Source organism: Camellia sinensis, chromosome 3 (genome assembly GCF_055761805.1).
Source record: "Camellia sinensis isolate YWXY chromosome 3, ASM5576180v1, whole genome shotgun sequence".
In the NCBI taxonomy this organism is placed as follows: Eukaryota; Viridiplantae; Streptophyta; class Magnoliopsida; order Ericales; family Theaceae; genus Camellia; species Camellia sinensis.
In genome coordinates, this window is record NC_138963.1 from 31029470 (window position 1) to 31101558 (window position 72089).

Below are 72089 nucleotides of genomic sequence, written 5' to 3' on the forward strand. Positions count from 1 at the left end.
GTTCGGTTGCGGCCAAAGAAATTTCAAATCCGCCATCCGTCCGCCAGATTGGCGGATTGGAGAAAATGGATCCGCAACCGTCCGTTCGTCATCACACATCCGTCCAAAATGCGGCGGATCGGTTTGGTTCGGTCGGTTTTGGCGGATCGATATATCCGCTGCTCACCCTTAATATGTATATATATATAAGAATGAATCTTTTATGTCTCATGTAAGTTTGCACAGCTCAATGAACGATGTATGTTTGTATTTTGCTTCCATTAGCTCCTAATATTATATATTTGTTTTAGAGGCCTTCGGTAATTTTAGGATTACTTGCCGGCCATGATACTAAACATATAGGGGCGGGTTTGGGTCGTGACAGAGTAGTATCAAAGGACAAATTATCTCACACATGTGTCCATTGAGCATTAGAATGCCTATAACAAAATTAAGATGTATGCATCTAGTAAGTAAGTGATAAATTGTGCATTTAGGAAATGTACATGTGTTTGTTTAATAGGCTAAGCATTAAGATTAAGGATTAAAGGTTATTATGAAATTTTGACGATTAAAGGAGATTGGAATGTGTTTGTTTCATAAGTTCAGTATTGAAGTTAAGAGCTATTGTGAAATTTTTGTATATATATGATGACACATGAATGATGTGACAATATATGTATATATATACATATATGTATATATAAAGGTTTAAATCTTTTTTGTCTCATGTAAGTCTACACAGCTCAATAGATGATGTATGTTTATATTTTGTTTTCGCTAACCCCTAATATTATGTATCCGTTTAAGAGGCTTTCAGTAATCTTAGGATTACTAGCCGGTCATGATACTAAACATATAGGAGCGGGTTTAGGTTGTGACACTAGACTTCCTAAATTAGGGTCGCATCAAGTTTTATTAAGTTTCTAATAATATATAATTTATTATGTACTTCAATCTAGGACTAGGTTCCCTTCAGTCTATGATATGGGTTACAACTTGACAAAATAAAAGATTTAAATTATCGAAATGAGACTCATAATGAGTCTCAAAGACCCAAACAGTACCTTCTAATTCAAATAATGGACTAGAAGGCAATTCAAGTCATTTAATCTAACCGTTCTAATTAAGAGTGTTGCTATTAACACTTACATTTATTCTTTGGACCCCCCCTCCAAAAAATTTCTTTAAACCCTCACCCACTTAAATGAGTCCTTTTAATTTTCTCTTTGAACCCCTACCTTAATTCCAACCATACCCTTCATCTTTTGAGCCAACTTTTCTTCTTCAATCTTCATACTATCGCTGGCAGTCTCACCTCTCCGATGACTTCCCTGCAACAACCTCTTCCCTATCCTACATTTCCTTTTTGTCAACCTCCCAGCACCTTTCCCACTAGCGATCACCCTTCCACAACCTTTGAGCACTGCGTTCCCTTCCTCTTTCTTTTTCTTCTCTTTTTTTTTCTCTTTCTTTTAGATTTGATTTCTCATCTCTGTCTCTCTCTCTCTCTTCTTCTTCTTCTTCTTTTTCGTAAACTAGCACCGTCGCATGCAGCGAAGATCGAACATTATTTGATTTATGATTGAAGATCGAACTATTAGAGATTTCAATTTTTGGATTTTGGATGTGAATTACCACGAATGGTATTGAGAATGAGATCGGAAGAAGATGAACTTAGGTTCAAACACTTGCAGGTCTAAGAGTAAAGGAACGTAGGATTCCTCCATTTTCGCCACTAGAGAGAGACACGCCACCGATAGCAATTGCAACGGCCACCCATTTGCCTCATGCTATCAAACAACCATTAAGCCAGTGGAGGTGAAATCGCTAGAGATGGAAGGAAAGTTTGCCGACGACAGTGGTTGTGGTGTCACTAGTGGAGATGGTGGTGAAAAGTTGTTGGGTTAGAAATTTGGGTTAGGGTTTCGAAAATAAGGGTAAGAGGGTTGGGGATGGAGGTAGAAATGAAATTTTTTATTTGGACAAAATTAGAATTAAAAAATAAATAAATAAGAGGAAGTCCTAAGAAAAAATGTAGGAATAAATAGTAGTGCTCTTAATTAAACATTTGACTAACAAGTGCACCACAAGGATTTAGTGTCACAAAAGAGCTGGCTTGTTTCAAGTTAATTTTGTGTGGACTAGAGTCATCCGCCCGTGAGTCATCCAGGTATATCCTACCATAATTTGTTTTGTTTATTTTATAATTTTTATATGTAAACTATTTATTTAAAAAACATATTAATTCGATAAATATAATTACTTGATTTTATTATATTTATTTAAAAAAATGATTGTTTTTATTTTTAAAAGTAAATATAATGAAATCAATGTATACAATTATCTTATCAATCTGATTTTTTATTTTTTTATTTTTTAATGATATTCTATTGAATCACAAAGATAGGACTTGTGGTGGATTTACAGACTCAAACTGAACAGTCCAATCTTTTTACAAGATTAAAGCGAAGCCAAACCCTTCTTAATATATAATTTTTTTGCCCTTACAAAATAACAATTATTATGTTCCTAGTTAAATTATAACACATGTTAACGTCTTTTCATAAATTTAAACTTGAACTCTGACTCAAAATATAAAACGCAATACAGCAACATTCCAAAGCCTGTTACAGAACGTCTTGGCCTTTACAATAATTTTGTAAAGCCCAGTGGCCCAATAGTAAACAATGGGCTGCCCTATCTCCCACAAGGTATAAGCCCTAATGCTCATTCCTCAATAAACACAATAATTCGTGTCTTTTACAACTAATGCTCAAATTTTATTTATTTTTTTATTAAAAAAAAAAAACAAAACAAAACAAAACAATTAACATTGCTCGAGAGCTTACTTCAATGGAAATTATCAATATGGATATGTTTGGTGCAACCTATTATAATTTAAAATTTGATAATTAAAAAGTAGAATCCAAAAATATTTCTTCCAAATTATAGATAATCAAAATTTTAAATTTATTTAAATTATTTCTGCCTAATAAGTTGTAAATCAAATTACACAAAATAATGTAACACAAACTTTCTTTATAAAAAAGTAATAAGTTGCACCAAATAAATAGCCCAATTTAGCTTGAGTAATAATACACTACTAAAAAATTTATTTAGAATTTTATCTAAAAATATTAATTCATGACTCATATATTCATTTTGTATATTAGACTCATTCAATTCCTACCACACAAATAAATTGTGAATAAAAATCTCACGCTAAATTTAGGGTTGGTAGGATTTCCAATTTAGGTTGGACCAAAAAATTAAATAAATAAATAAATGTGAGAGAGAGAGAGAGAGACGGGATAAGGGTAGAGTCTCAATGAATATGAGTAGTTGGAAAATGATATGCATTATTAAAGTTGCTGCCATGTGATGTGGAGTACCCAAAAAACATAAATAAAGCTGGAATGGAACTTATTAATCCAATCCTAACTCACCAACAATCTGACAACCATGGTCCCCAGGCAGAAACATTATCAATTCTGTTTTGTAGAGTTTTAATCACCATATCCATAACAAGAGCACATGCGTGCTCTATTTGGATCCTATATTTATGTGAGATATTTAATAAAAATTTTGATAAAATTTTTAATATTTTTGTAAAATGCTACACAAAAAAACATAATATTTAAGAATATTTAAAGGAAAGTGCTGATGGTTGTGAATCAATATTTGACCACCCTCCTAGGTTTATATATAGTATATGGTCTATTGAGTGTTTAATATCAATATATTTATACATACATACTTTAAAAATATATGTTAAATAAACTTAAAATAATTGTATGTTTTTATTACATTCATTTTTATACATTATATACAATATAAATTAACAAAAACAACCTTTATTTTTTGTTTAATGTATTATACTGTCTAAATTATTCAAATCATATCAACTACACAAGAAAAAAGCAATAAGAATAAAAAAAAAAGAGGCTGAAATAAAGAATAATGCTCTACAAATAGAAATAACATATATACAAAACATTTTATATACTAACTGGGTACCAAAATTTTAAGAAAAGAACTTGTGATACCATCTTAGCAGTCTTGTTTTTCTTTTTCTTTTTTTATTGGACGAATTACACTAACAGTCCATATAATTTAAGAATTATATTACTTTGGGCCCGTTTGTTTAGAGAGTTAGAGAGGGTATTGGGATTGGTAGTGAGGTGGGACCCACTAATATTGTGTTTGTTTTGAGAGATGGGGAGGGGATTGATAGTGAGCTCCGAATTAGGATAGGACTTCCCAAGGGGATTCGGATGGGCCTCCATTAGTATTAGAAAAATAGTCCGGCGGACTAAATTTTTTTTTTATTTATTTTTTATTTTATTTTTTACATGTCGGGCATTTTTTTTAACATTAATGTTTAATTTTTTGTATTTTTTGTTAAGTAAAAATCATTATTTTATTTGTTTTATTTTTTCTGAAATTTTTTTTATTTTTATTTTTTTAAAATTTTGTACATGTTGGATATTTTTTTTAAAACATTAATGTTTAATTTTTTTTGTATTTTTTTATATTTATTTTATATAAAAATAATTTGACAATCCCTACAATAACAACTATGATAAAAAAAAATAAAATTTTACTTAATCTCTTCATTATCAATCCGCTCACTATTAATCCGCTCACTATCAATCCTCTCCATTCTATCTCTGAAAACAAACGGGCCTTGATTCCTAACTTTTCAATTGTGACACATTTAATTCTGAATTTTGAATCTTATTTCAATAAGGACAATCGAAGATACCATTACTTAATTTTAAGGGCAAAATTATCAATTTGACAAAATATTAACTAATTTGATAAAAATAAATGTCAAAAAAATATTTTTGAATTTTTAAAAATTATTTCAATCCACCAAAGATGAAATTATGTAAAATTGATAAATCTTTTAGATATTTATTTATTTAATTTATTTTTATTACGTGTTTGAATAATGATCATATAATGAATGGTTGTTAGAATTTTAATATATAATTGGTATATTTAATATAGGGCGAATTACACTAACAGTCTCTATAGTTTGCAGTTCGTCTCACTTTGATTCTTGATTTTTTAATTGTGGCACATTTGACCCTGAATTTTGAATTTTGTTTCAAATAAGGACAATTAAAGATATCATTGCTCAATTTTAGGGGTAAAGTCGTCAATTTGATAAAATAAAAACTAATTTGACAAAAATAAATGTCAAAAAAATATTTTTGAATTTTTAAAAATTATTTCTACTCACTAAAGATAAAATTATGTAAAATTGATAAATCTTTTACACATTTTTTTAAACCAAATTAATTTTTATTTTGTTTAGATGATGATCATGTAATGGGTGGTTGTTTTTATTTTCATTAAATTAATTTATATTTTTCAAAAATTCAAATATGGCGATAACTTTGATATTATTATTAAACCAATTCATTAAATCAAAAAATTCAAAACTAAAAATATTTCATATATTAAATATATCGATTACACATTAAAAACTTAACAGCCACCTATTACATGGTCATCATCTAGGCACATAATAAAAATTAATTTGGTAAAAAAAATAAATAAATATGTAAAAGATTTATCAATTTTACATAATTTTATCTTTGGTGGGTAAAAATAATTTTAAAAAAATTAAAAAAAAAATTCGACATTTATTTTTTTCAAATTAGTTTATATTTTATCAAATTGATAATTTTACCCTTGACATTAAGCAATGGTGTCTTCAATTGTCATTATTTGGAACAATATTCAAAATTTAGGATCAAATGTGTCACAATTGAAAAGTCAATGACTAAAGTGACACAGTTCTCAAACTATAGGGACCGTTAATGTAATTCATCCTTTAATATATGAAATATTTTTTGTTTTGGATTGTTTGATATAATGGATTTGTTTAATGATGATATCAAAATTGTCACCATATTTGACTTTTGAAAAAATAAAACTAATTTAATAAAAATAAAAACAACCACCCATTACATGATCATCATCTAAACACATAATAAAAATTAATTTAGTAAAAATATAAATAAATATATGTCTAAAAAATTTATTAATTTTACATAATTTTATCTTTAATGGATAGAAATAATTTTTAAAAATTCAAAATATTTTTTTAACATTTATTTTCAAATTAGTTTATATTTTATCAAATTGATGATTTTGCCCTTGAAATTAAGGCCTTGTTTGGCATGATCTAAAAAAGTCAAAAAGTCAAAAAGTCACTATCCTATTTAAGTTACATGATTTTATTTCAGTCACATTACTTCTCTAACACATCACTTCAAACCCAACCCATATCCAATCCATATTTCATAAAAAGTCAAAAAATACACTTATTTAGATCATCCCAAACCACCCCTAAATAATAGTATATTCAATTGTCCTTATTCCGAACAAAATACAAAATTTAGGATCAAATGTATCACAATTGAAAAGTCAGGGACCAAAGTGACACAACCCCCAAACTATAGGGATCGTTAGTGTAATTCACCCTTTTTTCTTATGAAAAAATTAATCTAAGGTCCCTCTCCCATTAATCTAAGGTCTCTCTCCATAATATTATTTTATAATGTCTAAGGTCCCTTAACCTTACGCCCACATACCACAGAGAAATTTGACTCTCTCAAATCAATCTCATTTCTCTCTCTCTGTCTTCCCTATTTCGTCTCTCTCTCTCTCTCTCTCTCTCTCTCTCTCTCTCTCTCTCTAAATCCAATTTTCACTTGATCGAATCCTCAAATCTCTCTTTCGAAAATGAATCGGAATCCAAACCCAAATTCGAATCCAAATCCAAATTCATAGTCGAAATTGCATTCAAGTTCATCAACATCACGTAATCTTCTCTCTAAATCTACAAATTCATCAACCCAAATCCAATGGTGCAATTTGATTGTAGTGCCCTAGATTGTTTAGCTCCAGTTGGTTTCGCCGAAGAAGAAGCAACTTTTCCGGCAAGTAATCGACGAATTCAACCCCACTACCACTACTACCCTGTTTTTGCTTCAGCTTTAGCCTTTGATTCCTTCTCGTGCACTTCAACACAACGAGGAAGAAATTTCTTGTGATGAGATTTCAATGCCAGATGGGCAAAGACCTTGCATATTGTACTGCAATTTTTGGTGATGAGATTTGAGTAATAAGTTATGAGCCCGTAGACCATCCCCGAGTTGTTTAAGGGCTTGAATAACTGAACAAAGCTCAACACTATAAGCAAAAGGCTAGCAAGCAACCTCTGCAAGTTGATCAGCTAATTTTTGTCTTTGTTCTGTGATAATAGTCTTCAATGATAAGAGTGTAAATGGAGTCCATATTTTAGTGGTGAATTCTGGGGATAACATTAATGTTTCAAACCCAGTTGCAATTAGAATCAAGGATGTAGGTATCTAGTTTGTTAAAATTTCTCTAGTTGTTCAAATTTTTCTGATAAGTGTTTGGTTTATTCAAATTCCTTTGGTTGTTCTATTTTCTTTAGTAGGTCTCTTGTTGTTCAAATTTCTCAAGTATTGAATTTTCTTTGCATTAACGATTTTTTTCAACAAAATCGAAATTTCTCTAGAGAAAAACAGAGAATTTCTCTTAGATTGATTTATACTTTTCAACTCCAAATTGATTGTTCTTTGCATTTATGATTCTGACTTTGAATTTTTTCTACATTAGTGATTTTTTCAACAAAATCAAAATTTCTCTCTCTAGAGCCAATATGTGAACCATGGAACACATTTTGCCTGAGGTTTATGATTTTCAACCAGAAAAGATTGTGAGGGGGAATTTCTCTGGGTTGGAGAGGGGGATTTTCGCTGGTTTGAGTGATTTTATCTGGGTTGGAAGGAGATTTTCTTTTGGATTTAAGTGAATTTCTTTGGGTTAGAGAGGGATTTTTCTCTAGGTTTGAGTGAATTTCTTTGGGGTGGAGAGGAGATTTTCTCTGGTTTTGAAGAATTTCTCTAGATTGAAGTCTGGAGAAATTCTGATGAGATTTTCTCTGTGAAGTCGAATTTTCACTAGATCAATTTGAGAGACCTTAGACATTATTAAAATATTGAATGTCCTTTATATTATAAAATCTTAATAAAATGGACATTAAAAAAAAAATCTCCTATTTCTTACTATCATATCAGTCTAATGGGTGTGTTTGGAAAGAGACTTTAATGGGTGTGTTTGGGAAGAGACTTTTTTAAATAGTCTGAAATAGTTAATAAACAAAATATTACATTAAATTTATAATCATTTTATTTTTTCCTCTCAAATATCACATCCAATTACAAAAAAAATGTAATCATCTTCTCAAATACAACTATTTTAATTGGGCTAAAATAGCTAACTACTAACATAGTTTGCTAAAATATCCAAATTTCAAAATGGGAGATTAAAAAAATTGTATAAAATTTAAGGAATAATAACATTTTCAAGAAATAAATTAAGTTCGAGAATTTTGATATAGGGTAAAAATAAAGTTTTAGATTGACATATCAAAAAAACAAAATTAAAACATTAGGTAAAAATGTTATATAATCTTAAATTTAATTGGACAAATCAAAATATTTCTAAAAGAGTGGTGATTTAGAGAATTAAATTTGAAACTCTAAAAACACTACTAATGAGGTGGCAATGTAAAGAAAAAAAAAATAAAACAAAACAAAGGCCAAACTATCACATCAGTGGTGGGATTCACATAATGTCACATCATTAGTGATACATTAATGATGCCAAATTAATGATATGAAGCATTTTTCATTTCTAAAATCACAAGCTAAAATAATATTTCTTAAAATTCGGTGGAGCGATTTGAGGAGTGAAAAAAACAACCTAAAAGTGTTCTTTTTTTTGTACATATAAAATTGGTGGGGGCAAGTGCCATTCGAGTGTTTAGAAACAGAGTATGATAATACAAAAATAAAAATAATAATATAAAAAAATTTATACAAAATATACGTATTTATTTATTTTAAATTGACAGATCATATTTAAAAAATTTTAAATGTTACCATCACATTATTCTTATAAAATTTTGGATAAATTATAAATACACCCTTTAAAATTTGATTAAAGTACAAATTGTCCCTTTGATTTTAAAAATTACATTTCACCCTTTGAGGTTTTTAATTTCATAACAAGTCGTCATTTTTATTAATAAATTATCAAGTCAATTAATAATTTAAGTAATTTTATTATTGTACAGGAGAGTAATTATGAATTTTATTTTTTTAGTTAATTCTGTTAAATAAAAAATTCTAAAAAAGAGTATTTATAATTTTTCAAATCAGAAGAGACAATCTGTATTTTAAACAAATCTCAAGGGGTGTATTTATAATACACTCTAAAATTTTTTGTATGAACATTTTTATTAGCAAATCATTTTCTAATAGCTTATCATATTATATAAATATATATATTTTACTTTCTAATATCATAATATTTTTATAATAATTTTAAATTCAGGAAAAAAAAAAGTATAATCCTAACAAAAAGATGGGTCGGATCTTCAATCGTCTCCCTTATCCTGTCTTACCGGTGACCAGTCACCACCACTCCACGTGATCCACGTTACATTTTCTTTGCCATTTTCATTCCATACAACTTACAAAATTTAGGTGGCTTAAGAAGTTGCTAAAAAATTAATTTTTTAATTTTTAAATTTTTTTTTTTAACTGTTACCAAGTTTCCAAATTGCTCAAATATATATGTAGTATTTGTACGTTATTTGTAGTCTAGTGTGTAATTTTTAATTTTATTTTTAGATAAATTATAAATATAATAATGTTATATGTACTAATTGATATATTAATTAATGTACTAATAGATAATACGATATAATTTTAGAGATTTTAGATATTTGTTATTCCTAAAATGGGTGAGGGAAGTAATAATGTTATAGCATATGTTGGTAGATTAGTTGGCACACTAATTGATGTATGTAACACTATTGTTAAAAATATACTTTTAAAGATTTGCTTAGAATCGAATTGCCTCATATGATTTGAAAAAATATAAATATATTTTTGTCATAATTTTTTATTTAATAGAATTAATTGAAAAATAAAATTCTTAACCGCCATTTTATACAATAATAAAATTATTTAAATTATTAATTAAAATAAATTTATGATATTATTAAAAATTATTAATTGCCTTGATAATTAATAACAAAAGGATTTAGAAATTTCAAGAGGTAAGATGTAATTTTTAAAATTACAAGAGATATTTTGTATTTTAAACAAATCTTATGAGGTGTATTTATAATGAGAAATGATTTAGAGCTTTAAACTAAGAGTTCTAATGTGTGTGTAGATTTCACATGATGTGATGTTTTGGTCTTGTATTTTTTCTTTTTTTGATTTTCCAGCTCACTAAAGCTGGTTTAGAGCTCAATATTTAGGATGATATATTATTGTTGATTTATAATCTACTTTCATTTTTTCATATTTAAGTGTGTAGTCAGCTGGTATGTATTTCGATTAATTTTAATATTTTAAAATTAATAATTACAAATTTTTAGTCACTGAATGATGTAATTCAAATATATAATTTTTTATTTTATAACTAATTTTTTTGACCGTCTATAACTAAAACCTTAAAATTTTGTTTAATGTGTAACTATAGTATGGGACAAGGGCATCATTTATTGTGGTACCACCATGTATTGAGGGTAAGTATGATTGGACGAACTGAACAAGGAGGGATTAAAATTTATCGCACTTCAATTCTGGGACTGTGAATTCCCCGGATTATTTGGTTGAATTAGATGTGTATCTGTTTGTTTTTTCATGGGATTAGATGTCTGGAAAGGACTATTTTTAGTAAATTCAATATTTGGTTTCCAATGTTTGGTTGGACAGATTGGATAATGATAAATGTTCAAAAAAATTATTTTACCCTTGTAATTTATAATTTATAATTTTTTATTTAATATATAATTTTAAATTTATAATGTTAAATTTATAATTTAACAACACTAAAAAATTTTAATTTATAAGGCCATAATTTTTATTTTATTGTTTTTAATTAAATTAAATTTATAATTTATATTTTTTATTTAATATATAATTTTAAATTAACAACACTAAAAAAAATAATTTTGTTTAATATATAAATTTAATTTTTTAAAAACACTAAAAAAAATTAATATATAAGGCCATAATTTTTAATCTCACCCTCTCCCCCAAGGATTGTTCATATAAGAGATATGGAGTTCGGCCGGACTCCATATCCGACAGACTAAAATTGTACCAAACGATAGACATCCCCCTCCATTAGATAAGCAACCCGAACAGTGAATAATTCCCGCCCTAATCCCTTGAATCAAACACACTCTAAGGCGAGATTAGAATCCATCGGATTTGAATCCTAGGACTGTAAATCTCCCGGACTATTTGATTGGATTGGATGTGTATCCCATGTTTGTTTTTTTGTGGGATTAGATGTCCAGAAATGACTATTTTTAGTAAATCCAATGTTTGGTTTGACGGACTGGATATGATGAATGAGTAAAAGACTATTTTACCATTTTTCAATTGTTTATTAAGTAATAACAATATTAAACATATCTTTAATATTTTAATTATTTTTAGCTAGATTAAATAAAAATTTATTTTATTTTATTTTATTTTTTACACAATTAAGTAAATTTATTTATTTTAATTAAATAAATAAAATATCAATAAAAATATATGTTATTTTTTTAATTAAAATTCTAAATAAATTCATTTTTTTAAAAAATAATGATTAAGTAATGAAATTAAATAAAACATCTATTAAAATTTAAATAATGAAATTAAATAAAATATAAACAAAATTTTAAAATAAAAATCAATAAAATATCTATAAAAAATTATTTAAAAAAAATTAAATATATAAAATATCAATAAAAAGTTAAATAAAATTATTTTATTTTTAAGTTGAGACATTTAAATTTTATTGAATTTTACTAAATATAATACATAATTAAATAGTAAATAGTCAAAATGACCATTTCACCACCTAATCCCAACAGTAAATAGTCCCATGAAGATTGTCACACACACCCCCCCAGATAGTATAGTCCCCCATATGGGGGATAAGGAGTCTGGCCGAACTCCATGTCCGACGAACTTAAAAAAAACAAACGCCGGATTGGATGCTTCTCCTGAATTATAATCCGCATATTAAATAATCCCCACCTTATCCCCCAATCAAACACATCCTAAGATTCTAGCAACTGTTGCTCGAACCCAAAAAATTATTTTTTAGAGTAATGTTTTTAATATTTAATTAATTTAATTTTTTAATTTGTTTATCAGGTCCTATTTCACTTTGCAAATGTTGTGCTGAAAAAATGTTTTAGAATTTATGATGACTAAATTTAAATACTATTATATATGTCACTAATATATTAGTATAAGATATAATTGATGAGGCCCTTTAAATTAATATATTAGTAATATATAAGATGATACCTAAAATTTGATATTTAAATTTGGTTATTATAATATTATTATTTTTATAAAATTGATAAATTCACAACAAAAGAAAAAATGATTTCTTTACATTTCTTTTTAGTTTTTTTAATAATGTTGATTGATAATTTAATAAAGTAATACTAAGAAGATAAAAATCAAACAAAAACTAAACACAAAAAATATATGAATAGATAAAATTTTACAAAATATAGTAATAATGGGGGAGCTTATTTTTTTAAAATTCTATCCATCAATATATTTTCTACAATTAATTCAGTATTTGATTTATATGTCCCAATATTTATTGAACAACCAGAGCACCCATCACAATAAAGAGGTAGTTGAACCACCTCCAATCAATAACGTTGCTGATTCAAATAAAATTATAATTATTTATATATAAAAAATATTCATATTTATACAACGAAAAATATTCAACAAAGTTTTAAAAAGATGTACAATCTAAAATTACAACAATTAAAACCACACTGTAAAGGGGTGTGCCGTGCATTCCCCATGAAACACATTTTCTTTTTTTTTAAAAAAAAAAAATAGAAAAATGATGACAAAAAAAGGAAAACAATAAATAATTACAACTTTTTTGTTTTGAAAATGGTGGGACATAAAAAATTAACAAAAACGAAAAAAAGAAGACAGCAGTGAAAATTATTGACACAATGCTCACATGCTCTCTGCTCCTTTACATTCATCATTCACAGGAATACCCAGATGCCAGTTGTTATCAATTTACAGAAATATTTTTATTATTATTAGGTAAAATACTAACAAAAAGAACAAAAAGGAAAAAAAAAAAAAAAAAAAATCACGATGTGTAAATAACTTATATTTCAATTAAGACATTACGTGACAATGCCTAGAAATTATTTTTACCCATAAAAGGGAAAGTCATATGAAAATAATGATTTTATATATTTTTTTACAAAACTAATTTTTGAAATTTTTTCAAAAACATATTGTGAAAACTCAACTAAATAATGATTTTTTTATTATTTAAAAAAATTAAAAGAATATTTTCACATTTTCAAAAAAGTAAATTAAATTTTTTTTTTTGGGTGAAAAATGTTTTTCTATGTTAAGTGGTGATGATGGTGGGATAAAGGTGGAGGTGGTTGTGTGGTGGAGGGGTGGTGACAATGCTGATGGCGACGGTGGTGATGTTGGTGGAGGTAAGAAATAGGGGGGATTGTGTGGTGACATTGGTAAGATTTTAGTCTAAAAAATATTTTCCACCTTCCAAAAAATAAAAAATATTTTCTACTCAAATAAATTTATTTTTCATTGACTTTGATTATACCAAACACCATAAAATATAGACAAAAAATGTTTTCTGTCTGAAAAACGTAGCTTTAAAAAAAAATAGAGATGGAATAATGTGAAATTGGTTCAAAATTATATTTGTTGTTATAAAAATATTAAAGTTATCAAAAAAAAAAAAAAAAATTTACACACTATTTTACTCTCCTATGAGATCTCCTCACACGGATTTGTTTTTATCAAAGGTCTAAAAGTTTCAACCACCTAAATACCATATTCAAACCTTTAGCCCATTTTAATATTGGTAATTATCGGATCTAAATGTCACCTTTAACATTGTAGGATGTATGAACAATCACATGGCTCATTCTTTATTTAGTAATATAAGGCAAATAATTGTTGGTCCACTTTTGGGTGATATCTATGCACCCACAATAGGTTATTTTTGTGACTTCTCCCCAATGAATTTAACTTTCACAAATTAAAATTTAAAAAAAAAAAAATTATTTTCATTTCATAAAAAAAAAAATTAAAAAAGTAAAAAAAGTATTCAAATTTGATAGAGTTAAACTCTGACCCAAGTTTTGACAAATCTGTCTACATTTTGGGCCAAGCTTGAGTAGAGACTCAACTCAACTCACCCAAGTTACTGTCCTATTGTTACGTAAAATAATAATAAAAAAATAAGGAATTTCATTGTACAAACAACTTATATTTAAAGCAACCAAATAATTTTTATTTGTTTGTGAAAAAATATCGTATTACACCTTGTAATATTGTGAAGCCTTCTGTTAACATAACCAAAGAAATATGATAGAATTTCTCAAAATATGGAAGGTAAAATAATTTTTTAATAATTTTATTGTCATTTCTGTAAATATATATATATATATATATATATATATTCTTCATAGAGAAGTTGCTTTTATGATTAAACAGGCTTTTTACTTATTAATTTTTTAAATTAAAACTTTTTATTTAGAGATTGACAAACATAACTTTATTATAAAGAGACAAATTGAGAACTGTGGTAATATTAGTTGCTGGTCTTGTGGATTAGATTTATTTATCATTTATTAAAAAGTGCTATTGTAACTTTTAGTGATAAAAATATTTTTTAAACAATTAACCTATTTACATTTCTCACAAACAAAAATAAAAAATGTCTCAATGATTTTATTTTGACAAATTTATTAGTATCATTGCTAGTGACATTGTCAATCTATAAACATAAAATATATGTAAATTTTTTTAAAAAAATTTCATTACCAAAACGAGAGACAAATACGTAAAACAAATTCACTTCAAACTTGCGAAAAATTAAACTTAATTAATAAAACCTACTAATAATTATCCCTAAACTTTTATTATTTGGTTCAAAGACACCACCACTATATGACACATCTACAAATTACAATATCACATTGGTTAGCCCTATTATTGGGGATTGGACTCATCACTAAAGTACTATTTGTTGCCAAGTGAAAAAAAAAAAAAAAAAATATTAATGTGAGTATCACGTGGCTTTTGTCCTGGACCGCTAACAACTTCTAGTAAAACTAAATATAATATGTAGGATTTTTTTTTTTTTAATTTTAAATATCAGCATTATATGTAGGACTCATACATTAAATTCACAACAATCTAAAGGAAAAATGAAATGCAAATAGGATGCAAGATTTAATCATACAACCGACCCCAATCACGCTACAATACTTTGGATCCCATTCCATGAACACACAACAATGATTCAGGGGGTATCCAACGGTGATGTGATGGCTATCTCAACACAAACCAAGAAAGATCAACGGATGCAAATAATTAACAAGAAGCAAGAAAAAAAAAACCTCCAAAACAGGAGAAAAGCCATGGAAGCATTTGATGATGATTAGTAATCAGCGGTGGGCAATTGCTCGTGGGTATGGTTCATGAAGAACAACTCATAGATAATCGCAGCCAATGCACTACCAATAAGAGGCCCAGCCCAATAGATCCAGTGGTTATCCCAAGACCAACTCACGACGGCCGGGCCGAACGAAACAGCCGGGTTCATGGATGCTCCGTCAAAGGCCCCACCCACCAAAATGTTGGCCCCCACTATGAGACCGATCGCGAGTGGTGCTATAATTCCCAACTCGCCCTTCTTACTATCCAGTGCGGTAGCGTATACGGTATAGACCAGCCCAAAGGTCAATACGATCTCCATTACGAAACCGTTCCATACATTTACTCCTGATGATAAACCGAAAGCGGTTGTAGTCTACCACGGAGAAAAAAAAAAAAGCATGATTAAAATTACATAATAATAAAATTTAAACTGTTCAGATCATTTAAATAGTTTATAAAATAGAATTTGAAAATACATAATATTGTGGAGACAAAAAAAATTCAAAATTTTGTCAAAAAATAGTGTGTGGATTATACACTTTGTTTGGTTCTGGTTTTCAAAAATAATTTTCAAAAAATTCTATTTTTTTATTTTTCTTATTTTAATATTTTCAAAGATTTTTTTAATATCTTAAGTAATTTTTTAATTTTTAAACACAATTAAAATAAATACACTTAAAAAGTATAATATTTATAAATTTTTTTTAAAAAAAATACAAATATATATATATATATAAAGAAAGAAAATTTAGTATATTTTTTGTATTTTTGTGTATTTATTAAATTTTAAAATATTTTTTCACAGATATTTACTATTTAAATACATCTAAAGTAAGGTGCATTTAAAAAAGTAAAAAAAATTACTTAAAATTTTAAAAATATTTACAAAAAATAAAAAAATAAGAAAAATAAAAAATTCAATGTTCAAAAAATTGACACCAAACCTACTAATTTATTTTCAACGTGGCTCACATCACACTGAATTTATAACATGTAATCTCATTTTATCTTTTATTTTTTTAATTTTTTTTAGACACAAGACAATGAAATTCACGTTAAGAAGACAAAATACAATAAATAAAATTTGACATTATATGCCTTCTTTCTTAAAAAAATATATTTATCCACTATCGCCAAAGAAAGATCCAAAGGAAATAAATTGTGAGCAAAAATACGTTTTTTAATTTAATTTTTTTCCCAACTCAACAAAAATCCAAAAACGCAAGCGTACATAACTGTCACATTAACGGTAATAACTAACTTTTGTAAGTAATGATAAACTCACCATGCCATTGGTGACAAACTTGAGGAGTAAGCACGCGACGACGGAGCCAAGCAACTGGGCAATCCAGTAGAGTAGGCCACGTAGGATGGTGATGTGGCCGCCGAGGCACGCGCCGAACGTGACAGCGGGATTGACGTGGCCGCCGGAGATGTTAGCGCTGATGGCGACGGCGACAAAAAGTCCGAATGCGTGGGCAATAGCGGCGGCGATGAGGCCGGAGGGGGTAGTGAAGCTGCTATGAGTGATCTTATTGAAGGCCATCCCGGATCCCTGGCCCGCGAAGACGAAAATTAGGGTTGAGATGAACTCCGCCAGCGCCGCCTTGAGAGCGGCGGGGTGGGTCGCCTCTTCCCGGTTTCCGACCGCGATCCGGCGAGTAATCCGATCCACGTAGATCATCGGCATGGTTTGTTTGATCAAAATCAAACGGTGGAGAATGCAAGATGGATATTGAGACTCTTGAGGCTCTCTATTAGAGTACACTGGTTTCCACAGCTCCCGCAGTGCACCTACTTATATGAAGTTTGAAGACTCTGTTGACTTGCAATAGCCGGTTAACCGGTTGAAAAAAATTATTTATTATCAATCGTGCCATTTTTGTTTTTAAATTTTATTGGAGATCCAATTTGAATGCATCATGTCATATTCGTTTTAATAATTTAAACGGTTGGATATTAATTACGCACCGATTAACAGATAATTAATTTATATTTGCATAAAAAAATAAATAATTTATTTTTAAAATTATATTTACTGTTTGTTTAGATTTTTTTTTAAAAGAGAAATGCGTGGATCAAGCAGTTAATGTCGGATCAAATTAATTTTGAGTATGTATAATTTTTTCCGTGAACTCTACAAATTTACAGTTTGAAACATCAGAACTAGTTTAATGTGAACTTACAGTCTTGTAAACTGGACTCTCCAGCCCCATACTGAAGGCGAGTTTGATTAATTATTCAATATGTTATCAGCATGTCCTTTTTTTTTTTTTTTTTTGGTAATATTAAAACTTAAAAAAGATTTGACAGTTGTGAAATTTGAAATATTTTATTTTATTTTAGTATTTTCTGAGCCCATTAATCAGCTGTTCATACAGCAAAGCGTTTGACAATTGCCGCGGGCCTGTTTGCTAACGTTTATGTTTTCAGTTTATATTTACAAAAATTTTATAAATTAATTTTTGTTTATTTTTAAAAAAACATAAACTACAAACGCGTTTGGTTTAGACAAAATATTTAAAAAATTTTAAAAATATAAAAAAGAGTGAGAAATGACAAGTGGTGGCCGGTGGTGGGTGGAGACGAGTGATGGCGGCGGAAGGCGGTAGTGGAAAATGATGGCGGGCGGTGGTGGCTGAAGACGGTGGTGGAAAATGGTAGCGAGTAGGTGGTGGTAGGTGGTGGGTGACGGTGGCGGGTGGTGGGTGGTGGGTGGGTGGTGGATGGCAGGTGGTATCGGGTGGGTGGTGATGGCGGCTAGGTGACGGGTAGTGGCGGTGGCGGTGGCGAATGGCGGGTGGTGGTGGCAAGTGTGTGGCGAATGGCGGGTGGTGGTGGTGGTGGTGGGTGGATGGGTGACGATAACAGGTGGGTGGTGGTGGTGGTGGCGGCGGCGGGTGGGTGCGTGGCAGGTGACTGGTGGCTGGTGATGGCGGGTGGGGGGTGATGAGTGGTGGTGGCGGGTAGGTGGCGGGCGACGGATGGTAGTGGCGTGTGGCGGGTGGTGGGTGGTGGCGGCGAGTGGGTGGCTGGTGGTTGGTGGTGGCAGGTGGTAGTGGCGGAAGACGGTGGTAGAAAATGGTGGCGGGTGGTGGCCAGTGTTGGGCGATAAAAAAAATAAACTCAAAACTCAAACGTAAACTCATTTTTTAAATTTATATTTTTTGACCAAATTTATAAACTGAGATCCTCGATTAATAAATCAAAAATTTATCAAATAATTTTTTATTTAAATTTTTAAAATTTTTATAAATATAAACCGTAAATTGAAAATATAACTCATACCAAAGTGCACCCACGTGATTCATGTGGGTAAGGAACGCGTTGAGTGGGACTAGTCATTCAGATCGGATAGCTTTTTGTATTTTTGTATTTATTTGAAGTACTATATGAAAGTAATGACCACAAAACAAATGTACTTGTGGTTATTAAATGAGTTAAGAGGAAACAATACTATGTGCACATCTAACAATGTTGCCGTGGTCACGATGCTTAGTTATGATGTCACCTGGAGTTTCATTGGTCCCTCTGGCCAATCAACAATTTGCAACCCATATTAGGTGGTCTCTATTGATCAATTTGTTACCATAGTCATGCATCGGTGTGATGCAATTAAGATTAAAAAAGTAAAAAAAAAGAAGGAAAATGAAGGGGAAAACCGTTAATTTATTTATTAAAAAATGTTTTTTTAGTTATTATAAGAAATAAACATTGCTCTATGAGCACCTAACCCAGTTATTTCATGTTCACAGGAATTTTGTAATTTTTTTTAAAGTCACGATATTTATACTTTATTGTGAACTTCAAATAATTTTTTTTTTTTTAGCCCCTCACAAGAAAGTTGAGTAGCTAACTAGATTGTGAATATCATTTCATTATTATCTTTTTATACAATAGTACTTTTGTTGAAGATTAGGAATGTTACGTATCAAAAAGAATATCTTGAAAAATATTCAAAATTTCAATATATTGTATAAATTTAAATTTTGGTATGATGTGTGCCACACTTAGTTACCATAAATTTCAAAATCTATACACATTTTTCTGTTATTATGAATTTTGTCTGGTATTTGTTCACACTTCATAATAATAATAATAATAGGTATTACAAATTTGCATAAAATACCACTTTGGACATTTGGTCTTTGAGATCATTCTAGTATTGATAATTAAATATTTGATGTCACAATCTTCAAATGTGTGACTGAGGAGAACTTGAGTTTGTGACAAGAAAGCAAACCATTGAAATACATATTAACAAGCATGAAGTTTGATCTTATCTTTTAACACATAGTCCTCAAATTGTACATGAAACACAATAATAATAAAAACTTGTTCTTCAATCCATTGGATGTAGATGGTTTTTAATTCCATCCAAATTTAATTCAGTCACTTTCTCATTGGACCCATGTGTGGAAACAAAAACATAAATGGGTATGTTCAATTTGTGGCCCATGCCTCTAGAATTAGTTTATGATAATCAAATTTGAATCAACAATGCTACGTCAGCCCTTTGCTTTTACCATTGAATATTAATGTTTTGCAATCACTGATATAATAAATCTCACATAAACACCTTAATATTCAATGGTTGAGTTTATGCTAAATTAGATGATAAAAGGTTTTCATTTGAATATCTAATTACATTTCATTTGATGTGGTATCAATGCTTTGATTTTATTAACACCCATATTTCATAATTTAATATCCAAATTTATTCATCCTAGCAGTACTTGAGGAGAAGAAATTATGAAACCATTTGATAAGGGCAATGACAATAAGATTTCTTTGATTTGCAAAACTTAACACTATCATATAAGAAGTTAAACTAAATTAGGGTTTTTCTACTTCTACTTCTACTTCTTCTTCTTTTTTTTATTTTTATTTTTATTTTTATTTTAATTTTATCCATCTATGTGTGAACTAGTGGACTTGAACCATGCTCATTCACAATCCTAGTTACAAGCATCCCTTATCTGTCATCAATTGAACCCATGTGACTCATTATCCCTTATTTTACTCCTTTCTCTCTATATTTTTTTATTAAAATTCTAATTATATATAAAACTTATACAAAGAATATTACAAAAATAATGCTAGAGTATTATTTTTTGAATATAAGCCATCTTTATAAATATTTTATTCTAAGATAAAAAGTATATGTTAAACGTATAAAAAAATTTTATAAATTTTTTTATAAGTTTGGTTACAAAAATAGTTAAAGATCACACTTTGACAAAAAAAAAGATCTCACTTTTATTGGAAGTGTGATAAAAAAAATTAGATTGATATTTTAATCACACTTAATTTGATTGAGTGTGATAATATTTATTTTTTATGTCACTTTTCAATTAAGTGTGATTATATATATATATTTTTAATCACACCTTCTAATTAAAGTGTGATTATATATGCACTACTACTTTTTAATCACACTTTTTAAACAAGTGTGATTATATATATATTTTTTAATCACACATTCTAATTAAAGTGTGGTTATTTATATATTTTTTAATCACACCTTCTAATTAAAGTGTGATTATATATATTACTACTTTTTAATCACACTTTTTAAATAGGTGTGATTATATAGATATTTTTTAACCACACATTCTAATTAAAGTGTGATTATTTATATATTTTTTAATCACACCTTCTAATTAAAGTGTGATTATATATACACTACTACTTTTTAATCACACTTTTTAAATATGTGTGATTATATAGATATTTTTTAACCACACATTCTAATTAAAGTGTGATTATTTATATATTTTTTAATCACACCTTCTAATTAAAGTGTGATTATATATACACTACTACTTTTTAATCACACTTTTTAAATAGGTGTGATTATATAGATATTTTTTAACCACACATTTTAATTAAAGTGTGATTATTTATATATTTTTTAATCACACTTTCTAATTAAAGTGTGATTATATATACACTACTACTTTTTAATCACACTTTTTAAATAAGTGTGATTATATATATATTTTTTAATCACACATTTTAATTAAAGTGTGATTATATATACATTACTACTTTTTAATCACACTCCCTAAATAGGTGTGATTGTATAAAATATTTCAATTTGATTTTTATATAAAATATACAATTCCCAAATCCGCGCCTCTATTCTACCCATGAATGATAGAGATGACTCACTACTAGAAAATGAGGCTTTAGACACGGAACTTTTTCACCCATTTTTTCATCTTTCTATCTCTCTGTCTCTGTCTCTCTTCTCTCTCTCTCTCTCTCTCACTCTCACTCATCACTCTTCTCTGTCTGTTTGTCTGTCTGTCTCTCTTTCTTTCTCTCTGTCTATCTCTCTCATCTCTCTCTGTCTCTCTTCTCTAAATCTCTTCTCGTTATCTCTCTCGCTCATCTCTCTCTGTCTCTCTCTCGTTTTTCTCTTTTCGCTCTTTTTTTCTCTCCCTCTCTCTTTGTCTATATCTTTTCACCTATTTTTTCATCTTCCTCTCTCTCTTCTCTTTCTTTCTCTCACTCATCACTCTTTTCTTTCTGTCTATCTGTCTCTCTCTCTCTCTGTGTCTCTCACTCATCTATCTCTTCTCTCATCTCTTTTCTCTCTCTGTCTCTTTCGTTCATCTCTCTTCTCTCTATCTCTCTCATATTTCTCTGTCTCTATTGCTCATCTCTCGTCTCTCTCTCTCTCTCGTTCATCTCTCTTCTCTTTATGTCTCTCTCGCTCATCTCTCTTCTCTCTATCTCTCTCTCGTTCATCTCTCTTCTCTCTCTATCTTTTTTCTGTCTTTCACTCTCTATCTTTTTGTCCCTCTCTCTCTTCTCTTTCTCTCTCTCTTTCTCTCCCACTATGTTCGCGTTGCTCACTCTCTCCCTTCTGTCTTCTCTATTAACTGAGCTCCCTCTCGATTTATCTATCCACTATAAAAAAATGCACTTTTAGCGACCACTTTGTCTCTCTCTTGCTCATCACTCTGTCTTTGTCTCTCTCTCTCTCTCTTTCTCTCCTCTATCTGTCTCTCACTCATTTTTCTCTCTCTCACCACCCATCTCCTTTACCACCTTCACCACTACTGCAAACGCCATTCCACTACCACCATTACTACCACTGTCGCCACTTCACCTCTACGACTACCATTGCTACTACCATTGCCACCACTACCACTACTGCCACTATTACTACCAAACGCCATTCTCTCTCTGTCTCTTTCGTTCGTCTCTCTTCTCTCTATCTCTCTCATATTTCTCTGTCTCTCTTGCTCATCTCTCTTCTCTCTCTCTCTCTCGTTCATCTTTCTTCTCTTTATGTCTCTCTCGCTCATCTCTCTTCTCTCTATCTCTCTCTCGTTCATCTCTCTTCTCTCTCTATCTTTTTTCTGTCTCTCACTCTGTATCTTTTTGTCTCTCTCTCTCTCTTCTCTTTCTCTCTCTTTCTCTCCCACTATGTTCGCGTTGCTCACTCTCTCCCTTCTGTCTTCTCTATTTACTGAGCTCCCTCTCAATTTATCTATCCACTACAAGAAAATGCACTTTTAGCGACCACTTTGTCTCTCTCTTGCTCATCACTCTGTCTTTGTCTCTCTCTCTCTCTCTTTCTCTCCTCTATCTGTCTCTCACTCATTTTTCTCTCTCTCACCACCCATCTCCTTTACCACCTTCACCACTACTGCAAACGCCATTCCACTACCACCATTACTACCACTGTCGCCACTTCACCTCTACGACTACCATTGCTACTACCATTGCCACCACTACCACTATTGCCACTATTACTACCATTACCTCTCATTCACCCTTGCCACTTCATCTACTCTACCACTACCACAACTTCACCACTAATCTCCTTCGCCACCACCACCACCACCACCACCACCACCATCATCTCTTATCCACCACCTTCACCACTACTGCCACTACTACTACCATTACCTCTCATTCACCCTTGCCACTTCATCTACTCTACCACTACCACAACTTCACCATTAATCTCCTTCGCCGCTACCACCACCACCACCACCATCTCTTATCCACCACCTTCACCACTACTGCCACTTTCTATCCTCTACAAAAAAAAAAAAAAAAATCATTAATTACAAAAAAATATATATTTTAACAAAAAATATTTTTTTTTGACGACGGCAACTCCCGTTGCAAAAAAAAAAAAAAAAAGTTAAACGATATTATTTTGTTATTTAAATTTCATTTCTGACAAAAAAAATATTTTTTATTCCCGCCTGTTTTTGTTTTCCATTCCCGCTCTATTCTCTCTCTTTATCTCTTCTATCCGTCTCTCACTCATCTCTCTCTTTCTCTTTACCTCTTAGGTTGTGCCAGACATTGTTTTTAATTATTTTGGTTGTGGTTGGTGTTCAATGATTGTATGATTTACATGGGACTCTTTTGGACAGTGCTAATTTTTATTTTTGCTCATTCATAACGGTCCTTAAACTCGTCACAAAAACTTAATTGATTCAAAAAAATATAAAAAATACAAAATTTAATTTCTAAAAAATTAAATTCAACAAATTAAAATCAAACATTTTTTGAAAATATATATCCTTTATAATTAATCCTTTATATGAAAATATATATCCTTAATTAATCCTTTATATGAAAATATATATCCTTTATAATTGATTAGAATGGTCCACAGATCTTCCCAAATAAATGGCTGAGATCATTTTACACATTGGAGAGTTTCCACCCATCACACGCGCAACAGTTTCTTCTTTTTTTCTTCTCTCTTTTGTGATTCACGCTCTCTCTCTCTCTCTCTCTGAACGATAAACACCTCATTGGCACAACCTTTGTGTCTCCTCCTCTTCCCCGAATTCGGATCTTCTTCCCCAATAGACACCCACCCTGTTCACTATAGACGGTGCTCTTCATTTCCCTTACAACCTTTCGAAACTCATTGGCTTGGGAAAGACCTGCAATTTTGGTAAGGTTCTAAACCTGGAGTTTGTTTCTTTTCTTTTCTGAAACCCTTCCCTTGTTAAATTAGGACATTTGATCAAACTCCTCCACATCTCCAACATCAGCCGATCGAACTCCTTCCGTCCTTGTTTTCGTTGATCTGCACCAAAAAGGTAAGAGTTCATGCCTTTTTGTTTGTGATATATATATATATATATATGTATACACACATCGAGTTAGGGTTCCTTCCGTCCCTGTTCTTGTTAAATTTTTGCTCAATTTCTGCTCAATTCTTGTTCACTTGTTTGCTGTAGTGTTAAAATCAAAATCACTTTTGGTTCAGTTTTTTGGTTTTTTTTTTTTATATTTAATTATATACATACATATATATATATATATATATTTAAAGATTGGCCCAATCAGTATAAATGTTGACAAAAACTTTGGGTTTTTGGAGATTTGGTTTTTGGAGAAAATGGAAATTCATAATAGGTATTTGACTGATCTGTTGTAGTGCCGACCTCACATCCATGGAGAAAATATTTCCTTGACAAAAACTTTCTCTGGTGTAATGCTTTCTCTGGTTTATTTGCTTGGTTGACATAAAAACATTCAGAAAAAAAACAAAAGGAGATGCTGATTTGGAGGATATGTGGAAAATGCAGTTCAATTTCTAGAGTATTAGGATAAGATGCCTATTGAATTGAAGAAGATTTTCTAGAAGCAGATTAAACAAGAAAAGTAATGCTCGAAACAGAAACAGCCACAGAAAAGCAATAGGAGATGCTGATTTTAAGTAGAAAAATGCATTTCCTATATCAGAACCCCTTTGATAACAAGTCCATCTAAATCAGAAAACCACAACAAAAAAGAAGATCCAAAATTGAAGATAAAAGATGTGATAAGAAGATGAAATTCAATCAAACCATGAAATCCAAAATGAAAATACAAGGCAGATTCATGTATAACGCAGATTCAAGAAAGAAAAATGAGGGGGAAAAAATTTATATATGTATATTTTATATATTTATGTATACAGACAGATTCATCACCTCTCTCTCTTTACTTTATTTATTTTTTCGTGTTAATTATGTTATGTCAGAAATCAATCCTCTGTAGTTAGATTTTAGTTTTATAATCTCAATATATATATATATATATATATAACCAATTTGTTATTAGGTTTTTGGCATTTGGGGCAAAGAAGATTAGCTAAATCCAACAATTGTTCACTGAAGATTGGTATTTGATTAGAAGCATAGTTATGAGTTCTCTATTTCTTGTTCTTCCTAATCATGAAAATCCTAAATGGAGATATAGCATTTCTGTTTCCAGAGTTTTAATATTTTTATTTTCTTACTCTGCCATAGTTCTATCATCATAACCTATATTCCATATATGTGTGTTTGTGTATGTATGTATATACAGTGTTTGGACCTGGGAATTAGGTATCCATCCTCTGAGCTAGTCTTTAACATGTCATAATCAATTAGATGCAGCTTATCAAGGATTGTTATTTATATAGTGAAATGGTTTGGAAATTCATAAGTAGGGTTCCACTTATTTGGACTGTTGCTTAAAAGAAGATAACAATATTTATATCCAGAGTAAACCAGTGTGATGCATTTGGTCCCAAATCCATGTGTGTGCAATAAAACCATCAATTTTCCTTATAAATTTGTAAATTAGAAAACTAGATTTGTAATAAGATTTATAATATAAAAAACAAAAATAAAAATGAGTGATTTTTTAACGTTTTATGGATCTATATTATCACAATTAATTATAGGTTCATATGTGTGCATATATATGTTCGTATGCTTGAATTTCGAGAGCAAAATACTCTTGAAGCTTGCATGAGAATGTTTCTATGCTTGAAATTTATATTTACATATATTGTATTGTCCTCACCTTATTTTTATATGTTGGATTATTATTAGTCGTATGGATGGTCTTCATCTTTGTTAAAAGGAGTTACAAGAAAAAGGCCAAAGCAGCTTCAAGATAGTAGTCAGTAAACATTTCCACTTTGGGAAATACACCTATATTAGCCATTTTAAGATTTTGTTTCTTTTCTTAAGTAAAATGTTGGATTATATGGTAGAGAGGCAAAGGAACGAGACAAATCTTTATCAAAATCAAAACATCGAGACTGTAGAACTAAAAGTCAAGAACCAAATGCTTGAGCAATTCTTAACATTCATGAAGCAACTTGTTGTGGGTAGGGGCAGATGCTGTCAAATTGGCGTGATGTATCAATCTATCACGATTTTATGACTCCTACAGTCATGACCTTACAGATTATGATCATTCCATCTACTGGGTTAATCTTCAATGATAAGTCATCAGTATTATCATTCCCCTTGAGACCCGTGGTGGTTCATTTGGGGCATTGCCCTGTAGTCTTTGAGTTATTATTATATATCCTTTTCTTTTTTTGGAGTTAAATGCTTTATGGTGAGTATTTTTTCAAGTTTTGGAGATTTGGAGAGGGGGTTTAGTAAGAGTTAGGTTGGTTTCAGGAGCAGTGGCCCTTCATTCTGTTAGTCCATTTGGGATGAGGGACTTAGTGAACTTTTGAGGAGATGGCTATCAATAGTGACAGCATGTCATGCTCAGTCCTTTCTCTTTATGGTTTTCAGAAAATGTTTCTTTTGCTTCATAGTCTTTTGAGATTTTTGGGAAGAATGTTAAAACATTTTCAGAGAATGTAACAAACTCTTCCCTTATTATTTGATATTTTTTTATCTATTATCATTACATGACCTTTGAAATAAATAATTTCCCAAAACAAACAGAGCATAAGTACTATTTGAAATAAATGTTAAATTTAATGAAAATTATGTATGTGGTTTTACAGAATGAGGCTCCAACTGGGATTGCATACACTTCACAAAACCAGTCAGTGGCCGCCTATGTTAGAGCAGACATGGTTGCATTCTACCATTGTGCATTCTATAGTTCTCATAACACTCTCTTTGATCTCAAAGGCAGACATTACTATGATAGCTGCTATATTCAGGGTTCTATTGACTTCATCTTTGGTCTTGCCCAATCCATCTTTCATGTGAGTTCTCTTTGCTTTCACATCAAATTTCATTTTCTATTTGAGGTCTAAGAAAAGGGACAAAAAATGCAACATTGTTTGGTCACCATTCTTGTGTTGTGTTACATTTTTTTATGGTTTTGCAGAGCTGTGAGATATTTGTGATTGCCGACAGAAGGATGGAGATCCATAACTCCATAACAGCCCATAAAAGAGAGAGTGCAAAAGAGAACACTGGATTTGTGTTTATCAAAGGCCAAGTCTTTGGCATTGGAGATGTGTACTTGGGTAGAGCCAAAGGTGCCTATTCCAGGGTCATTTTTGCAAACACCTACATTTCCAAGACTGTTGTTCCTCAAGGATGGACTAATTGGAGCTATGCTGGTAGCACAGAGTAAGAAAACTTGTTGTAGTCTCATTTTCTTTCTCTTCTTTTGAGTTTTCCACAATGATTGCAATATTACACCTTGTTAAATTAGAGAGAAGAGTAAGGGCTTGGCCTGATGGAGGAAGTGCTCTCTTATTAGGCGTGATGCCTGATTTGAGTTTTATCATTGCAAGTGCAATTTCCATTTTTCTATTTCTCTTTGACTGGTAATCTAACTGGGTGTTTTTGGAGATCGGTGGGTTCACCCCAATCCCACTTCGGTGAATTGAGTAATTCATTTTGTAAGATTTATTGAGTAGATCATTTATGAAAAAAATTAAATTGATTAGACATTAGTGGTCATATAATCACATCACATTTGACTTACACAATGGATGACAAGTATGATTATAAGAGTACACCGTCCCTTTTTTTCAACATTAATGTAAACAGATCAACTTATTTTCATTGCATAAATAATTTGCTTAAAAGGTCTTGCAAAATAAATAAGTGGGCTCAGATTGAACTAACAGAAGCCCAACAATTGCATAAATAATTACAAAATGAATAATTCTAATAGTTGAAATACTGAGTCCAACATTACCTCTCCAGTTAGGTTATCTAAAATCATAAATTTACAAAAGAGACTTACCAATGGAACATTCACTAGCCACTCATGATATCACTCGTTTCACTGGTATAATAATAAGCTTTAAATTTTCTAAGAATTTCTAATGAGAGAAATGTTGTAATTGGAAGCAGAAATCTACACCATGCGGAGTATAACTGCCATGGACCGGGATCCAATTCAACAAACAGAGCTCCATGGTCCAAACAACTCAGTGACAAAGAAGCTGCTCTTTTCCTATCCATAGATTTCATCAATGGTAAGGATTGGCTCCCTGCATGGCTTTGAATTCTCGCATTAGCGAAAAAATTATTAGGATTGACTTCATGATGTTTCGAATAAAATCACACAACATATTAGGCAAGTCATCGACTGTCTCTCAATTTCCTAGTAAAATGGCTTAGTTTTGTTATTCTCTGTGAAGTTTTTCTTTTATGTCATTAGTTGAGAATACTGCATAGACAATACCACATGATATTGCAGGACTGCTGAATAATTAATCTTTTGTTCTACCAGTCATTTTTTCTTCCTAGTATGTGTGAAAATGTGCATGTATTTGCAGTGTGCAAACATGTGACCAGTTAAAGATTTAGCTAATACATTGTTTATGTACATGTAAAGTAAAACTGGTGTGTCTAAATTTTGTAGGTGTACTTGTATGTATGTTGAATGTATGTAATCTCTGCAATCAAGGTAGGGCTCATTAGTTTGTACATGTATTTATATATTTTTTGGTGTTTTATAAGAAACTTATCCACCAAAATACTCTCATAAAAATGAAGTTAATTAAATAACCTCCTTGTACCTTATTACTTTGCAAGTGTAATATGATACACTCCTTTGTAAATGATACAAAGTATCGAGTGTGGAATTCATATTGTGTCTGTTATTGAATCTGTTTTGGCATCTAATTGTGTTTGTTATTAATTGTTTTGTTTGGAATTTAGATTGACCAACTAGGTGGAATTCAGAAAAAATAGGTGGAATAATTTTGGTATGAATCTATCTGTTAATTTTGGTATGAATTTAATAATAGGTGGAATAATCTGTATGAATCTGTCCGTTATTAAATGTTTAAGAAAGTTCTCGCCAATAGTGATGAAAATAACAGAGAAAAGTAATATCCAGAACAGAATTGATAAATGCTGACTGACTAAAACGATTGAGTAAGCACTCCATAACTTGAAGAAAAACCTGCAACATGATTAACTATAGTTAGAAAACTATTTTGTTGAGTGCTTTCATATTTAAAACATTTAGGGAAACTTGACCACTGACTTTTAGAAGACTTGATCACTGATGGCTCCCAAAAAAAATAAGTTCATTATATATTTAGAAAGACAATGAACAAGCCAAATCTTAGTGGATTTGTTGCCCTCCATGCCATATTGGTCATGAAAAAGTCACGCAATGTTCAAATAAGTATTACTAGCCCAGATTAGAGGCTTATATCAAACTCCAGCTACCTTCCTCAATTTTCAATCTTCCTCTGCTTGAATTTGCTATATTTTTTTATTTCTCTATTTTTTTGTTTTGAATTTCCTATAGTTTGAATTTTGAAAAAATATTACACGGAAATGCTGATTTTGTACTCATCTTCATTCTTCCACACAAGGTTTTGTGACCAGAGATTAGTCATTTAGCAATTCAAGCCTACAGTAAAGAAACTAGTCTCAGAGTTGGGCAACTTGGTAAGTAAATAAATTTTCTTTTATGATTGTGCTTCAGCTGAACACTCACTGCCCAGTTAATTTCATGAATTTGTGTCTGTTAGTTTGTGTCTGTTTACATTCAAACTGAATCTGTGACTGTTTACATTCAAACTGAATCTGTTTACATTCAATCTGTTTAATTGAATCTGTGACTGTATTTTATATTTTATTAATATTTTATTAATCTGAATCTGTTTAAAGGAATTCAATATTTTATTAAAAAGGTCCAAAATAAAGATTGACAAAATAGGAGAAAAAAAGGTTTAGAAATGGACTATAATTGCTTTAATTTTGCTCTGTTATGTTATTTGTTTATTTTTCACTTTTGTTCCACAAGTTTGGTCATAAAAGAGATCTTCATTTTACAATTTCGACTAGTGTTTTTGGTGTCTTGTATCAAATAAAATGAAGTTGAGATTTCAATGACATTGTTTGGTATTGTTTGGTTTTGCTACTTTGGAATCTGATTTTCATAATTTTGCTTATGTTTGGTGTAATATGGAATGAAATGGACTATAATTGCTATAATTGCTTTAATTTTGCTTATGTTTGGTGTTTCATAATTTTGTGTTTTAGGCATATATAAGGAAACTTTGTTCATAAGGTTTGATAGAACTAGAGTTTGTCATAGTTTTATGTATATCATTTCACACCTAGATTCAATTAGCAAAGATTCTGAAGAAGCAAAAAAATAGCAAGGGGAGTTTAATGTGTATTTTGTTGGGAAATAATTTGAGAGAAGTGAGTGGATCTATAAGTGACACCGAAAAAACTTGAATGGTGTAGACTGTATTGTTTTAGACTAGCACAATACATTGATCTATAAGTGAGTGGTTGTATACATATTACCCCTACTCTCTTTGTTGTGTCGTGCTTAGTATCTAATCTTTTATTAAATGTCTTGTTTCTCAAATAATATTGTCATTTTCTACAAGTGCATATCTTGAGTTTTAGATCACTTTTTTGTTTTATTATTAAATTATTCTAGCTTAAGAAAGTTTGAAATCATTCATGCCTTGATGATTTATTTTGGCTTCTACAAGGGTATCAATTTCTTTTGTAGCTTTATACTATTTGTGTGGAGAATCAAAATAATTATGTCATTTTTGGTGGTTGTGGGGAAAGGATTGGGGCAGTTTAACAACTGGATAAATTACATTATTTTTGGTGTGATCTAAATGTAAGTTTATAAATTAATTAGTAAGTTTATTCATATGCTTCTGGCGGTTTTTAAATTAATTTGTTTTTTTATTTTTCAGGTCAGAAATTTCTTGGAGAGATGCAAAATATGGTCAAAGAATTCAAGAACTTACTATTTTCAAGTTTTTTATTTTTTATTTTTTAATGTATGTAATCACAATTAATTTTTTTTTTATTAATTTCTTTGTATATACTTTTAAACATTTATGTTTGGTAACGTTTACGTTTTCAGTTTATATTTACAAAAATTTTATAAACTGGTTTTTGTTTATTTTTAGAAAAACATAAACAACAAACGCGTTTGGTAATTGACAAAATGTTTAAAAAAAATTTAAAATATAAAAAAGAGTGAGAAATGGCGAGTGGTGGCAAGTGGCGGCGGAAGACGGTGGTGGAAAGTGGTGACGGTGGGTGGTGGGTAGCTGGTGGTGGTGGTGGTGGGTGGGTGGGCGGGTGGGTGGGTGGTGGTGGTGGCGGTGGCGGGTAGGTGACGGGTGGTGGTGGTGAGTAGATGGGTGACGGTGGCGGGTGATAGGTGGTAGCAAGTGGGTGGTGGTGGCAGGTGGGTGGCGGATGACAAGTGGCGGTAGGTGGTGGCGGGTGGTGATGGTGGGTGGGTGACGGCGGCGAGTGGTGGGTGGTAACGATTGGGTGGTGGTGGTGATAGTGGCGGGTGGTGGGTGGTGGTGGCAGGTAGGTGGTGGATGGCGGGTGGTGGCGAGTGGTGGTGGGTGGTGATGGTGGGTGGGTGGGTGACGGTGGCGGGTGATAGTGGTGGTGGTGGTGGCGGCGGGTGGTGGTGGCAGGTGGGTGGCGGATGGCGGGTGGTGGTGGGTGGGTGGGTGGGTGACGGTGGCGGGTGATAGGTGGTAACGAGTGGGTGGTGGTGGCAGCGGGTGGCGAGTGGTGGTGGCAAGTGGGTGGTGAGTGATGGTGGTGGTGGTGCTGGTGCTGGTGGGTGGTGGGTGGTGGGTGGTGGTGGCGGGTGAGTGGCAGGTGGCTGGTGGTGGTGGGTAGCGGGTGGTGGCAAGTGGGTGGTGAGTGGTGGTGGCAAGTAGGTGGTGGTGGCGGGCGGTGGATGGTAGTGGTGAGTGGTGGGTGGTGGCGGTTGGATGGCAGGTGGGTGGTGGTGGCGGAGGCGGAAGACGGTGGTAGAAAATGGTGGCGGGTGGTGGCTAGTGTTGGGTGGTAAAAAAAAAAAAAACTGAAAATTCAAAATGGAAACACATTTTTTGTGTTTTCATTTTTTGGCCAAATTTATAAACTGAGACCACTGATTTATAAATCAAAAATTTTACCAAACAAGTTTTTATTTGAGTTTTTTAAATTTTTGTAAATATAAACAGAAAACTGAAAACGTAAGTGTTACCAAACGGCAACTTAACTTTCATTTATGAAATATATGATATTATTTCATTCAATATATGGTGTGATTCAAAATATAGTATATAGTGTGTATTACATTATTCAAATGCGCGTGCAAAAATAATATTGATTATTCTTTAAATATGTTAATTTTTTTTTATCACAGATTTTATTAGTTATTAATCACACTTAAAAGGTGTGATCTAAATGTTTTTAATCACACTTAAAAGGTGTGATCTAATGTTTTTAATCACACTTAAAAGGTGTGAACTAAAGTTTTAATCACACTTAAAAGGTGTGATCTAAATATTTTTAATCACACTTAAAAGCTGTGAACTAAAGTTTTTAATCACACTTAAAAGGTGTGATCTAAATATTTTTAATCACACTTAAAAGGTGTGATCTAAATGTTTTTAACCACACTTAAAAGGTGTGATCTAAATGTTTTTAATCACACTTAAAAGGTGTGATCTAAATATTATTAATCACACTTAAAAGATGTGATGAAAGCATTTTTTAATGACACTTAAAAAGTGTGATTAAAAATGATCATTTTTAATCACACTCTTAAAGACCACACTTTAATAAAACTTAAAAGGTGTGATTAAAAAACATACATCACACCAAAAAAGTGTGATCTTTATCTATATTTGTAGTAGTGAAATGCCCTAAGAGCATTGATTAACAATATTTAAATTGATTGTACATTGCATATTGCATGCACTCTCATACATTATATATAAATATTTTAAATTTCTTATTAAATACTTTAAGAACACTTATTAATTAAAACTTATTTTTTATTTATATATTATTAATTTTTTTCACTCAAATTATACGTGGCTGTGGTGGGATCGGAGCAGAGGAGCATCACCATTAATAAAATATGGCTCCCCCAGCGACTCTGCAAACCTAAGAGGCCATGTTTTTTTTGAAGAATTTTTCAAAGATAAATGTGTTCACACAAAACTCTACAAACTTACAAACTTTCAATACTATGGACCCACCAACTGCCCAGCAATTCAAAACTCATAAATTCAAGACTTGCTCGAAGAATAAAAAATAAAAAAAAACCTTTTAATTAGCTAGTGTATAAACTTTTTTATGGACATCAGTCCAAAAGGGGTCCTTTTAGCCTGTTAAATTCAAAACGTAACCTAAAAAAGACAAAATGCCGGGTGGGGGAAATGAACTAAGTAATTGAGAGAGAGAAAAACTCAGCGACAACCATGGGATAATGATGAAGGAGCACTACAACCACTTGGGTCTTAAATGATGAATTTTTTTTTTTTAAAGAATTAATTTCGTCATTATAAATATTTGTGAGGAAATATTTTCGTCACCGACTTCGTCATTAAATGTTTGTTACTAAAAAGTATCGTGACGAAAAATAATTTCGTCACCAATGAAATTATTTCAGTGAGAAACTTTTTGTCACCAATAAAATAACATTTTGTTACAAAAAATTCTCATTTTCGTCACAAAATAGTTATTTAGTACCACATTTGTAACTTTAGTTGACGAATAAATTTGTCACACATGTTGATCATTAATGAGGAAATAATTTCGTCACAGTTAAAGTTGACGAAATTTTTCGCCTACAAACGTCATACATAGGTGATGAAATATATTTCGTGGCAAAAATATATATACGTGACGAAATGTTTAGTCACCAAACAACAAAATTAATGAAAACTTTCATATATAAGCTGCAATAAATTTTATCACAAAAAATATTTATTAGCGACGAATAATCACTTTGTCATAATAACAAGTGCAAATGACAAAAAAAATTGTCACTAAACTTGTCCCATATTTTATATTTCAATTTAAATTATTATTTCGCAAATATTCTTGCTTATATCCCAATTGCCTTTTAAATGTACTAAGAAATCCACCAGCTATTATGCACAGTCCACACAAAATATTCACTATATAATTTATATTATAAATCAAAATATATCCATCAAACAAATTTAATAATAATATATTAATTATAACAAAAAAAAAAACTATCATAGCAAATTCCAAAATGAATTAACGTGGAGTCCACACAAAAAATCAACTCTAGATCTTGATTTACAACTAGAACTAAGTATCAGTTTAGGAAAAAAAAAAATTCAACACTTGATTTTGATTTGCAAGTATGCTTCCAAACGTCATCAAAAACTAATCTGCAAAGACAATAAACAAAGAAAACATTAATATATTAGCAATTACATCTAAACTCATATTTAAATAATTTATTTTATAAACCAATTTAATAGAAATGCATATAACAATCCAAAACTTCAAAGAGTTAAAGTGATCTTTGATGATAAGCAACATGGATAAGAAATTTGATAACAAAAGATTGTAAGAATAAAAACAAAAACTTCATGTTTCTGAATCCTATTTGTTAAAGTGAGACCCATGAATATGTTTGTTTATATTTTAAAGGTTTTCATTTGAATATCTAATTACATTTCATTTGATGTGTTATCAATGCTTTGATTTTATTAACACCCGTATTTCATAATTTAATATCCAAATTTATTCATCCCAGCAGTACTTGAGGAGAAGAAATTATGAAACTATTTGATATGGGCCATGACAATAAAATTTCTTTGATTTGCAAAACTTAACACCATCATATAAGAAGTTAAACTAAATTAGGGTTTTTCTACTTCTACTTCTACTTCTTTTTTTATTTTGGAAAATGTCTCGTAGCTCAAATTTTGTGGCTCAAAAGTGGCTCAAATGGCCAAAACGACGTCGTTTTGGCCATTTTTATGTTGTTATGTACTCAAAACGACGTCGTTTTAGCCATTTGAGCCACTTTTGAGCCACAAAATTTGAGTTACGTAGCATTGTCGTTTTATTTTTATTTTTATTTTTATTTTATCCATCTATGTGTGAACTAGTGGGCTTGAACCATGCTCATTCACAATCCTAGTTACAAGCATCCCTTATCTGTCATCAATTGAACCCATGTGACTCATTATCCCTTATTTTACTCCTTTCTCTCTATATGTGACTCATTATCCCTTATTTTACTCCTTTCTCTCTATATTTTTTTATTAAAATTCTAATTATATATAAAACTTATACAAAGAATATTACAAAAATAATGCTGGAGTATTATTTTTTGAATATAAGTCATTTTTATAAATGTTTTATTCTAAAATAAAAAGTATATGTTAAACGTATAAAAAATTTATATAAATTTTTTTATAAGTTTGGTTAACAAATGCCCTAAGAGCATTGATTAACAATATTTAAATTGATTGTACATTGCATATTGCATGCACTCTCATACATTATATATAAATATTTTAAATTTCTTATCAAATACTTTAAGAACACTTATTATAATTAGGGCAAATTACATATACACCCCTCGAGGTTTGGCTAAATTACAGATGCCCCCTGAGGTTTGAGAAATTACGAATTCCCCCCTGAATGCTATATTTGCATAAGAAATTAGGGGGTAATTTGTTATGAAATATAAAACTCAGGGGGCAAATTGTTATGAAAATACAAACCTCAGGGGGCGGGATGTAATTTCCGAAACCTCAGGGGGTTATCTGTAATTTAGCCAAACCTCGAGGGGTGTATATGTAATTTGCCCTATTAATTAAAACTTATCATTTATTTATATATTATTAATTTTTTTCACTCAAATTATACGCGGCTGTGGTGGGATCGGAGCAGAGGAGCATCACCATTAATAAAATATGGCTCCCCCAGCGACTCTGCAAACCTAACAGGCCATGTTTTTTTTGAAGAATTTTTCAAGATAAATGTGTTCACACAAAACTCTACAAACTTACAAACTTTCAATACTATGGACCCACCAACTGCCCAGCAATTCAAAACTCATAACAATTCTGCTACAGACCCCCACTGGGGGTCGACCCCCAGTGACGTGGCGGGCCTTCATTGGCCAGTTTTCTGTTTTTTTTTTTTTTTTTTTCTTTCTTCCAATCCCGCAGTGCCACGTGGCACTGGGGGGTCGGTGGGGGTGGCATTTGCTGGGGGTCTAAAGTATTATTCAACTCATAAATTCAAGACTTGCTTGAAGAATAAAAAATAAAAAAACCTTTTAATTAGCTAGTGTGTAAACTTTGTTATGGACATCAGTCCAAAAGAGGTCCTTTTAGCCTGTTAAATTCAAAACGTAACCTAAAAAAGACAAAATGCCGGGTGGGGGAAATGAACTAAGTAATTGAGAGAGAGAAAAACTCAGCGACAACCATGGGATAATGATGAAGGAGCGCTGCAACAACTTGGGTCTTAAATGATGATTTTTTTTTTTTTGTTTTTAATAAAGAGTTAATTTTGTCACTATAAATATTTATGAGGAAATATTTTTGTCACTGACTTCGTCATTGGATGTTTGTCACTAAAAAATATCGTGACGAAAAATAATTTCGTCACCAATGAAATTATTTCAGTGAGAAACTTTTTGTCACCAATAAAATAACATTTTGTCACCAAAAATTCACATTTTCGTCACGAAATAGTTAATTAGTACCACATTTATAACTTTAGTTGACGAATAAATTTGTCACACATGTTGGTCATTGATGAGGAAATAATTTCGTCACAGTAAAACGTAAAGTTGACGAAATTTTTCGTCTCCAAATGTCATACATAGGTGACGAAATATATTTCGTGGCAAAAATATATATACGTAACGAAATGTTTAGTCACCAAACAACAAAATCAATGAAAACTTTCATATATAACTTGCAATAAATTTTATCACAAAAAATATTTATTAGCGACGAATAATTACTTTGTCATAATAACAAGTACAAATGACGAAAAAAATTGTCACTAAACTTGTCCCATATTTTATATTTCAATTTAAATTATTATTTCGCAAATATTCTTGCTTATATCCCAATTGCCTTTTAAATGTCCACCAGCTATTATGCACAGTCTGCACAAAAAATTCACTAAACAATTTATATTATAAATCAAAATATATCCATCAAACAAATTTAATAATAATCTATTAAGTATAAAAAAAAAAAAAAAACTATCATAGCAAATCCCAAAAATGAACTATAACGTGGAGTCCACACAAAAAATTAACTCTAGATCTTGATTTACAACTAGAACTAAGTATCAGTTCAGGAAAAAAAAAATTCAACACTTGATCTTGATTTGCAAGTATGCTTCCAAACGTTACCAAAAACTAATCTGCAAAGAAAATAAACAAGGAAAACATTAATATATTAGCAATTATATCTAAACTCATATTTAAATAATTTATTTTATAAACCAATTTAGTAGAAATGCATACAACAATCCAAACCTTCAAAGAGTTGAAGTGATCTTTGATGATAAGCAACATGGATAAGAAATTTGATAACAAAAGATTGTAAGAATAAAAGCAAACTTCATGTTAAGAACAACGGACAAGAAAGCAATTACTAACAATTAACAATAGAGGACTTAAATTAGTACTGAAAAGAATCACTGCAAATAAATTAATCCTTCAGGGCAATAGCTGTGTATGTGTTATATGAAAGAAGGGAGAGGAATGATATAAGACAGACCATGGGACAAAAAAGGGAAGAAAAACAAAAGAAAATAAAAGAAAAGAAAAAAAAACAAAAAACTATAGAGACAAGTTATAAAGGATGTGGTAGTGATGTCATAGACAAGGAAATTTGATAGAAAATTAGGGGTAATATTGATTTGATGGTTTGATTATGTGACTTTGATTTCAATTATCTTACAAGACTTGTGGTCATTTGTTATTGCTTTACGGATTTGGTGGTTTGATTATGTGACTTTGATTTCCCTCCACTTGCACTTAATTAATTTCCTATGGCTATTTATGTAAGTTACTATAAGTCAACTCTTGCTTATCTTTTCTCAGGTGTACATATATTCTAACGATTGCAGATTGGCACAAAGGCTCATATTTGGCAATATGAAAGAAAATACTTGTGTGGATTTTTCGATACCATAGTGGGGTATATTACACACTCCTTGAATGCGTTTCTTTGTTTTAAAAAGCTATTATGTTACTGTTTCATTCTAGGTAAATCATCATTCACTACCATTATGTGCAGGAACAAGAAAAAAACAAGCAGTTATGTTGAAATATTAGAATCTGTGGGAGTAGATAGGCCATCAGAGATCTTATTTATGACTGATGTCTATCAAGAAGCTATAGCTGCCAAGGCAGCAGGTAAGATGCTTAACTTTTGATCTTTTGGAAAGGTTTGAATGATGCAAAACATTGATTAGGCAAAATGTAAGGAGAAGAAGACTTGATGACAGAGAAAGACAATGTATAACATGTAAAAAGATCCTACTATGCATTTTGATAAATCAATGACATTTACATTTCAGGTGGGTTAAAAAGTCTCTTCTTTTTTTTTTCTTTTTTCTTTTTTTTCTCTCATAAGTCCATAGAAGTTATGTTTGTGCTAACTTTTAAAGTAAAATTGCAGTTCACTAATGAAACTGTCAGGCTCACCAATATAGTTCCAGCAATTTTCAAAAAAGCACTAAAATAAATCAATTATAAAGGTATGTCCATATACAATCAAGTGGTTAATTTCTATCAATGCCAACAACTTCGAATTTATTCCTGCAAAGAAAAATACATCCAATTTGACATACCTTAGCATAAAAATTGGAATAAATGCAGGTTATACCATTCCAGTTGGTTGGGTGGTTATGGTCTGTCCTCCATCTATACACTTGAACCCTGCCAAATATAAAGATCCCCTTGACTTCAATCCATGGAGATGGGAGGTAAGATGATTATTCTAGAATTACATGCTTTCTATTTTATTTACTGATGATACAGTTTATCCCAGTGAGTGGAGCGAACTGATCCAAGCCCCTCAAGCCCAAGTCCAAATGATCAAGCCCACCGGATAACCTGCAAATAAGTTCCATGGGGAATGGGGCAGTCCCCCAGGGAACCCTCCGACGAGCAAGTTAGGAAGAGAAGTAGAGTATAGAGGGAGAGATTAGAGATAAAAAGCTTAACCTCCTTTCTTGTCTTCAACGTTTGTTTATATCATTTGGTAGTCATTTCGCTGTCCCTTCCGACCTGCCCTCCTCGCCGAAAGCCTATGCTGTAGCTTACCTTGTTCAGGGTAAGGGGGTCCTGTTCCGACGGAGAGGTGTTGTCGTAATAAATGTTGTGATGGGCTGCATTAATGGTGATGTGCAGTGGCAATAACTTTGCAGATCTTTGTCTGCTGATGTGGCTTGTCCTTCTCTTGCCGTGTGTCTGAATGTCATTGGCTTTTTATGCCATGTTGGACTCCAGCTGTCCTGGACCTCAACAGCTGGGTTATGCATTGGGCTCGAAGTGATGGGCTTAGGTTGTCTATAATGATTCATGGCCTTTGTGGACTTGTACACGTCAGTAGTCCCCCATTCCCGAGTGCAGCTTTAGTCTAGCGAAGGGAATAGTAATGAAAAAGGTGAGGGTGTTAGGGAGTGGTAGTATGGAGGTCGACCGGTGGGGGTGACCGAGCGGGTGAACCGGCCGGGAGGTGGTCCGACCGTGCAGGGCGACCGAGTGGGAGGGCCGACCGCGAAGGGGGTCGACCATGAAGGTTGGCCGAGTGGGAAGGTCGACCACGAGGAGGGGCGACCATGAAGGTTGGCCGAGTGGAAGGGCCGACCGTGAAGAGGGCGGTCGCGAAGAGGGCCGACCGCGAATGTTGGCCGGGCAGGAGGGCCGACCATTGGAGAGGGCCGACTGCGAAGGGTGAGGTGGAGGGGCGTGGGGCTCAAGAGACGGTGTGTCACGTGGTGATTTGAAGTGGAAAAGACAGGGTAAGGGGAGGAGATAGTGGATCGTGGTCGTACACGTGGCAACATCCCGTAGGGGGGAAGATTAGGCGTTGGATCAGAAATGAAACGTTAGGTCGTTATGGGTGTTGAAGAGACAGTTTTGGCGGATGATTTTGAAGAGTTTTCCAACTGGCAAAAATTAATTGGGAAAAAGTTCTCAAACTGGCGAAAACTAATTGGGATCCTTGGAATACCGGCAAACCGTTGGCTTTTGGCATTATTCGATTCACCTACTTGTTTACGAAAAATCAAAATATTCCAAGTGTGAATTCCTTTGTTGTTCACGATATACCTCTGTAACACTTTTTCGATTTCCTTGCTCCTGCCTCCAAAGCGATTCGCAGATATACCACAGAAATGGCCCAAGAAGGAACTGCGATTGTCAGGGTGGACCCACTTGGAGATGATGATGCGGTGGAGTTAGCGCAGCAATACAAGATGGAGAGGGTGGGGGAGTCGATTATACGATCCTGCGGTTCCACCATGATAGCAGCTCCAAAGCCAATCAACCAGACAGAACCTGATCACTGGCACACAAAGGCAAATAAATCAACGGTCACTGCAACGAATTTGGAGGCTATTCGCAAAAAATACCAGGTGCCTGCCGAAATAGAGTTGTCCTTGCCGACGTCGACGGAGAGGCCATCCGATGCCAGGCTAGGGCAATTTTCCCTTTATGAGGAGGCATTGAAAGGAGGACTAAGGCCGCCCCTGCCGCAGGTGGTAGTAAATGTCCTAAATCATTTGGAGGTGGCGCCGGGCCAACTAATGCCCAACGCGTGGAAGATCTTGCTGTCCTGTGCAAGTGCCTAGCCGAAGGCGAACGAAGGGATGGCCATGACAGTGGACGAATTCTTCGCGTGCTACGAGGCCTCAGGACAGCAAGAGACTTGGGTCACTCTGCAGGCAACAGTAGGGAAAGGGCTGGTGGTGAGGTTGCCGTCGTCGAACAAGGGGTGGAGACCACGATGGTTCTATGTGTCTGCTAGTAGAGGAGTTGGAGTGCGTACCTGTCAAGCCCTAAACCTGCCCCTAAAAGTTTTGGGCATGACTTATTCAGAAACGGACACTTAACCTGTTATATATAACATATGGGGCTTGAGCGGAAGCATTATCAATATAAAATAACATAAAACATCATCCATTGAGCTACCACTACCATGCCAGGACCGCACACATTGCATTAGGTACATAATATATAGAAACATACACCCGAACTTCGATTACACACTTATACATTCATACTTAGACCCACAATTGGGCGTGTAACGAAAATATTAATGAAAGACAACCAAAGCATAAATCAATAACCTAACAACACTTTACAAAATGCACAGCTTCAGGTGGTGCCTGGACGCATCAAAGTTGACAAGAGAAAGACGAGCCTTAAAGGTTAGGACTGAACTCCCGGTTGATTACCTACAGAAATAGACAGACAAAATACAGAATGAGCGAACTTAGTGAATAATAGTACATAAATAATGTAATGTTTAACTTGAATAATAAAACATATAACTACAGATACATATGATTAACTACATTCCGTAATTATTTCCAAAATAGCCATGGGTCTAGTTTCCGTAACAGAGTGGCTTTAAACCCAGCATATACAAAACAGCCATAGGCCTACAGATGCAGAACGACCATGGGTCCAGAAATATCAGAACGGCCATCGGCCCAGAAATAACAGAACGGCCATCGGCCCAGAAATAACAGAATGACCATCGGTCCAGAAATAACAGAACGGCCATCGGCCTAGAAATAACAGAAATAATAGAACGGCCATCGGCCCAGAAATAACAGAAATAACAGAACGGCCATCGGTCCAGAAATAATAGATGTATGGACTCAAGAGGTGGCTCGTACGGATTCTAGAGGTGGCTCCCACCAAGGTGTAGCACTTAGTTCCGTACAACACTTTGTTCCATACCAGAAAACATCAGAACAGATTAACTTCAGAATTATACAGAAAGTACACACATTCTTCCCATTAATCACATGAATAAACATAGATAATATAAGTTTAACAAAACGTTGCCGATAATTGTTAGCAAAAGGTAAACATATTTTACAGCTTGAACGCTTTCAAAAATACGTAGATACCACAGTTCCATAATGCATATACATCCCATTTGCTCATCATGTTTCAATGCCACTAACTAGCAGTTAACAGAATGGTAACATTAATTATCAATAGCAAACAAAACATATGGTACAATGTTGCGCTTAGATTTCCTCATGGTTCTTTGTAAGTAGACATACTTGTTTCGTAATTAACAGAACCTTAACATTAACAATAATCCGAAGGTAAATGTACCATTACATCAACAGGCCATAACAATTCATATCATAACATGAATTACATAACAATGTCGTTGATACGCAATTCTTTTCTATTAACCAACTTCACAGTGTTAATAGTTTGTATGCAATTCTTATATAGAATCATAGGTAATTCTTAGGATGGTACATTGACAATAATCATTAGCCATAACCCAAAATACGGAGTAGGTTCAGAGTCATACCGATGTGTGCTAACTCTTTCAATGTTCACATCAATTCCCAATCAACATACATGTTAATATATTAGCTCACGAAGAATAGAATGCTGTTAACAATTTCTTAACGGTAGACCATGTACATTTGTAGTACTATTACTCACAGTGATTGGCTCCCGGTAGTAATGGGATGATGTCCTCGTCTCGACCTACAAGTACATTGCACAACACATTATATGAGATTATACTCGATCCTTTACTTATTCTCTTTGATCATTCAATCAATTAGCCATGGTGGTACCAAGCTCATTACTCTTTAATAAGTTATAATTCATGTCTCAGAAAACAGGAGAAATCGATGGGAAATGGTTTAGGTGAAGAAATGGTACAAAACTGGTTGACTGAAAGTGAACAGTCGTCACTAATTTGGGTATAGCTATTTCTGTATTTATAATTTGAATGTGAGACTACCTCCATTAGAAACTACACTTTTGGGGCTTGATTTTAGGCTCAAGAATCACTCAAAACGGAGTCCGGATGCAAAAGATATGCTTGTTCAAAGTTGGCTGGACAGAGCTGTCTCCGCACGTGCGGCTTGGACAGTTTGCAGTCCGAAAATGGCTGAAAAATTGGGGTTTCTCATCTCCAAAATCAAACCTTAATTACATGTAAATCAAAACCCAAAACCCTTTAATATAAGATAAATTTCACATTCTTAGCTTCCATTCCAATTCATAACTCCAAAATACAACTCAATTCCCAATCACAAGAACAAGATTACAAATTAAAACACAAAAGCATAAGGTAACCATGATTTGGGGTTTAAAACTCATTCCCATGGTGAATCCTCTCTAGCCTCTTTAAGAGCCATAAAATCCTTACAAGAAGTTAAGTTGTAACATAAATTCATGCTATGTATAAAGATTTATCATCTTCTTGCTTGAATAAACCAAACCCTTACATACAATTATAGATAACCCAAGAACTCATTATTTAGCTTATGATCTTCAAGTGTTGAAAGGGAGAGTCTTACCTTAAGCCCTTATCATCACTTGTTCTTGCATAATCATGATGTATTCAAGCAAATTCTTTGATGTCTTCTTCCATTTCTACTCTTTCTTCCTTCTTCTCTTTGAGTTCTCTCCAAAACTCTCTCCCTTCTCTTTCTCACGTGTCTCCCCCCATTTTCTCTAGATATTTTTGGGCTCAAAATGTTGAGTTCCTCATCATATATCTAAATAAACACACACACAAGGCTTAGCACAATAGGGAGAGCCAAACGTGGCCTTACGAATCGTGCAAAATTAAATTTCAATTAAAGTTTCCAGGTGACTCTAAAAATTGTGCTGATCATAAATATGTCCCCTGTTCTGGTTTCTGAAGTCTCTAGGGTCTTCAATTTGCAGTACAAAGTTAACCACCCAAACGTGCATTAACGAATCAGACAAATTAGATTTCTAATTAATTTTCCCCAATAGTTCTAAAAATTCCCATTAACATACCCAAGTACTCAATTTTAATTTCTGAACCCATAAAAGTCGGTAATTTAAATTTTAAGTCCGTAACTCAACAGATAATGCTTCAATTCTAATAGCTATAATTAAATTAAAACACATCCTCTCATAGGTAAATAAAGATGATTTCTTATACGCATTTTGGGGTCATTACAGTACCATTTGGAAGGTGCCCACCAAGTCGATGGAGCCAAAGTTGGGGGCAGCAGCAGAGGAGAGGGTGAAGAGGGTAAAGGAGTGGAGGGAGAAAGAAGGGGCCAAATGGAACGAGCTCGTTCAGCCGTCAGCATTGTTTGAGGCAGGGTTGGGTCCACAACCGAGCGGTGGGGACCTCGACCGAGCGGAGTTGGAAGCGAGGAGGAGGGCTCAAGAAGCGGAGGATCAGACCATCCTTGTGAAAACCCAAAAATTCAAAGAGTCCCAGGCTGACCGACCAGCAAAACTGGTTGCAAGGGAGCGGATTCGACCTCGCCCCAAACCCTTGGAAGAGAAAGACTTAGGCGAATTTGTGCCGCGACCGCCCCCAATAGACCATTTGAATGAGGGATCTTTGAAGGAGATGGAGGCGTTGAGCGTGGTGAAGAAGAAGAAGAAGAGGGTGAGGTGGAGTGATGAGGAGCCTGCCCAGAAGAGGAGGAGGGAGACGAGGGTAAAGGAGACTAGTGTGGCCAAGGAGGCAGAGGGGAAGGGAAGTGGGGGGCACCCCAGGGAGAGTGATTGCCTCAGAAGTGGTGGACATCGCCTCAGAGGGCATGGAGGTGGTACCAGTGGTGGCGGCGATCGCCGCAGGGGTCGCAAGGGCCATCCCTGAAGGGCAAGTAGAAGATGGGGCAACTAGCCCTGGGCTAAGGAGGGAAGAACAGCCCCAGGAGGGGCTTGCATCTCAAGGAGAGGGAGTCAGTCTGACCACAGCGATCTATCATGCGCGTGCGGTGGCGAGGCGGCTGGAGGGAGAAGAAGGCCCAGCCAGGGCAGGGGCAGACCTCCTGGTAGGGATTGTAGAAGAGGCCGCCTTGCGCTCGGCATCCAGATTCAACGAGGCTGAATTGCTAAGAGGGTTATGCTCTGCTCAAATGGAGGTAACCACCTTAGCAGGGGCTCTGCTGAGGAAGGCGGGGGCTGCCAAACTCAAGGCAGATGAGGCCAAGGCTCAGCTTGCCAAATTGAAAAAGAAGAGTGCAAGTTGAGAGAGTGCCCACACTGATCTGCAAGCGGTTAGGGTGGAGCTGGAGAACACACAACGCTAGGTTGTGTCGCTCGAGTTTCAACTGGCTGGTGAGCAGAAGAAGTTGGATGAGGCCCAAAAAGCTTACGCAGTCGCGGTCGAACGCCATGAAGAGGCAATGAGCAGTAATGAAGAGCTGGTCAGGCAGAAAGATGAGGCAGATGTGAGGATTGGCGATCTGCAAAAGGAGCTGGAGGGCAAGTGGGCTAAGGTGTAGACGTCCCCAAACGTCCCGGGAGGAAATCCCCCGGTTTTGTTCATTAGGCTCACTACAGTTCAGGACTCAATGTCACGGTCCTGTATCTAATCTCGCAGAGTGCAATGCAAGACCGATGAAATCATCAAAGAGTCCAAATCCGACAAATCGTTTTTGAAAATAGATTTTTTGAAAGAAGTGCCAAACATGGACTGCTTTGCTAGATACAGAGTCGCCACCTAAATATTTTATTTTGGAAAATTTAGGAAACCCTGACTCGTTGCCTAAGGCCACGTGTCCGTCATCACCAAAGTTGCGTCGGCTCGGGAACTAGGGTACAATTGGGGAAGGTCACTTCGTGAGCACCCCCGCTCGCCCGATCAAAGATCGGCCTTTACTAACCATGATATCTAATTTTGAAAATATTATGTGTTCTTATTCCGGTTATTAGCCTAGATTTACTATGTGATACGCACAGCATACAAGTATAGACTGGGTCGCCTGAATTGGAACAAAACATTTCATGTTTGTTTTTTAAAGTGGTTTGATGGTGCTACCCGTAAGTAGGCTAAAATGTGGATTTGCCACCCTCAGGTGGGCTTAGAAAACAAGATGATTTGCCACTATCTAGTGGGCTTAAAACTCACAATTGATGAATTATTCCAATCCAAATAACCCAACCTTCACCCACAGGCATTCAGGCAGTTATATCACATAAGCAATTAGCCTTATGGTAAGCATGTTATCATGGCAGTCACTCACACATATGCAAGGATGCTAAAGCATAAACACTTACCGAGTACTCCAAGCCAAAACAGAAACTAGTTAGAAATCAATGCATTATCCTAACTATACAGGAATGTCTAATGCAACACATGCAAAAATGCAACTACAGTAGGCTCGGCTATTCTAAATATGGCATATGATGATGTTACAGCTAACATGTATTCAACTTGGAATTGAAATACAAATGCAGTTAGTATGATGCGCCGAGCCCGGTGCATGCAAGACAGATGAATGAATGCAAACATGCTATCATACTGTATGCTAATTGAAACATGCCCTAATCTAACCATCATAAACTGGTAAATAAAAGGGAGAAAGACGTGGGTTTGGAAGACATACATCACACTCACGCACACTTATTACAATTGTGCCCTCGCTCGGAGGGTCTGAATAAATAATACAGTCCGAAATGAATAACGAATTACAGCTAATTATTACATAACCACTAACTAACTAACAAATTAGCTAAGTAAGCTATAAACTGGCATGCAAATGGACTGCCCCGGCTCTGTTTTGGATGACAATGAATGCATGTATGCTCGATGCGCTTTGTCGGTAAATCCCATCGCGATGCCTTGTCCTGCCATTGTTTGCAGCTGATTTCAAAAACTTACACAAAGCTCCAAGAGGCTGAAACTCCACCTGGGGAAGGCTGCCGACCAGCTCTTGGCTTGGGAAACACCTGCCGACCACCCCTCATGGTGAAAACCAAAAAAAGTGGTCGGCCTACCAGAAAACCTGGTCGGCCGACCACTTTCTGCCCCTGGACTCTGGTTTTTCTGCAACAAAGGCAAGAAAGAGAGAAAGCAATGTATTTTCAACATATGTGTGCGCGACCACTCCTCCCCGTCCTTGCACAAGCTCTAGGGAGTGTGGCCCTCGGTTCTCGAGCCACCAATCCCGCATCTCGATGCATGATGGCCGAGAGACCGAATTGCACGTATTAATATGACATGAATGCAGGTATGAACATATGAAGCCAACAATTCTATCATAGATAATCAAGAACGTCGGGGACCGGGAATCGAAGCACGTTTCATCACTTGGAGTACGAAACGCCCCTCGTTTCCCGTGCTTGGACTAAACCCTATTCCAAGCACCATGCAAATGGAATGACATGCACAATGCGACTAACATGCAACCTAGCATACGCAATACTCTGTACTAAAATGGCATACACAATGCGCGTGATGTAACATGGCATACACAATGCTCTAAAATGCAACCTAGCATATGCAATGCTATGGATTGAAAGGGCATACACAATACATGATGGACTTACACCAACATGAGTGGACCTCAGCCACACTCACATCAGTGGCCATGGTATGAAAATGAGATGACCGAAATACGTGCACGCATGCACGCAAACCGAGGACCGAACCTAAGGCATAAAATACCACTCTACCAAAGCATGGCAAGGATGAAGCATGGCATTCAAGCATGTAATTTTTAGTACTGAAACATAATGCTAAATGGTCCCGAAACATGGAAATATGGCACCCGATGCATGGGATAAGCCCCGAAACTTAAAACTAGTCCAATGCATTGAACCACAAGTATACAAAGCAAGCATTATTTGGTCATGAAGTCTAAAGACAGAGCCAAGGCAGTCCCAAAACATGTACATTTCCAGTTTAAAGCATGGCCAAAAGATGCTAACATGATGGACTAAAATAGCATGCAACATTAGCTAGCAAGCATGGTTTACATGGCATGTATATGAAGCAAATGAGAACTCATCAAATCAGCCAAAAATAGTGAATAAAACATGCTAAAATATGCCCAAATAATCACTAAAATGCAACCAATGCATGCAAAAATGAGGGCTTCTTTGAAAGGCCATTCAAGGGGTTGTTAAGCACATATAAGATAGACACTTAGTATGTCAAAACAAACTCTAGAAATGGATTATGACAGTCCTAAAACTCACAAAATTGGCCCTGAAATCAGTCAATGAAGCATACGATGAAAGGCCCCCTCGAAAGGCCTTGAATGAAATTGTTCTACACATGCACTATAGGCATAAAATATGATCAAAAGGGCCCCGGACAGACCTAAGGCGGACCTTAAAACCCACAAAATTGGGCCCAAAAAGTGACTTCAATGTATGCAAAATAGAGCCCCTTTGGAAAGTCGATGATGCTAGTAAAGAAAATGAGGGGTGACCAAAACAACTCCCCTGGATTTCAGTGGCTAAGAGGCCAAAACAAGTCCAATGCAAATGCTCTAATGCATAACCCTAAATATGAAGGAATGAAGCATGCAAGGAAGGAGATGACTCCAGACAGAAAAGTGACCTCAAGCAAACTTAAAGAGGAGGTCAAAACAAGGCTTTTTCCCGTTTATAACAAATTTCGAAAATGTTCACAAGTAAGGCTAAAGTATGATGCAAAAATAGCCCTAAAAGAGAGATATAGGGTAAGGGGAAGTAGATGACATCAAACAGCAAAGTGCCCTTAAACAAAGTTGAAGAGGACCTCAAAATATGACACTTTCTAGTTTATGTAAAAGCCCATAAATACTTGCAAGTGAAGCTAAATAATGAAGCAAAAAAATACAAGTTTAAGGGAAATTGACACTTACCCTTGAAGAGCGAACCTCCAGCAGCTTTTGGACTAAGTTGGTGAGCTTTTAACCTCTGCAAATGACTTCCAAGGTGCTGGAATGGATGATGGAGGTGTGGTGCTAAGGGTTGTAGTGCAAATGGACCAAGAAAATTAGGGTTTTAGAGCTTGGAATAGTGACAATGGAGGAGGGAGGTTATAAGCCTTAAGCAAAAGTGTTCAACCCTTTGATATGAAGCCAAGCCTCTCCTTTATAGAGGAGAAGCTTCAAAATATCCCAAAGGGACCCCAAGTATCCTCCATACACGTGTATGGAGGATGCACCAAATGGCCGCCAGCTGGCACAGCTGGACTACACTCAGAAAAAGCAAAAAGCAAGAAGCAGGCCGGCCAGTTCAAGTGGCCGGCCGGCCACACCCCCTGGTCGGCCGACCAGGGGTCAAAAGGGTCAACAAAATTTTCTGGCCGGCCTACCCATATTGGTGGCCTCCCAAATGAGTGCAACACAGCTATGTAGAGAAAAACCAGAAAATGTGACCCAGGAGAGAGAAAAACTAGCTTTTAAGAAAGGTTCAAAAGGGTCAAGATGAATTTCTGGCCGGCCTACCCATATTGGTGGCCTCCCAGATGAGCACAACACAATGGTGGCATGAAAAGCCAGAAAATGTGGCTCAAAAGTGAGAAAAACCAGCTTTCTGTCAGAAAAATCAGCTTTTGGAGAGAGAAAATGAGAAAACTAGTTTTTCAGGGGAAAAGGTGGCCGGCCACCATCCTACCACCTTCCTAACAATGAAAATAGGGTCTCTACCAAAAATGGACCAAAACGGATGCAAAACGAAGGTTCGTGGGCCAAAACGCGCGGTTCGGGGCCCCAAAAACAGGCTGTTAGGCACCGGAAGTGGCGTATGACCACAAAAGTGATCTCTCGGGCCACAGTGTCCCTCAAAAGGGAGGAAGCAATGTGTGTGCCAAAAACCAGAGCAAACGGAGGTAGTTAAGCGGTCCCGAACCGAGGCACACGGCCGACGGCTCCGAAAACTAGAAACTGGGCTCCAAACGGGAAAAATGGCCTACGACCATGAAACGTAGCCTACGGCCACTGAGAGATGGTCTACAAGACCTCTCCCTCTCTTCAGGAAGAGAAAATAGAGAAAATAAGACCCGGTTCACAAACCGAGGTAAAGCACAAAAGAGCTCCGAAGTCCGGAGGCAAAGCTCGCAGTCGAGACTCCGCAACCTCAGAACGAGCACAATATGCAACGTCACCGAGCGCTCAGTTGGTGACGTCTGAGTCTTAAGGTCAGTCAAAAATAGGGTGTCTACAGTTGCCCCTCTTTGACAGAAGTCGGAAGTCGTAATTGACGGGAGTGAATGTCAAAGCCCAGAGACGACCCATTTTTGACAAGGCCGAAGACTTAGACAAGCAAACAAAATATAGATAAATAAATGGTTGTGCCCGCAAGCTGCCTAGGTATCCCTTTGCAAGGAATCAAACCAGCGTAGTTCAGGGACAGGATGCAAAATGATCTGTAGAAAGATTTTGATAATTGGACTTATACGCTACGCGAAGCCAGTTTGATAATTGGACTTATACGCTACGCGAAGCCGGTTTGAAAATTGGACTTATACGCTACGCGAAGCCGGTTTGATAATTGGACTTATACGCTACGCGAAGCCGGTTTGAAATTTGGACTTATACGCTACGCGAAGCCGATTTGAAATTTGGACTTATACGCTACGCGAAGCCGGTTTGAAAATTCAGGATTTTATGTAATGCACTTTAATGACTAAAATGCTATGTGATAGCTAGGAAAAGGGAGGTACCTTACAGGGGCAACTGACAATGACTTGCTGTAACAACCCCCATACTGTTTACTGATTAATGACCGATTGATTACCGATAATCACCGATAATCACCGATTACTGTTAAACGGAACTGATAATGACTGATAACTGACTGATAATTGAACTGATTAAAAGTACTGAACTGACTGACTGAAATTGGAAACCGAATTGATGGAGTATATGTTAGTTAAATTACATCCTATCTGTTTGATTGTATGAATATCTGTTCATGCTTATATGTTTAAACTGCAAATTGAAGGCCTTATCGGCGGCCGAATCCAAAATTGATTGATGTTTAATAATCAACATAATTTATGTGACTTTATGGTGTATTTACCTGAAAACTGATTAGGTACGATTAAATTAGATTAAAATAAGCTAATTAGAGAGTTTGACGTAATTACACTTTTGCCATTGTTAGTGGGCCCTTATTATAACATGTTAGAGCCTTGGTATGCTTGAATCAAACATTTTGCTCAGCTCATTTCTTGCTTTTGCCGACTAGAGGGAGAGAGTTAAGGGAGAGAGTTAGATTTCACCTCTTTTGGCTTGGTTTTGCTTGGAAATTGAAGGAATTGGAACATAGGTTGCAAATTTAGCTTCCTCACCTTGTAACTAAAGCTCTAGGTAAGGAATTCAACCCCTCTTTGTTGTGTTTAAGCTCATTCATGTAAGATTCTTGAGCCTCTAGTGATTCAAGTCTAGAATTGGTTCATTGTTGTTGATTTGGAACTCATTTCATGCATGCATGTTTGTAATGTAGATGTTTGAGTTGTTTTCATGGCAAAAGGTTACATGCATGTCCATCTTTTGGTCATACTCCATGAATACATCATGTTCTTGAAGAAATGAGTCCATTTGAGCAAGCTTTGAAGGTTGAATTTGGTTTGAATCCATGCATGTTTGCATGTTCATATTGTTCTTGAAAAATGGTTTGAAATTGGGTTTGAATAAAACACCCTTGGGCTTTGATTTCTCAAATTGAGTTTTGAATCATGTCATTCTATATGTTTGCAAGAGTTTTCCAGAAAATGAGCCCAAGAGGATCGGTTTTGAGTTGTTAACAACTTGAGTTTGAGCTTGGAGGTGCAATCTGGGTTTTCCAGATTTCGCACTTCCGCTCGAGCGGGGGAAGTTCCGCTCGAGCGTGGAATTCGAGCATCCAGCATCTCTCGGCACTGTTTTACAGTCCGCTCGAGCGGAGGATCGGGCGCTTGAGCCGAGTCATGTCTCAAGCTCGAGCGGGCGTCGAGCGGAGATTTCACACATCCAGTACTTTCACAGTACGCTCGAGCGGGAAAGTTTACGCTCGAGCGTGTACCTTTGTTGCATGTCCGCTCGAGCGGGGAAACCTGCGCTCGAGCGGGACTCTGTTTTTCTGAAAATGCTTTTAAATGTACATCTTTGCATCCTCATCCCATTCTAGGCATTCTTAGGCCTAGTTTAAGACATCTTGTTGAGGATATAGATGTAGAACACACCGAGGCATTAGGGATTAAGTTATTATATTTCCCAACTGTGTAGCTTAGTGTGTTCAACCTGTGAACTGTGTAGGGTTGGCGACTGGGGAGACAAGCTCTAGCATACTGTAGCCCGAACTCTGTGAGTAACAATTGTGTAAAGATATGTTCAACTGATTATCTTTTGAATACTGAACTGAACTGTTTACTGAACTGGTATTACTGAATGAATGTATGTCCTTTATTTCTGAACTATACTGTGGCATCCTTAGTACCTACGGTTTACTGTATTGTTACTGTTACAGAGATCTCTGTCGGTTCCCTCGTGGAGCCACTACTGTTTACTGACTGATGGCCATCATTACTGTTCGGTCTTTTAAGACCTACTGTTACTGTTATGCTAATGGATGTACCACATATGACTGTTTACTGTACTGAACAACTGAAATACTGATTGAATTGAACTGTTTTCATTACTGTAAGGACATTCATTCTAAACCCCTTTACGCATTATGTTATTCACTGGGCTTTAGCTCACTGTTTATATATATATGTAGGTGCTCAGCCACCAGATCGGAGCTAGGAGCGTGGGTTAGACTCCAGTTTTGTCAAGCCAGCCTTTGTGTCTCACTGCGAGGTTCCGAGCCTATCTGCTAAGGCTTAGGGGTGTTTTAAGAATTCCCCCTTCCGTACTGTTTCACTGTTTTGTATAGACTGACTGTTCACTGTACCGCTATCTAGGGTTGAGTCCCTAGTTTGAATGAATGTAAATATTGTGCATACTGTTCTGTACTGTTTATGTATGAATGCATGAAAAATCTTTTTGGCATACAGACTGTCACAGCTCATTGGACATTGTTTAATTACTGTATTGGCTTCCGCCAGGCCCTGTACTCTGTTTTACTGTATTACTGTTTTGCAGGCCTTCGGTAATCTCAGATTACTGGCCGGTTACGGTGCTAAACCCATAGGGCCGGGTTTGGGTCGTGACAGAGTGGTATCAGAGCGATACTTAACCACGAGTTATACCGCACACACGTGTCCAAATGAGCTATAGGGTGTCCTAGAAAAGTGATTAGGGCATTTCATGAACTTGAAAAGTGTGTGGTTATGTTATGACTGAATATCTGCTAATGTGTTAAACTGGTAAACAAATGACTGCTTATGTTTAAAACTGTTATAACTGCTTATAGTGAAATGGACAATGCAAATGAACCTGAGTCCTCATCTACTGAGGCAAGAATGGAAAGAATGATGGAACTTATAACTGCTAGATTTGAACAACAGAACCAACAGCCTCCTCCTCCTCCTCCGGTACAGCCGGAACTTAATGCGAATGTGAATGATGGGGACATAATTGCTTTGACCCAGAAGTTCAGCAAAATGAAACCGCCATCCTTTCAGGGAGGCCTTGAACCGTTAAAAGCTGAAGCTTGGGTTCTGGAAACAGAGAAATTATTTGAAGTGTTTCCGTGCTCGGAAGCGAACAAGGTATTATTAGCTACCTTCACCCTTCAAGAAGAAGCTAGAAGGTGGTGGATGTTGATTCGCGATACAAATGCTGTTATGACTTGGGCTCAGTTCAAGGAGTCCTTTTTTGAAAAGTACTTCCCACAGTGTGTCAGGGATAGGAAAGTGACTGAATTTGAGCAACTGAAACAGGGCACCACGTTGGTTGCCGAATATGAAACAAAATTTACTGAACTTGCCCGTTATGCACCGCATATGGTGGATACTGAGTATAAGAAGGCCAGGAAATTTGAAGGTGGCCTTAATGTTGCAATTCTGGATCGAATAAATGTTTTGAAACTACCGACTTTTGTGGGTGTTCTCGACCGGGCATTGATGGCCGAGTCGAACATTGCAGCAGTGAAACAATCTGAAACACCAACAACTGAATGGCATGGTAAAAGGCAGGGTTTCAAATTCAAGAAAGGCAAGCACAACCCAGCCAACAAGAAACAGAATACGGGGTCGACAACTAGCCCCAGCCAAGGGAGTGGTTTCATACCACCCTGTTTTGAGTGTGGCAAGAAGCACAAAGGGGTTTGTTACAGAATATCTGGAGCCTGCTACAGGTGTGGCAAGGTGGGCCACATGGTTAAAGACTGCCCCTCTGCTCCACAAGCCAGTAGTAAAGCTGCACCAAGCGCAGCAGCATCAACTGTAGCACCAAAGCCTAACCCCAGAGCTACCGGGAAAGAGCCTGTGAGGCAAGGCCGAGTGTTCGCACTAGTACCGGGAGATGTGCAGAATACCGAGACCGTTGTGTCAGGTATTCTCTCTATTTGTACACAAAATGCATATGTATTGATTGATTCGGGGTCTACACATTCTTATGTATCGCATGCTTTCTCACGGAAATTGAATAGACCCTTAGAACCTATGAACTATCTGCTAGCCGTATCATCACCCGTAGGGGGATCCATGACATGTGCTTATATGTACCCCGCATGTGAAATTATTGTTGGGGATGTGCATCTGTTTATTGATTTACTGCCATTGAACATTGATCATTTTGATGTAATATTGGGGATGGATTGGTTACAAAAATATCATGCCACTATAGACTGTGTAACGAAACAAGTAGTTTTCTGTCCACCTGGTCTACCTGAATTTGTGTTTAATGGGGTTGGAGTAGTACCTCCCCCGTATCTGATTTCATCTGTGAAAGCTGTTAAACTGATTAGAAAGGGGTGTAAAGGGTATCTGTGTTCTGTATTGACTATGTCTACTGATGATAGTGTTAAGACTGATGTGAACTGTATTCCTATAGTCAGAGAATTCCCAGATGTTTTTCCAGATAATCTTCCAGGGGATTTGACTGACAGGGAGATTGAATTTACTGTTGATGTGATTCCCGGAACACAGCCGGTTTCTAAAGCTCCTTACAGAATGGCCCCAACTGAACTGAAAGAATTGAAAGTGCAACTGCAGGAACTGCTGGATAAGAAGTTTATCAGGCCCAGTACTTCACCCTGGGGTGCACCGGTTTTGTTTGTAAAGAAGAAAGATGGCTTGCTGAGACTGTGCATTGACTACCGTGAACTGAATAAGGTAACTGTAAAGAATAAATACCCATTACCGCGCATTGATGACCTTTTTGACCAGTTACAGGGTGCACAAGTGTTTTCCAAGATTGATCTTAGATCGGGATATCATCAACTGAAGGTTAAACCGGAAGACATTGATAAAACTGCTTTTAGAACGAGGTATGGACATTACGAATTTTTAGTTATGCCATTCGGAGTCACGAATGCACCAGCTGCATTTATGGACCTCATGAACAGAATTTTCAAACCATACCTTGATGACTTTATTGTTGTATTTATTGATGACATATTGATTTACTCCAAAAGTATAGAAGAACACGAACAACATCTGAGACTTGCCCTACAAACCTTAAGAGAACAGAAACTATATGCTAAACTGTCTAAATGTGAATTTTGGCTTGATCATGTTATGTTTTTGGGGCATGTTGTTAGCAAAGATGGGATTTCTGTTGATCCGCAGAAAATTGAAGCTGTAGTGAACTGGCCTAGACCAACAAATGTGACTGAAGTCCGAAGCTTTTTGGGATTGGCCGGATATTACAGAAGATTTGTCAAAGATTTCTCCAAAATTGCTTTACCATTGACTCAGTTAACTCAGAAGGGGACATCATTTGACTGGACTGACCAAAGGGAATCAGCATTCCAAGAGTTGAAAACTCGACTTGTGACTGCACCGGTTTTGACCTTACCATCAGGTACGGATGGTTATACTGTATTTAGTGATGCTTCTCACAAGGGTTTGGGATGTGTTTTGATGCAGAATGGGAAAGTTATTGCTTATGCTTCCCGACAGTTGAGACCACATGAAAAGAACTACCCGACCCATGATCTGGAACTTGCTGCAGTAGTATTTGCACTGAAAATCTGGCGTCACTACCTGTACGGGGTGACATGTGAAGTATACACCGACCACAAGAGTTTGAAATATTTCTTCACACAGAAAGAACTGAACATGAGACAGCGGAGATGGCTAGAACTGATCAAGGATTATGACCTACAGATATTGTACCATCCGGGAAAGGCCAATACCGTTGCCGATGCATTGAGCCGGAAATCGATTGGAAACTTAGCATGTTTGCTCACAGGACAGAAAGAGTTGCTTTGTGACCTTGAAAAATCTGAAATTGAAATTGTTTTCAGAGAACAAGGTGGAACCTTAGCTGCTATTTCTGCTCAACCGGCACTGATTGAAGAGATTAAAGAAAAACAACAACTGGATGACTTCTTGAAGAAGATCATCGAAGAAAGAGAATCTAAACCGAGACCGGGATTCAAATTTGAGAATAATGTGCTGAAATTTCAAGAAAGACTGTGCGTACCAAATGACATTGAACTGAAAAGAAGAGTCTTGCAAGAAGGCCACAATTCGAAACTGTCTATCCATCCAGGGAACACGAAAATGTACCAAGATCTGAAACAGAATTTCTGGTGGCCGGGAATGAAGAAAGAAATTGCCGACTTTGTGTCCAAATGTCTTCATTGCCAACAGGTCAAAGCTGAACACCAACGACCTGCCGGATTATTGCAACCCTTACCCATACTAGAGTGGAAATGGGAGCATATCACGATGGATTTTATCGTTGGATTGCCTCGCTCCAGAAAAGGTATGGATTCTATTTGGGTTATTGTTGATAGACTAACCAAATCTGCTCACTTCTTACCTGTCAAGACAATCTATAATGCGGACAAATTGGCCGTTATCTATATTGATGAGATTGTAAGACTGCATGGAATACCTGTGTCTATTGTTTCTGACAGGGATTCGAAGTTTACATCGAGATTTTGGCAAAGTCTACAGACTGCATTGGGTACTGAACTGAGACTGAGTAGTGCCTATCATCCTCAGACAGATGGACAGTCGGAAAGGACCATCCAAACTCTGGAGGATTTACTGAGAATGTGTGTCCTTGATTTTCAGGGAGATTGGGAAAGTCATCTGCCATTAGTTGAATTCGCCTACAACAACAGTTACCATTCGAGTATTGGTATGGCGCCTTTCGAGGCATTGTATGGTAGGAAATGTAGATCTCCGATTTGCTGGGCAGAAGTTGGAGATGGGCCTTTGCTTGGGCCCGAGATTATTTATGAAACAACTGAGAAAGTGAAACTGATACAGCAAAGACTGAAAACTGCACAGAGTAGACAGAAAAGTTATGCAAATGTCAGAAGACGGGACAGAGAATATGAAGTGGGTGATCACGTCTTTGTGAAAGTGACACCGATGAAAGGCCAGACTCGTTTTGGAGTCAAAGGCAAGTTAGCGCCGAGATATATCGGACCGTATGAGATTATTGAGAAAATCAATCCGGTGGCGTATCAAGTTGCGCTTCCTCCTGAAATGGAACACATGCATAATGTTTTCCACATTTCTATGTTAAGAGATTATCTCCGGGATCCCTTCCATGTAATAGAGCCTACCCACGTAGTGTTGAGTGATAACTACACTTATGAGGAACGGCCTATACAGATTGTAAACAGACGAATCAAGAAACTGAGGAACAAAGAGATCTCGCTGGTGAAAGTTGACTGGCAAAACCATGGTGGCATGTATGCCACTTGGGAAAGGGAAGATGACATGGCCAAAAGATATCCTGAGCTGTTTCCACTGAATCCTGTTTTCTTCCAGAATGAAGGTAACTCGAGTTTAGAGGACTAAACTCTTTATAAGGAGGGGAGACTGTAACAACCCCCATACTGTTTACTGATTAATGACCGATTGATTACCGATAATCACCGATTACTGTTAAACGGAACTGATAATGACTGATAACTGACTGATAATTGAACTGATTAAAAGTACTGAACTGACTGACTGAAATTGGAAACCGAATTGATGGAGTATATGTTAGTTAAATTACATCCTATCTGTTTGATTGTATGAATATCTGTTCATGCTTATATGTTTAAACTGCAAATTGAAGGCCTTATCGGCGGCCGAATCCAAAATTGATTGATGTTTAATAATCAACATAATTTATGTGACTTTATGGTGTATTTACCTGAAAACTGATTAGGTACGATTAAATTAGATTAAAATAAGCTAATTAAAGAGTTTGACGTAATTACACTTTTGCCATTGTTAGTGGGCCCTTATTATAACATGTTAGAGCCTTGGTATGCTTGAATCAAACATTTTGCTCAGCTCATTTCTTGCTTTTGCCGACTAGAGGGAGAGAGTTAAGGGAGAGAGTTAGATTTCACCTCTTTTGGCTTGGTTTTGCTTGGAAATTGAAGGAATTGGAACATAGGTTGCAAATTTAGCTTCCTCACCTTGTAACTAAAGCTCTAGGTAAGGAATTCAACCCCTCTTTGTTGTGTTTAAGCTCATTCATGTAAGATTCTTGAGCCTCTAGTGATTCAAGTCTAGAATTGGTTCATTGTTGTTGATTTGGAACTCATTTCATGCATGCATGTTTGTAATGTAGATGTTTGAGTTGTTTTCATGGCAAAAGGTTACATGCATGTCCATCTTTTGGTCATACTCCATGAATACATCATGTTCTTGAAGAAATGAGTCCATTTGAGCAAGCTTTGAAGGTTGAATTTGGTTTGAATCCATGCATGTTTGCATGTTCATATTGTTCTTGAAAAATGGTTTGAAATTGGGTTTGAATAAAACACCCTTGGGCTTTGATTTCTCAAATTGAGTTTTGAATCATGTCATTCTATATGTTTGCAAGAGTTTTCCAGAAAATGAGCCCAAGAGGATCGGTTTTGAGTTGTTAACAACTTGAGTTTGAGCTTGGAGGTGCAATCTGGGTTTTCCAGATTTCGCACTTCCGCTCGAGCGGGGGAAGTTCCGCTCGAGCGTGGAATTCGAGCATCCAGCATCTCTCGGCACTGTTTTACAGTCCGCTCGAGCGGAGGATCGGGCGCTCGAGCGGAGTCATGTCTCAAGCTCGAGCGGGCGTCGAGCGGAGATTTCACCCATCCAGTACTTTCACAGTACGCTCGAGCGGGAAAGTTTACGCTCGAGCGTGTACCTTTGTTGCATGTCCGCTCGAGCGGGGAAACCTGCGCTCGAGCAGGACTCTGTTTTTCTGAAAATGCTTTTAAATGTACATCTTTGCATCCTCATCCCATTCTAGGCATTCTTAGGCCTAGTTTAAGACATCTTGTTGAGGATATAGATGTAGAACACACCGAGGCATTAGGGATTAAGTTATTATATTTCCCAACTGTGTAGCTTAGTGTGTTCAACCTGTGAACTGTGTAGGGTTGGCGACTGGGGAGACACGCTCTAGCATACTGTAGCCCGAACTCTGTGAGTAACAATTGTGTAAAGATATGTTCAACTGATTATCTTTTGAATACTGAACTGAACTGTTTACTGAACTGGTATTACTGAATGAATGTATGTCCTTTATTTCTGAACTATACTGTGGCATCCTTAGTACCTACGGTTTACTGTATTGTTACTGTTACAGAGATCTCTGTCGGTTCCCTCGTGGAGCCACTACTGTTTACTGACTGATGGCCATCATTACTGTTCGGTCTTTTAAGACCTACTGTTACTGTTATGCTAATGGATGTACCACATATGACTGTTTACTGTACTGAACAACTGAAATACTGATTGAATTGAACTGTTTTCATTACTGTAAGGACATTCATTCTAAACCCCTTTACGCATTATGTTATTCACTGGGCTTTAGCTCACTGTTTATATATATATGTAGGTGCTCAGCCACCAGATCGGAGCTAGGAGCGTGGGTTAGACTCCAGTTTTGTCAAGCCAGCCTTTGTGCCTCACTGCGAGGTTCCGAGCCTATCTGCTAAGGCTTAGGGGTGTTTTAAGAATTCCCCCTTCCGTACTGTTTCACTGTTTTGTATAGACTGACTGTTCACTGTACCGCTATCTAGGGTTGAGTCCCTAGTTTGAATGAATGTAAATATTGTGCATACTGTTCTGTACTGTTTATGTATGAATGCATGAAAAATCTTTTTGGCATACAGACTGTCACAGCTCATTGGACATTGTTTAATTATTGTATTGGCTTCTGCCAGGCCCTGTACTCTGTTTTACTGTATTACTGTTTTGCAGGCCTTCGGTAATCTCAGATTACTGGCCGGTTACGGTGCTAAACCCATAGGGCCGGGTTTGGGTCGTGACACTTGCCACGGCAATGTCCTACCTCATGCTGATGTGGGAATCTTCCTCTTCTTCTCAGTTGAACCACAGGTACTACTTTTCTCCCTGACTATGGTTGCAGCTTTCCCTATTCTCCAACAGGGTGATAGACTAGGTTGATTCGGTATCCAGAATTGAGGCGTATACATATGCTATCTCAATCTATGGGGCTACCATGCAGATTTCAAGCCGAGAATATACCTCTGGGTATTTAAACTAGACTTTAGTCTCGGAAATCCCGAACCTTTGCATTCTAGGCAAGAGCCATTCGAACTCTAGTTTCCACCGTCTCAGTTGGTCTCCTAGGAACTCACCGCAAACACAGGCAGGTGGCTATACCAAACCACCGGAAGTCGTTCGGGCACGACAAACACCAAAGGAATTGCACCTTTAGAGGATTTAAGGTCTCCTAGACCAGAGAGTGCACAAGACAGTGCGAATGAAGATGCGGGATTTAAGGTCTCCTAGACCAGACGATAAAACAGATATGATGCAAAGGATGTAATAGATGCGATGCAATAGATAATAGATACGATGCAATAGATAATAGATGCGATGCAACAAAGAGTACAATAGAGGCAAAGGGTGAACACACTCCAACCACGCTGGACTCGTGAGTGGAGGAAGAACAAAGAAAATCAATCAGGAGCGCGTTCCACACAACCTAAAATAAATTCCAAACACACTGAAAATTGTGTGAGGAAGGGGAGGCTCCAATCACGTTGAAATCGTGAGAAGAGGTCCAAAAACAACCCGCCCAGCGCGTCTACAATGCAACCTGGGATAAATTCCAAACACGCTCTAATCATGTGAGGAATAGAACACTCTAACCACGCTGAAATCGTGAGAAGAGGTCCAAAAACAACCTACTCAGGTGCGCACACAACGCAACCTGAGATAAGATCCAAACACGCTGAAATCGTGAGAGGAGGTCCAACGACCCGCCCAGCGCGTCTACAATGCAACCTGGGACAAATTCCAAACACGCTGAAACCGCGTAAGGAATGGGAACACTCTAACCACACTGAAATCGTGAGAAGAGGTCCGAAAACAACTGCCCAGGTGCGTACACAATGCAACCTGAGATAAATTCCAAACACGCTGAAATTGTGTGAGGAAACGGGCACTCAAACCACGCTGAAATCGTGAGAAAAAGTCCGAAAACAACCGCCCAGGTGCGTACACAACGCAACCTGAGATAAATTCCAAACACGCTGAAATCGTGTGAGGAAAAGAACACTCTAACCACGCTGAGATCGTGAAAAGAGGTCCGAAAACAACCGCTCAAGTGCGCGCACAACGCAACTTGAGATAAATTCCAAACACGCTGAAAATCATGTGAGGAAAAGAATACTCTAACCACGTTGAAATCGTGAGAAGAGGTCCGGAAACAACCGCCCAGGTGCGTACACAACGCAACCTGAGATAAATTCCAAACACGCTGAAATCGTGTGAGGAAACGAGCACTCAAACCACGCTGAAATCGTGAGAAGAGGTGCGAAAACAACCGCTCGGGCTCGCGCTTCACGCGTCCCGAGATAAATTCCAAACACGCTGGAATCGCATAAGGAACGGGACACTCTAACCACGTTGAAATCGTGAGAAGAGGTAAACAAATTCCAAACACGCTGAAATCGTGTGAGGAAGGAACAAACTCTAACCACGCTGGACTCGTGAGAAGAGGTCAGGTAAACAACCGCCCAGGTGCGTACACAACGCAACCTGAGATAAATTCCAAACATGCTGAAAATCGTGTAAGAAAAGGAACACTCTAACCACGCTGAAATCGTAAGAAGAGGTCAGGTAACTCAGGAGCGCGTTCCACGCATCCTAAGTTAAGTCCCGGGGGACCACGATCCTAAACGCTGCCCAGCGTAAAAGGATAAACAATAAGAGATAATACAAGATGCAAATGAATGCAACAAGTGCGATGATATAGTACATGTTACAAGTGATATAGAGCATGCCATTTAGAGAATGCAATAAACAAACAAAGTGGCACTTTAGAAAGCACCTCATGGAGTGAGTGGCGATAAACCGCTTTACTTTGATGGGGAATGGTATTCAAGGAGAGTACTTCTGATCGTCATTCTGGCTTGAAACAGTGAAACAGTTAACACAGTATTCTGTTCACTTTGAACACACAGCTTGTATCAGCACACTGCTCATTCTGAACACGTAGCTCATAACACAGTATTCGGTTTACTCAGCACACAGCTCAGTCTGAACAGACAGTCCGATCTGAAAAGACGGGATGCAAAAACGGAACCTGTAGAAGTTGAAACAAACTCGGATGCTCCGAATTTTCCATCTTTTCTTTTGCTTTGCAGTCCGAAACTTTCATAGCTTCAGATAGGTCCTGGTTTTACTGTTCTCATATGACCTGGGTTGAACCTTGTAGTTTTATGAAAAAACAAATTCTGTTTTGCACAAATCTGGAGAATGGCATGGCATTCTGAGTACAAAATGATTCGTTTTTGAAATTGAGAGATGAGTTTTTGACCGGGTATTGAGCCTACAACTGACCACAGCCAAAACGACTCAAAAACGAAAAACAAAGGTAGAATAGCCTAAACTCAACTCATCAAAGGAAAAACAAGATAAAACAACCTAAACACATCTATTGACACTCAAACGACTCAAAACAAGAATTGAGACAAACGAAAACACACAAATACAACACTCAGCTGTGTTACAAAGGTAAGAGACCTCTCGGTGCACGAGGAGCCAGTTTCTCCGGGTATTGTTTCCCACTTTTTCTCATTTGTGATTCTCACATCACTCGGTCCTCAGGCTCGACTTTTCTCACAAAACCCTTTTCCTCACTTTTTCTCTCAGTGCACATCTCTCTATTCTTTAATCTCTCATTTTTTATCCCTCCCCTGGGTGGTTGATGGATAAACAAGAAGTTGCGGGCTCTTGCCCCTAGCATTCTGCTAGATTCCTCCATCTGCTTACAACAGTGAACTTTCCCACAGAGGAGTTGCGCTACAACTGGGTGTGTAGCACATCTGCAGTTGACATTGGTTGATGATACTCCGCGGGGGAGTTTGGATGTAATCAGATGTGTCCAAACAAAGGAGTGGAATATCTCGATCCATTCCTGTTTGTGCTTTGCACTTGGCTTGATAGCTCGTTGCTTGGAGGATGTGAGAGCTTTCTGCCCTTATTGCGGTTAGCTTCCGTTGTGCCCCTTTCTGGCAAGTATTGTGCCATTTCCGGCAAATGCGTTGATAAAGGGGAAAAGACAGAACACCTGACTCAAACTGTGCCCCTAGTTCATCGTTTTGACCATTTTTTTCGTTTTGGTTTCTTACTAAAACAATTTTAACCAAAATGAGAGTTAGATTAACACGCTTGTTCGATTTTCTGATTCAAAATCATGCAAGTTAGTTTATGAGCACTGAAAATTTTTCTTTTTTTGGGTCTAAGAAAAAGGTCCAGTTTTGGAAAAAATGGAATAGTTTTCGAGAGAAAATCAGCCAACCTTAGTAAAAATTCTCAAAAATTGTTTTTGCAAATGGCCGCTACTTAACGAGCATAGAACCCACTCTCGAGATGCACAACCTCAAATTCGAAGGAAAATTGCCCCTTGCTTGAGGGGAGCTGCATGGCAACGGAAAGTTGCCCCTTGTTTGAACGGCATTGCAGCGCATTGAATGGCAACGGAAAGTTGCCCCTTGTTTGAACGGCACTGCAGCGCACTGGACGGCAACGAAAAGTTGCCCCTAGTCTGAATAGCGCCGCAGCATGTGGCAACCAGTCCTTACAATGACAATTACAACCAAATTCTCGGATACAGAGAAGACAAAGATGACCAGAACCATCACATGGACACAGTCGAATTTGAAGTGTTTTACGGCTGGACTTCAAAATAAAGTTGCCTACGTATCCCAAAGATAAGAATCAAGCCTTACGTAGTTCGGGGTTTAAGGTACACTTGTGTATTAACCTCTCCTTTTGCACTCTAACTTTTGCCAAGGCCGCCCTTCCGGGTTTTCAACCTTGCCAGCTATGTTCTTCTTTTCTTTTCAATTCTTTTCATTTCTTTTTTTCCTTTTTCTTTTTTCATCTTTTCCTTTCATTTTCTTTTTTTTTTCTTTTTTTTTTTTATTCTTTGCATTTTTCTTTTTTTTTTGTCTTTTTTTTTTTGGTTCTTTTTCTTCTTTTTCTTGCTCTAACTTTTGCCAAGGCCGCCCTTCCGGGTTTTCGGCCCAGCGAGCCTCTCAAGGGTAAAAGTGTAGCTTTGTCCATGTCAAATGGTTTTGAGATCCTGAAATCATCTGAATCTAGGAGAATGGCTGCCGTTCACTGACGATGCAGGAGTCCATCCAATGGGGACTGAATTTGCCCCTAGTGTTGTGGATAGGAACTTAGTTGTCCTTCAATAGTATTTTCTTCTTTCCTCCCTTCTGGGATTTGGCATTCTTGCCGATCTTCATTGATTTGCAGAATGATCCATCTTCCACTCTTCGAGCACAATCGGACATTTTTCTGCCTCTAGGTCGAGGGCTACTTCGAATTTGGCCATATAGGCCTCACATTGCGGTTGACCATTGAGCATTCTGAGTTAAGGCTCAAAGTCGAAAAGCAAAAAAGGGGGGGGGTCAAGTCTCAAGACTGAGAGCGATCCTAAGCTGCATAATCTCAAGAGCGATTCCACACAGGTCTTCGTAGGACTGCGCAAAACATTTTTGTTTTGAAATTTTTTAAGAAAGCGACTAATCGCTCGCGCGAAAGACAATGTAGAACCAATCTGGATCAAGCTAGGATCCTTCTTAGTACTCACATTAACAAGCATGATCTCAATCATTAAGGGCATAGCACGCCTCTCTTTCTCTCAGTTGATCAAAAATTTTTGCAAATCCCGAGGAATTCCTTCTTCTTTGTTTTCATCACAATGTTCAAAAAGTTTTTGAAAAACTTAGGTCAACGCAATGAGTTCGAGGCACAGAAAAGTAGGTGAAAAGCATTGCCGTTTCATTCAAACTTTTGGCATAACTGGCACAAGGCAGAAGCGAGTACAAGAGTGTGAAAAGACAACCGTTGTTCCATTCAAATCTGATGGTGTAACTGGCTCCACGGCAGAAACAGACTCAAAAAGAAAGCAAAAAGACAAACACAAAACAAAATAGTGATATTCGAGACAACAACCCTGGAATCACCCGACCTCTGCACAATAGGACTTGACTCGATACAACAAGACAGACCTTAACAAAAAGACTGACTCAAAACAAAGAGACAGACTTAAAACAAAACCACAGAACTGACTCAACACCCAAGTCAGAAACTACAAAACTAGCATTCGCAAATGCTCAAAACAGTGCGTGCCATTTCCATGTCTGCAGTAAATCGAGCGCCACCTGCAGCTGGTTCATCCCCCGATCATATGGTCACATTATCCCCCAAGTTCACCGATCCAGCGCCGATAGACTTTGCAGGACCTGACGCGACGATGACCTTCTTATCAATCAGATCTTGTATTTCATGGTGAAGGCGAAGACACATGTCAGTGTCATGGCTAGCTTGTTGATGAAAGACACAGTACTTCACTGGGTTGTGAGAAAGAGAAAGTTTATTCAGTAATGGCCGCGGCTCTAGGGGCTTCAGATGCCCCTTTTCGATCAGCACCCTCAGGGCCGTTGACAGAGACATGTCCAGTGGGGTGAACGCCCTCTGGCCCCGACGTGGGTATTTGGCAGGTTGTGAGCTGGTTCTGTTGGATGTACCAACGAAAGGGTCGGTAGGTGCTGACTTTTGATGATCTCTTCCGAGTGTAGGATTGGAGCTGACAGGATCGTTTCTGGCACAACATCCCTTGTCTCGGCTTACCCCTTGATTCAGACTGCCCTCAACTCGAGTGGCAAAAGTATCATCCACAGTTTTTGCGATCACTGCGAGCACTTGCTGTTTGTTCAGTCCTTCAGCTTTCAAAGCCTCAACAGCCCGTTGAAGGTGTTCATGGGGACCAATGCTTGCCCCTACCTTGTTCTTACCACCTGCTTCCCCTTTGCCAAGGGTTTGGCTTTCTTCAACTGCAGCCAGTCCCAAGATTGGGGAGCCTTCTGTCATGAAATTCTCGGTATGTGGTGTGGTCGATGATCGAGCCAATGTCCCGGAGGCCAGATCTGTCACAGTTTCCTGAAGATCTTCGATCATTCTCTTCAGCTCAGAAGTAGTAGGCTCACGGGTTTGAGATGATTGGGGTCCAGGTGCATCCATCATGCATAAGTCCATGCTTTCTGGGATGAACACCTCAGGCTTGGGTAGATGGGCTGGGGTGATGTATATGTTGGGGTCGAAGGTGGATGGTAGTGTATGGATGAGGTTGAGGTGGGGAGGTGACGAGTCAGTACTAACCTGAGGTCCTTTGGGTGGAGCTAGGGTCTCTTCATCAATAAGATCCTGAATCTTATGACGGAGGCGGATGCTACGGTTCGTATCATGACCGTGCTGTTGATGATAGGCACAGTATTTAACTGGGTCATATCTTGGTGGAAGAGGATTTGGAAGGGGTTGGGGTTCTAGGAGTTCTAGGTGCCTTTCTTCTCGCAACTTTTTCAAAGCTTGAGAGAGACTCATGTAAAGAGGATGGAATTTTCAGGCTTGGGGCCGATTTGAAGTGGCGGTTCTTTGGTCATTGAGGGAAGTGGTGATAGAGTCTACTTCTAAGCATTTCACAGTTGCACTACCATCAGTAGTAGCATTGGAACTGCGAGCAACATTTCTCTTCAACAGCTCATTATCTTCTGCAAAGATCCCTTGTCGGATGGCATCTTCGATTTGAACCCCCATTCCATGAAGGTCTGGAAAGGTAAACAGTGGTAGTACGATCATTTTCTGCAATAACAAGCCATGTAAATTCCGAACAATCATCCTGATCTGATCTTTGTCGGAAGGCCTTATAGTCATCATTGAGGACTTTGCTCTCCATCTCGTCACGAATTTCGAGAAACCCTCCTTTGGTTCTTGGCAGGTGACTTTGAGATCACGAGTTGTGACCTCAATCTGTGTGTTGTAGGGGTATTAAGCAATACCTCAGCCAGCTCTTCCCAGTTCCATTTCACGGAGTCCTCGAATTTCGCATACCAGATTGCGGCTATCTCAGACATGGTTCGGCCAAAGAGAGACAACTTCTGAGCTGTGGTCAAACCCATTAGCCTCAAGATATCAGAAAACGGGTGGAGGTGCACCCTTGGGTCTCCAGAGCCGTCGAAGCGGTCGATATGCGACATTTTGAATCGGTCCGGCAGAGTCACGGCCGAATCGGTATACCCATCCTCAATGTCCGGAATGGACTTCACACCCTGAGATTTCTTGAATAACTTTTCAAGCTTGCTTACTTTTAGTGCCGTGGGGTCCACCTCGAACTCAAAGGGAGAATCCGGTGGGTTGATCTGTGCCTTGGATAGCTGAGGTGGGATCGGGGGCGGAACTGGCCCTATTGGAATGTCTGTATCTTCCTGGACATTTGCTGTCTCCTCGGGTGTTGGAACTCCCGGTGGGGAAGGGGCTTGGTGCGAAGCAGATGCTCCGGTTTGTTGTTGCAGCCTGGCAATTAACTCTGCCTGTTAGGCCACTACTTCTGCTTGACGTGCAGCCACTTCTGCCTGGCGGGTAGCATCCTGTTGCATAGCCTGCATGGTTTCTTGGAGCTGACGCATCATGTCCTCCATATTAACTGAAAACTGCGGATTTTACTAGACAGGTTTGTATTCCCTCTCTGAAGTGGAAGTAGATATCTCAGCCCCAACTGCGCACAGGTGAGGTGGATAATGATCGTTGAGCTGGACACTGTTGAACTGGTGATCTGTGCCTGACTGGCCTTTTTACCCTGCCTCTGGCGAAGGAACACTGATTTGCCCTTGAACTGAATCTCTGACCTGACAAAGTCTATCAATACAAGTCCGGTGTACTCGGGGGATGTTGGAACTTTCTGAAGCTATGATTCCAGGACTACCTAGCAAAAGAGAAAATAGAGAGCATCTCAGCCTGATTTCACTAGAATAGATACGAGCACAACTGAATGACTGCACTCTCTGATGAATTCTGTCCCAAAATTCTGTCTGTAAACTGATACCCTCAGGTAAAACTGATTCCCAAAATACTGAACTGGTGCCCGCAGGCTTGATGCCCAAACTTACAAACTAATACATGCATTCCTGTAGAGACGCACTCTAAAAGCACATAGCAAACAAGTGAGAGCCAAAACACCCCTATGTTGGGGTAAGGTTTTCCTGTCCTATTTTGTTAGGAGCTAGGGTTTCACTATGCACGCAGCGGTTTCAAACAACCTATAATCGGGTAAGCAACCTGTCCTAGCTTGGAATGGTCACTATGGGTTCCGAATATGCACTAGGTCGAATGGTCAAAAAGGGTGCCTCGGTAAAAACCGGGATTTGTGTTCCCGTCGTGGCAGAGCCCGCAACCGATCAGCCTTATGGCACGCTTCTCAAAGTGAGCCTCCGACAAACCGTTCAGGAATAGCATACGGCAAACACGGTGTCCTAGGCGCACCAATGCAAATGCAATGCAAAGAAACACATAAGTGTAATCAAAATAAGATATCATGAGTTCGAGTCAAGTTCTCTAAATACCCAGCAAAGTCGCCAGAAACTATAGACGTCCCCGAACATCCCGGGAGGAAATCCCCCGGTTTTGTTCATTGGGCTTACTACAGTTCAGGACTCAATGTCACGGTCCTGCATCTAATCTCGCAGAGTGCAATGCAAGACCGATGAAATCATCAAAGAGTCCAAATCCGGCAAATCGTTTTTGAAAACAGATTTTTTGAAGGAAGTGCCAAACATGGACTGCTTTGCCAGATACAGAGTCGCCACCTAAATATTTTATTTCGAGAAATTTAAGAAACCCTGACTCGTTGCCTAAGGCCACGTGTCCGTCATCACCAAAGTTGCCCCGGCTCGGGAACTTGGGTACGATTGCAGAAGGTCACTTCAGGAGCACCCCCGCTCGCGCAATCAAAGATCGGCCTCTACTAACCATGATATCTAATTTTGAAAACATTATGTGTTCTTATTCCGGTTATTAGCCTAGATTTACTATGTGATGCGCACAGCATACAAGTATAGACTGGGTCGCCTGAATTGGAACAAAACATTTCATGTTTGTTTTTTAAAGTGGTTTGATGGTGCTACCCGCAAGTAGGCTAAAATGTGGATTTGCCACCCTCAGGTGGGCTTAGAAAACAAGATGATTTGCTACTATCTAGTGGGCTTAAAACTCACAATTGATGAATTATTCCAATCCAAATAACCCAACCTTCACCCACAGGCATTCAGGTAGTTATATCACATAAGCAATTAGCCTCATGGTAAGCATGCTATCATGGCAGTCACTCACACACATGCAAGGATGCTAAAGCATAAACACTTACCGAGTACTCCAAGCCAAAACAGAAACTAGTTAGAAATCAATGCATTATCCTAACTATACAGGAATGTCTAATGCAACACATGCAAAAATGCAACTACAGTAGGCTCGGCTATTCTAAACATGGCATATGATGATGCTACAGCTAACACATATTCAACTTGGAATTGAAAAACAAATGCAGTTAGTATGATGCGCCGAGCCCGGTGCATGCAAGACAGATGAATGAATGCAAACATGCTATCATACTGTATGCTAATTGAAACATGCCCTAATCTAACCATCATAAACTGGTAAATAAAAGGGAGAAAGACGTGGGGTTGGAAGACATACATCACACTCACGCACACTTATTACAATTGTGCCCTCGCTCGGAGGGTCCGAATAAATAATACAGTCCGAAATGAATAACGAATTACAGCTAATTATTACATAACCACTAACTAACTAACAAATTAGCTAAGTAAGCTATAAACTGGCATGCAAATGGACTGCCCCGGCTCTGTTTTGGATGACAATGAATGCATGCATGCTCGATGCGCTTTGTCAGTAAATCCCATCGCGATGCCTTGTCCTGCCATTGTTTGTAGCTGATTTCAAAAACTTACACAAAGCTCCAAGAGGCTGAAACTCTACCTGGGGAAGGCTGCCGACCAGCTCTTGGCTTGGGAAACACCTGCCGACCACCCCTCATGGTGAAAACCAAAAAAAGTGGTCGGCCTACTAGAAAACCTGGTCGGCCGACCACTTTCTGCCCCTGGACTCTGGTTTTTCTGCAACAAAGGCAAGAAAGAGAGAAAGCAATGTATTTTCAACATATGTGTGTGCGACCACTCCTCCCTGTCCTTGCACAAGCTCTAGGGAGTGTGGCCCCCGGTTCTCGAGCCACCAATCGCGCATCTCGATGCATGATGGTCGAGAGACCGAATTGCACGTTTTAATATGACATGAATGCAAGTATGAACATATGAAGCCAACAATTCTATCATAGATAATCAAGAACGTCGGGGACCGGGAATCGAGGCACGTTTCATCACTTGGAGTACGAAACGCCCCTCGTTTCCCATGCTTGGGCTTAACCCTATTCCAAGCACCATGCAAATGGAATGACATGCACAATGCGACTAACATGCAACCTAGCATACGCAATACTCTGTACTAAAATGGCATACACAATGCGCGTGATGTAACATGGCATACACAATGCTCTAAAATGCAACCTAGCATACGCAATGCTATGGATTGAAAGGGCATACACAATGCACGATGGACTTACACCAACATGAGTGGACCTCAGCCACACTCACATCAGTGGCCATGGTATGAAAATGAGATGACCGAAATACGTACACGCATGCACGCAAACCGAGGACCGAACCTAAGTCATAAAATACCACTCTACCAAAGCATGGCAAGGATGAAGCATGGCATTCAAGCATGTAATTTTCAGTACCGAAACATAATGCTAAATGGTCCCGAAACATGGAAATATGGCACCCGATGCATGGGATAAGCCCCGAAACTTAAAACTAGTCCAATGCATTGAACCACAAGTATACAAAGCAAGCATTATTTGGTCATGAAGTCTAAAGACAGAGCCAAGGTAGTCCCAAAAGATGGATATTTCCAGTTTAAAGCATGGCCAAAAGATGCTAACATGATGGACTAAAATAGCATGCAACATTAGCTAGCAAGCATGGTTTACATGGCATGTATATAAAGCAAATGAGAACTCATCAAACCAGCCAAAAATAGTGAATAAAATATGCTAAAATATGCCCAAA

General features: G+C 36.6%; 2 protein-coding genes across 4 annotated transcripts; one reads left to right on the forward strand and one right to left on the reverse strand.

Annotated features, from left to right (window-relative positions):
- Nucleotides 1–15342: 15342 nt before the first annotated feature.
- Nucleotides 15343–17487, reverse strand: LOC114295441 (aquaporin TIP1-1). The gene is made up of 2 exons (XM_028239672.2): nt 16870–17487; nt 15343–15957 (listed from the first exon to the last, which is right to left on the reverse strand). Exons 1-2 carry the CDS (start codon nt 17272–17274, stop codon nt 15586–15588), a joined length of 777 nt encoding a protein of 258 aa, XP_028095473.2. The 5' UTR covers nt 17275–17487; the 3' UTR covers nt 15343–15585.
- Nucleotides 17488–24290: 6803 nt separating this feature from the next.
- Nucleotides 24291–31633, forward strand: LOC145822437 (putative pectinesterase 67). 3 transcript variants are annotated; one of them, XM_082919438.1, is made up of 7 exons: nt 24291–24522; nt 24623–24670; nt 27358–27564; nt 27690–27937; nt 28673–28797; nt 30167–30229; nt 31510–31633. In XM_082919438.1, exons 3-7 carry the CDS (start codon nt 27427–27429, stop codon nt 31593–31595), a joined length of 660 nt encoding a protein of 219 aa, XP_082775564.1. In that variant the 5' UTR covers nt 24291–24522; nt 24623–24670; nt 27358–27426; the 3' UTR covers nt 31596–31633. The 3 variants fall into 3 exon arrangements, with proteins under 3 accessions (XP_082775564.1, XP_082775565.1, XP_082775566.1); XM_082919439.1 differs by lacking the exon at nt 24623–24670; XM_082919440.1 differs by lacking the exon at nt 30167–30229 and having other exon boundaries at nt 24291–24670; nt 31510–31607.
- The last annotated feature ends 40456 nt before the right edge of the window (nt 31634–72089 follow it).

Coding starts and splice junctions, on each gene's coding strand:
- LOC145822437 (XM_082919438.1), top strand. CDS start 27,427: ATGGTTGCATTCTACCATTGTGCATTCTATAGTTCTCATAACACTCTC. Junction 27,565..27,689: donor TTGCCCAATCCATCTTTCAT/GTGAGTTCTCTT, acceptor ATGGTTTTGCAG/AGCTGTGAGATATTTGTGAT. Junction 30,230..31,509: donor TCTCAGAGTTGGGCAACTTG/GTAAGTAAATAA, acceptor TTTATTTTTCAG/GTCAGAAATTTCTTGGAGAG.
- LOC114295441 (XM_028239672.2), bottom strand. CDS start 17,274: ATGCCGATGATCTACGTGGATCGGATTACTCGCCGGATCGCGGTCGGA. Junction 15,958..16,869: donor AGTTTGTCACCAATGGCATG/GTGAGTTTATCA, acceptor TCTCCGTGGTAG/ACTACAACCGCTTTCGGTTT.